At 39.1% G+C, this 72,089-nt stretch overlaps 2 protein-coding genes across 3 annotated transcripts in view; both read right to left on the bottom strand.

The window, feature by feature from the left end:
* Window positions 1-33,165: 33,165 nt before the first annotated feature.
* On the bottom strand, window positions 33,166-58,076 carry GIPC2 (GIPC PDZ domain containing family member 2). Its single transcript, XM_030953372.1, has 6 exons — window positions 57,755-58,076; window positions 50,020-50,205; window positions 46,414-46,594; window positions 43,048-43,157; window positions 42,232-42,313; window positions 33,166-34,631 (listed from the first exon to the last, which is right to left on the bottom strand). The coding sequence occupies exons 1-6, from the start codon at window positions 57,992-57,994 to the stop codon at window positions 34,477-34,479; spliced, it is 954 nt and encodes a 317-aa protein (XP_030809232.1). The 5' UTR covers window positions 57,995-58,076; the 3' UTR covers window positions 33,166-34,476.
* Window positions 58,077-62,013: 3,937 nt separating this feature from the next.
* Window positions 62,014-72,089, bottom strand: part of DNAJB4 (DnaJ heat shock protein family (Hsp40) member B4) — a 21,053-nt gene continuing 10,977 nt past the window's right edge. The window contains exons 1-4 of one of the 2 annotated variants that reach the window (XM_030953364.1): window positions 70,045-70,230; window positions 69,681-69,966; window positions 66,738-67,312; window positions 62,014-65,758 (exon numbers count right to left, since the gene is read on the bottom strand). In XM_030953364.1, the coding sequence (XP_030809224.1) occupies window positions 65,525-65,758; window positions 66,738-67,312; window positions 69,681-69,891 (1,020 nt within the window). In that variant the 5' untranslated portion in view covers window positions 69,892-69,966; window positions 70,045-70,230 and the 3' untranslated portion in view covers window positions 62,014-65,524. Of the gene's footprint in view, window positions 65,759-66,737; window positions 67,313-69,680; window positions 69,967-70,044; window positions 70,231-72,089 lie in introns of those variants that run through there. The other variant, XM_030953363.1, reaches the window with a different exon arrangement.

The following is a 72,089-nucleotide window of genomic DNA, read 5'->3' as shown; positions in this document are numbered from 1 at the left end:
GACATGGGAAGTAGAGGATTCTCAGGAACACAGTTAGGTTATAAAGTCTCTTCCATCCTTTATCAATGTGCCTCACATGAAGGTAAAACAATACAAAGGGAGCACATCAAGCACCCACGACTCCACAAGAACCTTCTGACTTACAACCACTCACACTGTGACTTCTCTCTTCATTTCAGGCACCAGAGCAAGGGATCCCACTGGGACCCTAATGCCAGAATTTATAGAGCCAATTTCTTTGCAGCCTTTTAGCTGTCTCAATATTCACTGAGATATATCCCCAATACCTGCCTGATATTTTGGAACAAACAAAAACTGACCAGGAAGTTTTCTGACCACAGTTCACAGTCACAATACAATTAAAAGGTAATCTTGCAATAAAAGTTTAACCTATTCCTTTCCAGCAGAAGGAAGACTCTGTTCTCTCCCATTCAAGCCACTGGCAAAATTCAGAATTCAGAAAATTACGTATTATTTACAATTTTATTTTTTTTTACTATTTTTACTATCATATTTTGGCAATAAGAACACCACAGTGCACAGAAAAAAAAAAGTACAGCTATAGCAATTTCAATTTGCCTATTGAGTTACTATAGGTTCAGAGCTATATCATATGGTATTATAGACACAGTGGCAAAAATTTAACCCAGTAATCCTGTGCAGTCTTCAGACACTGAAAAAGGTTATAGATCTCTTGAATCAACAGTTCAAAATCTAGTTTTCATTCCGTTTCAAGTTCAGGTTACTGAAACCTCCTATTTGGGACATCAAAAGCAAATTTCTTCATGAGTAAAGAACTTCCTGTACATATTAAAATATGCCAAAACTCCAGTAACTCATATATCCTATTCCTGAAGTTTGGGGAATTTTTTTCTTACTGTCATTTAGGAATGTGTTTTCTTTCAATTGTTTAATTACAACCAGAGGAACCACATCTTGGCCGTTTTAATTCGCTGGTTTCTGCAGTCATTTCTTACGTGACATACCAGTGGAGAGGAAAAAATTTTTTTTTAAAAAGTTAACATACTTTTATCTGACAGAAGTTAATGCAGAGTAAAGGGACAGAACTCCTGTGTGTCTAAGTGAACTCAAAGGCACAGACAGTGAAATTCATGCAATGAGACATTATTAAAAAATACAGATGGTCCTCAAGAGCTTAAAGACAGTTGACAGCTCTTACAATCTGAGGTGAAGCTTCAAACGAAGCTTTATTGAGCAGTTTCTTGGTGAAAAAATTCCAAGAGCCAGAGAAGGCAAATATTTATGCCAATTTGTGAAGATAAACCAATGATTTGCTTATTGGCCAAAAAGTAATTTCCCATCACATGAATCATGCTGAAGTATTCGAATAGAGACAGAGAGGTAAAACAATTGTATTATTTTGCAGAATAAAATTTTAATGTTTGAGGTTGATCTAAAATTTTCAGTTTCACTTTCATCCATTTTTACTCGGTAATAAATATATTCCTATTAGCTGACAAAAACAAATTTAGAATGTCCCCTTTTGTAAGTGTTAAAAAGGTGACAGGCTACATTTCAAGCTGTGAGTTTCTGGGACTGTGCGTGTGCAGGAATGCTCAGAGCTCAGCAGCTCCAGGGTAAGGTGCTCATTCACTCACTGAAAAGGGCTGATGTAAATTGGGCTGCACGAGCCGCGTGTTCCAAGAGCTTGGCTCAAAGCACTCCTGCCCAGGACTGTTTGTACTGGCACATAATTAGTTTGTTATATTGCTCCTCATCCAAACACTGTGTCTGCTGCAGAGTTATGCCCTCCACACTCAGGGTTTTCTTATCTGCTGTGCTCTTGTTCCTTATTACGGAGCCCTGAGCGCTCTATTCCATCTGCCAGCACTAAATATTATTTGTGTTATGTAGACCATAAAAGCAGGTTCAGTCCCTTCTGCACTCACTGCTGATCTATGGTTCCACTCAGAAGAGAATTGCTACTGAAGAGGTTCCTGGCTTGTGCTATAGCACCTATAAATATATATCTAGCTTTTTACATGCACTAAGTATCTATACATACATATATCATGCATCTTTCAAGGTAACTGGGTGGATATTTCAGTACATAATTTGCAAATATTCATTATGATAAATTATGTAAGATAAATACTTCTTTTAAAGAGGAATTTAAAGGAAGAGTATTCAAATGCAAAAAATATAAACTATTTATATTTTAGCCATTAGCAGACAAAAAAAATTTAAGCATAAGGTGCTGGAAGTGTTTTATCCATAGAATTTTCGCATTTTATGTAAAAGATCATCATTACAGGATGTTACTTTAATTGTTTAGAAAAATTAATTTTGTATTTTTTAAATCACTGAGTATTTTCAAAATTATTATTTTTTGCTTTTTTTTCTATAAAAAGGGCAACTTTGACATAGTAACACATTAAAAACTTGATTAATAGCTTAGTAATGTAAAGGAAAGCATGCTCAGGATTTTTTACTTCTTTATATTTGGCACTGTGGATTTGAAATTGCCAAATAGACTAAAAAACCGCTTCAGCAAACAACACAGAGTTATGTGTATAGAAAAAAAAACTAACACAAGGTCACATTTCCACTTGATTTATTCAGACCATCTTTAAAAGTCACTTGACTTTCAGTTAACAAGTGTAGGCAGTGTATGGTCACTTAATTGCACAGGAACTGAGCAGATTAGCATTGGCAGTACTTGATTATGAAACCAAGTCATGAAATATCATTAACCCTTATTAAGAGCTCTTAAAGAAGAAGAGTGGAAAAATAGGTAGTTTAGCAACAAGGCAAATGCTGCCAGAGAGAACATAGACAAATATCCCAGCAGTCCATCATCAGCCTTTGCATTACCAGGGCTGTGCAATCTAGGAAGAGGAGCCAGTACTGAAAAGAAGCAATAAGTAAAGGTTTATACACCTATATAAAACTGTTCTGCAGCATCTCTTTAGACATCTGCAAATAAAAGCCAAATAGTCATGAAAAGTTGCCACAAGGATATTTTTGAAATTTGCCTGGAACCAACTTCTTAGTAATTGAGGTAAGTAAGAAAGCAATAAAAAAGGCAATGAATTCATTTAGAAAGTGTATCAAAATTTAAATGATTAATTAAAAAACTGATGTTTCTCTGTAGGTTTCCTAATTTAGTCAGAAGAATTTATAATAAAAGGAAACTTGCATTTTGAAGAAGTCCCTGGCAGTTAGAGGTTGCAAGGAGCACTGTGATACGGTTGCCCATCCTGTGCTTCATTTTGCATTATTTCAGTTTAAACACTCATTACTAATGTACTAATAATGAAAAGATGCCTCTAAATTGTAATATGCTTCCCTCTAACAGAGAAATTCCATCCTCAACTCTAGTAAACCACACTATGAAGGCCAGCTGCCCTGCAGCACCCTCCCCAGCCAGTCAGCACATCTGGCTCTTACTCATACTCAGTAGTTATTGGGGTTTTTTTCACTCTGATGAAAAAAGTGCTTCAGCACTCAGCAGCCATCCCCCCAGACAGAATTCTGTTAGAAGAAAGGGACCAAGCTTTGCTTTTTGTGCTAATCCTCTTCCACAGCTGTGTCCCAGTGTCCAGGCTGGGATCAGTGTGCCCCCACCCATGGGGTCTGCTATGCTGCCCCACCCAGCCCTTCCTCAGGGCTGGTTTCCCCAATTCTGCAGCTCCCTTGTCACAGGTGAGTACAGCAAACCAGTGCTGACTGCTGCAGTGGCCAGAGAATCAGACAGAGCCAAGCTGGATATCCCTGAGACAGCTGCGGAGATCTGTGTGAGGAAAAAGTAATTCTGCAGCTGAGGAGCCAGAGGAGGAGCTGTGGCAGCACCATTCTGCACCTCCCAGCAGCTCCCAGTACTCTCAGAACCCGGATGGTTCATCTGACAGGATGGCTACAGCGTTACACCGCACTGCTGGCCACTGAAAATCCACAAACTCCCTCAAATCCACAAACGTATCAACTTACAGCCAAACATTTTAATTTGGGCAGACCTTAGGAAGGAATTGCATCCAAAGACTATGCAGGATGAACAATTACAGATTTCTTGGCTATTCACACTATTCTGCATTCAGGAATTCTCTGCAGGAATAGACAATTTAAACCAGTGTTTCATTAATAAAATTGAACACAAAGAAAAGCAAAACCACAAGAAGGATAGAAATACTTTGCTAGCCTAAAAATGCATGTATCCCAGACTGACTGGTTAAAGCTTCTTTTTCTTAGCTTCTGGTGTATCATTAAATAAAAAAGCATCGGTCTTTTTGTGTTAAAAGGAGGATTGTCATCAGGAGAAGCCACCTTGGATGCAGCTATCACATCCTTGAAGATGTAGCCATAGACATCAGTGTGTGCTGGCAATTCTTAGATGATATAAGCTCTGTAACAATAATGAATACATAACCTTGGTACTGGACATGTCAAAACCTGGGTTTTGCTCTTATTTTGTAAACTGGGCTAATTAGATGAAACTACTCTGTGTACACAAAACCTTTTTACCTCACCTCACATCATTGTTTTACGGGGTAGACAGTTCAGATTATCTGTGTTTATACTGCCTGAAACAAGAACATTACCTGATATTCCTTCCCTTTTGCCTGTAACAGATCTCAAGTATCCTCCTGGTACTATTAACATTGCCTCTGCTAACAACCACAAAGAGGACAGTGGAAAATAACCAAGTAGTTTACTGTCGTAAACTGAACAAGAGCTTGTTGGCTCTGTTTCGCTTGTAAAAAAAGAGAATTGCCTGATCCAGACATGGCTCATCATTATTTTATTTTACACACAAGCTGTGTATGTCAGAAAATCAAAGAGGCTTGAAAACCCCAACCAGAGCTCCCATCCAATCAGGGCAGCTTAGTTGTCCTTCTGGACAGCTTCCTTCACAGCACTCGGTGTGAAGAGCACAAAGGAAAAGGGTTTTACTTGCTACATTTTGGTTATATTAAGCCCTTTAAGTAGCAGACTTAGCTTCCACCTACAAATGGTAGTCTGGAAATGGAACAGGTGTAGTTTTACCACTTTATAATGTCTCTGGGAGAAGGATGATAGCAGAGACATTTGCTCTGCACAGATGCCACCTCCCGTAACAGAAGGACAATGATGGGATGGGAACCTCTATGCTGACACATGTCCCATGAAGTCCATTAGCAGCTACCCAGCCTCTTCAGGAGGTGTTGCTCTGTTTTCTGGAGCAGGCCCCAACATCCCCACGTAGTTCATAACAAATGGAGCTACATAAAAACTGTGGAGTAAATTCAACCCCTGAAATCACTGTCCTCAGAGTAACATGAAGTATTATGCACTTCAGCTTTCCAGCAATATCATTCAGCATTTCTCATTCTGAGTGATAAGGTTTAGTGGTTTAGGGGTTGCAGTGATAGTGCTGGGTTGTTGGCTGGACTTTATCTTAAAGGTCTCTTCCAACCTGATAATTGTATAATATTATTGTTCTTGCCTTTATGTTTTATTCTTTTAATTTCTGGACAATTTTCCTGTCTAGGTACAGATCAGATTACATCTCACTATCACAGCAGTTTCCCATTCCCTATCTGAAGCACAAATATTTCTTTTAGCCTTTAAAATTTTAGAGAAACCTCTTCCTTTGATGCCTGAAAATTCTGTAAATTCACCTTTCCCAAAAAGAGATGAAGTTTCACTGAAAAGACACCCTACAAAACTGCAATTTTCAATACAGTTGGGGATCTGAAATAACAAGATGAATACACCAGATTAGACTACAAGTTACTATCAGCAATCTGCACAGTTTAGATCTCTACACAGCAAACCGAATGTTCAGCAGCAGCAGGATGCACTGTGCAGACTCAGAGTCAGTTACTCCAACAGCCCTTGGGTGCTGCTCCTGAGAAGCTGGCATCACACAGCAGCACTTTGTCACAACCCTGCACAAACTTTACACACAGGATATTTTCCAACAAAGACTTATTAAGAAAACCTCAAAAATTATGCTAGCTTTCATCAATTGAGAACTTCATTTATGTAGCTAGTTTATCTTGCCTGATGTAATAATAATGGCCGTAAATTAAGTCAGAAGCATGTTAAAGATAGAAATATCAGACTGCATATGAAATATTGATATAATATATTTATTACCACAGACTGGAAGTCTAGACAGCAGTAAAGATAGATTCAAATAGTACATCTCTCAAAGAAAAACAATGTGCTCATAAAACCTGTGCAACCAAGGAAGAAGGGCCTTTGAATGAGTTACAGAATGTAGCTACCAATAAATTTCACAGGAACAACAAAAAAAGAACTAGATTTAAAATCACTATAACCACTAAAAGTAACAAATAAAGAAAAAAAATAAAGAATTGCAACTATATTTTCAAGCAAAATTGCCACTTAAATCAGTGGAAAGTTTGTCTAGGGAAAAATTTGAAGCACTAGAACAAATTTAGTGGTTTTTTTGAAAAGCTCATTGAGAAAGCAGGAAGAAATTAGTTGGCATTTTCAAGGTACTAACAAAATCTTTACACAAAATTGTTTTAAAACTTCAAATTATGGGTTTTTTCCCTCATTGCAGAGTTTGCATGAGGACTTAGGGAAATGAAGGGCATAATGACTCATTAAGGGAAGATGGAAGAATAAAAACAGGCTGCAAAAATCTTTTATTCCCAGTCTAAGTAATATTTTAAAACAAGGACTTACAACTGAATTAGAATGTTATTAAGGTAAAGGGCATTCCTGTGAGGCAGATGGTTATAATAAATTTGGCCCTGAAAAAGGGTTGTCAAGTAAATTGAGTATTTCTCTGAAGACCAAAAGAGTTATTAACATTGCTTTTGAACCACTCACTCCAACTACAGCTGTGGTAGAATTCCCACTTTAATACAGACAATTGCCCTGCACTTTCTTCTTTATGGCTTGACCTTCCAGAAAATCACTGGGGTCTGCAGTGTAGGGAATTGCTGCTACTCCTAGCCTAGCCCAAACAAGAGCTTCAACTTTGATCTTACACATGCCACAATTATTTTGGTAATTAACCTCTGGATGGTATCATAAATAGGAGATAGAGATAGAGAGAGCCCCACCAGTACATTAATAAGGTACAGGAAGTGAAAGTTTCAAGAACAGACACTGCCAAAGAGAATATAAAGATTTCCAAGTCATCCCTGAGTCTTCAATATATAGTTGACTTAAATGTCTGATGTGCAGCCCTTGACTCTTGTGATGAAGCCATGATTCCTCATCTTCTTCAGAAGGTAATTTTTTGAGTCTTTCCTACTTTTCCATTTAAAAACCCAAGGGAAAAAAAAAGCTGTAAAAGTGTTTACAAACTGGCCTATCTTCAAGCTACTAAAAGTTGTCCCTTATATGCCTGAGGTTAAATATGTACTAAATATCTGTGGGATTAGGGATTCAGGGAACTGCTGAATAGCTATAAAATTGTTTTAGAACTTAGTGAAAAATGAGCTTTAACAACAAGGTGGAAAAGAACATTCTAGATCATGGCTTGCATTTTTGAAATAAGAGAAGATATTTCCCATTTGGATGTTATGATGCAATTATCTGATTTTTGAGCAAGGGTTTGACATTCTAAATCTGCATCATAAAGTCTCACTGTTACGGCTGAGAATTTGTTTTCATTTCTTTTCCATTCACATGTTTTTTAAGAAGGATTCTTACTTTAGCAAAAGGACTGCAGTATAAAATTTTAAATGTTCAGCTATTAGACTGTTTTGACAGCAAGTCACCTTTTATCTTTTATTTTTTCCATGGAGCTGCAGTTTGATGGCTGCAGAATTTTTCTCGGGACATCTCAGAAGTACCAGTGGAAAGAATTACTGGATTCTTCAAGGGCTTAATAAATAACTTGTGAATTCAGTTTTTAAATGGTGATCTATCTAAACCAAGTGCTCCAGCTGAGACAAATTACATCTTCTTAGCCTAGTGGTGAACATTCAAGATTAAATTTGAACTCCATTATAATTATCCAATATTTTAATCTGTAAAATTCATGCTCTATTAAACAGAGCCATTTTAATAATGAATAGTTGCAAAACAATATACAGAGTACCTAATGCCATAAGTTAATGAAAGGTATTTTTACCAATATAAAAAATTAAACGTCTGATAGATTTGTGTAGATACATCCATTACACAAGTTTAGATGCAATTGAAATGTATTTCTGTAGTCAATTATTAACAAAAAGAAAACTAACAAACAAGAACATCAAATAAACAAACAAAAACAAACACCACAACAAAAAAAAACAGTGATTTGTCTGTCTAGGGAGCTGGTTAAGACAGTTGAGGATATTGCTCCAAGCTAGTCTCCATTCCAGCACATCCTGATCTGCCATAGCAGGGTGGGTGAGCATTTCTTACCTACTTCACTGGAAAGACACCTTACTGCTTAAACAACCTGAAGATGATCTTAAAGGCTGTGGAAGCAAATTTAAGCAAAGCCAACTAAATTTGCACAGTACCAGATAAGAAGCTTTCACACAATCCCCTTGCCAAGATCCAGTTAATAAGTGCAGTGATCTCCATCTGGCCATGTTATACCATGGCAGATGCTTCTAAGCAATTGCTTTTTGTAGCTCCTTTACAAACTTACACCAAAATACTGTAACTACAGCAGCTATAATTTATACATTCTATTTTCCCAGTGCAAATCTGCAGATAAACATTTAATTCAGATTAACTTTTTCCAGTTCTTGTCCAGTTTAGTTTAGTGCATTCAAAAACTACATTATTATAGAATCAAACTGTATACACAAACTTAGCCCAAAATAAGAAAAAGAATTAATAATAATTAAATACATTAATAAAAGTTTTTTAAAGGACAATTACAAGCTTTTCAGACAGTGATGATCTTGAGAATAGCAAAACCAGACACTGTTTGAAAATATCAACCTATCAATTCTTCCTCAGAACTGAAAATTATAATTACACTTGTAGGAAACAGAACTGTTTGAGCATCATCCTCCTTCTCCTATCAGCTTACAATACCAGATACAGATTTACTGCAGATGAAGGGATAGGAAGAGTAAAGGCCAAACTAAGGAGAAAATAGTGAAATTCAGTATATTTTTAATAACATAGCTGCAGGCTGAACAGCTCATAGTAGACAACAAGCAGTGAACATGTAAGAAATAATTATCGCAGCAAAAGTAGAATGCAGTATAAAAATAGGCAACATGTGGTTCTCCACATAATAGTGTTGTTGTTGAAAAGAAAAATGCTTCAGAAGAGCATTTCCCCTCAATGGAGTTGAATTCAAACTTTCAGAATACACAGATCACAGCTGCAGACCTGATCCAGCCAGAAAAATGAAATTAATTATTGCAGTAATAACTACTATAATCTCCTTTACGGAGTTCATGAAGTTCCAAAAACTGGGGTCTGATAATATTTTAAATAATGCTATTTTTAAAACTTCTGCTTCACTTGTATTAACCAGTGGCTTGCTTTTTCCTTACTCAACCATGTAGCTGAGATTGTTTCCAGTCTCTCAATTATCTCATAAACAAAACGCAATTATTTATACTCTCATTAGGAGTTGTACCTCTGACATCCTGCTGTGAGGCTCCCAGCATTTCACACCCAGACCTGTGACACCCAGGCTGTGTTCCTGTGGCTACAGAGGTGTAGGAAGGCAGAGGGTGGATGGCTCTCTGTGCACAGAGAATGTTCCCCAACACAGGGGCAGAGGCAACAAAACCGCACACACAAACCCAGGAAACAGAGGAAAGGACCAAGCCAGGCCTAACCATGTGTGCTTCCATGGACTTTTCTGAGCCTGTGGAGCCTTCTGAGCTTCAAGAAGCATTTGGACAGTGCTCTCAGGGTCATGGTGTAATTCCTGGGGTGTCCTGTGTAGGGCCAGGAGATGGACTTCGTGATCCTCATGCGTCCATTCCAATTTAGCATGTTCTGTGATTCTATGACTTCTTAATCAAAGCATCAAGTATATTTTAATTTTAAAACACAGTCAAAAAAAAGGCTCTACTTCAGTGAATTAAGTTTGTAGTACATAAAACGAGGTTTTGCTACACTGTTCCCCAAGTTTTCTGTCAAAAGTCCTTCCACAATCACGGAAAGAATGAGACCCATCAGAAGGGATCCAAACTAACCAGCGAACGATGAGACTGGCTTCTTGTGGAGCCAGGATGAGTTATGGGAAAGAAAACCTCCCCACACATGGGTTGCATAATAAAATCCATTCAAAGGAAAGGAATTCCTAGCAACGGATGGTATTAAGATTCAGACATTTGGAAAAGAGTATGAGGAGATGCAAATGGATCCATCTCCTTTTAGAGCACCCCTATCTCTCTTCCAACACTTGCTGAGGACAAGGCACAACCAGGAGAGTTGTGTCAGGGCCCTGTGCAGGCTGTGACCATGAAAGAACAAGTCGTGTTGAGGAAGTAGAGACCTTCACACATTGAGGAGCAGGAGGTGCAGCAGGTGAAGGCAGAGGTGACTGCTGGTCAGAGGAGAACAGCACATGAGGTGCACACTCTTTTACACAGGCTCAGTTTTCTGTCAGACACCAGCTTTAGTAAATTCTCCCAGAAGCTGCCCCAGCTCAAATTCCAGGACACATCAGTAATGTCCTGCCTTTGATGCAGCCAAGGTCCCTTGGAGCCCTGCCCTGAAGTTACTCCACATGTTATCTATCTAGTTTCGTAACCTGGAGGAGAAACAGCACTACTTTATCCTTGGCTAATCAAACAAACTAGTTCCAGAAGTGGTGGTCACCAGAAACAGACCTAGTGAGGAACAGCCAATGGTTCCTGTCTGATCAACAAACCTGTGAAAGGAGGAAATAAAAAGATGTAGGTATAACCACCTGCAGGGTTCTGAAGAAGGCACTTCTATTCCACCTCAGTCACATTTTAGGAAGACAAGCCTCTGTGGAGACTCAGCTGTACTCCCTAAAAATCATCAGATGTACATGATATTCCCAAAAAAGCTTAGCAGCAGTGTTCAGTCAGGCTTCTCCCAGACCAAAGCCAGCCATCCTCCTTTGGCAGGCTGAAAATGCTGAACACATTCATGGAAATTCTTCCCTTCAAGTCAGCACACTGCAGCCCCAGATAGTGAGCCTTGTCCAGATGTGTGAAAATATGAAGTATTTGCTACAACAACATCATCCTTCTGCATCCTCAACAGTGCTTTATAAAAACTCTAGTTTTATACATGTTTTTTCAGCAGAGCTTAGGTATGAATTGTACTACACCAGGACAATATGCACACTGATTTGGGACTGGTTTCCAACAGGCCATGAAATTACCAGAAGTACTATAATTCATCTCAAAGAAGGTGAAATCTCGATCACAAACATTACTTTAAACTGAAAGTCTCTAGGCAGAAATTTTACTGAACCTTGAAGCTTTCATGGGCAAACCTGCACAGTCTTTGTGATCCAGGTCAGTTACAGGTATTTAAAGCTGAACCCAGGCTCTCTCAGCCCCACAGCAGCACTCTGCCTCTCCCAGTAGCTCTTGGACTAGATCAGGTTCCAGCAGCTCTGAGCTTTTCAGATTGCAACATGGTGGCTGAGAAAATGCCAAAAATCTCCCTTACGCCCTTGGCTGGAGTGAAATCATGTCATAAATATGAAGGTCTAGCTGATGTGCTACCCACTCAAAATGGCAAGAACAACAGTACATTTTTTAACTAGATTCCAATTAATTTCTCTAATTGGAGGAGAGATGGGCTCTCTGAAAGGAGAGGATCCATCTGAATCTCCTTATCCTGTTTTCTAGAAGTTGGGGTTTGCCCCATATATTTAATTAACATTTTGCCTAGGCTGCTCTTCCCCAGACAAGTTTAATCTTTTCCTACCACTCAGATGCATTTATCACCTAAGATAGCATCTGAGTTTTACAGCAGAATGTTGCAACATCACTGAGGTCACAGCTGATGGAAACCCCTGCTTGATCATTGAAGGTCTCTGTGTTGGCCTCAGAGTATAAGTCCAGAAATGTATTTTAATTCTAAGTTTAAAGAATTTTAAAAATGCAGAGGTTATTCTGATAAAGCTGCCTCTCAAGAATAACTTGTTTACTTTCTTCAGCAATCTATTTTCTTCTCAAAGCAAACCTCAAGATTAAAGGAAGAGTAAAGTAAAATACAGTTTGGAATGAGTAGGTTTTACTAGGCTTTTTTCCTAAGATCTAAGGAAAAATTAGGAAAAAAATCTCAACACAGCAAGTTTAGTAATTTACCTTGCTCAGGATACTGACAGAGACCAGCCACCTCTGCTGTAACTTCTATATTATGTGAAGCCCAAAGTGCCATGACAATGGAATTTAACAACTGTTATGGTAGTGCAGTGACAGAAAGCCACTGCAAATATTCTTTAATTATTCTGATTTTTAAACTTTGAATTTTACAGTGTTATCTACTTGCTGCTGTCATTATTAGCCCATCTGAACAGCTTTTATACACCTTTGTTAGAAATTTATTACAACTCATCCATCTGTCATTGCAATGGTCCCTGTGCTTTTTGAGAATTCTGCAGCATGGCCATTCTATAATTTTCAATACACAGTTACATTTTGGTCTGAGCATTTTAACATGAACTTGCTTTTCATATTTTATTGGGACTCGCAAAGCTTTTATCAGACTCATCTGAACGCAGTTTGAGGTCTAAAAAATGGATCAATCCTTGGGCTAGCACATCTTTTAGCTGTACACAGTAGGAGTGATTTGGAAGAAAGGGACAAACTTCCTTAGAGAAGCATGGTATAATCAGCCATAAGATAGTATTAAGCTATCATCATAACAAATAAACCAAGTTTTTTCTCCCTTTGAGATAGTCCAACAAGGACTGCAGTAGCCAAGGCTCAGAGCAGCCCACACTGGACTGCAGAGCACTGTCACTCTCTATGGGTTAAACAAGGCTGGAAATTCACTTAGTTCCTTGTACAGTGCCAGTCGTGGCTCCAAAGGCAAAGGGATGAGGAAGACTAGAAAGTCTGCTGACTACAGAGGTAGTGGACAAGAAAAGGAATAGTCCAGCCATGAATCTGGAGCACTGACTTTACCACAGCCCCAAGTTCTGATCCTTCCTGCAGTTCCTCCTCTGCTGGGTAACCCACAGCCCCAGGCAGGGCTCTTCCTCAGTACTGGGCTCTGACCATGAACACCAGCACAGCTTTAAATCTCCACTCTCCTGCCCATCTCTGTCCTACAAGGAGCTCATTTCCCACAACACAGACTATGTCCCCAGAGGGAAGGAGGAAAGATTTTCCCTTGTGAATAGACTCCCTACAAGTTATCCTCTTGCTGAAAATATGTCCCTTTCTTCATTCCCAGACACCCCACATATGCAATTCAATTGGAAAAAAAAAAAAAAGGCAACAACCTACTACATTTCACATTTCTGACCTGTTTTTTTCTTTAAAAAAAATTAAAAAGCACATACTGCAGCTTTCAGGATTGGAGGATACTGTCAGTGTGACTGTCAGACACATGCACAGTTTTATATCCAAGTATTAGCCTATTTGAGGCTTTATCAGGAAACTACATGATAATTAATTGGCCACAATGTGGAGCTTTGAAACATGGGTTGGGCCATGTTACAAGAAGGAAAGCTGAGTTAGTTACTACTCCAGAGAGCTCTTAAGTCAGTAGGAGACTTTAGATCCTTATCCCTATAACATAAAATTGATTTCCCAGAAGTTGTACATGAAGACTGCTCTGTGAAATTGGCAGACAGTATTTATGTGCTGCACTAATATTTTCCAGATGTAGATTTTGATATTTCAAAGTAAAAAAACCCAAAACCGAGCTAGTTTAGGGGATCCTCAAAGTAAACCTCAGTGCTGTTTATTTTCTCTCATCATTTTCCTTTTGGCAATGCTGACTTGAGCTCATAAACAACAGGGCTGTAACCCAAAGAATGCAGCAGGCCCTCAACCACAACCGAAAGCAAGAGGAGTGGAGCCCACTGAGCACCTGGCAAGGAAGTCCTTCATTAGCACCACTTGGAAAGTCTTACATGAGATCACTCACTCCTGGCCCTTAACAAAGAACATGAGGTGGTCCAGAGCAGAAAATGCACCGAAATCAAACACATGTGTTGGCACATACATTTACCCTCTGGTTTTAATAAAAAGGCAAAGAATTCATGTTGCGGTTGAGACAGGCACAATATACAGAGTCACACCACTTCAGAAGGCTGCAAACCTCTGCCCTCCTTGTTTTTTAACCCAACTTTTTATGTTCTTCATCTTACATGCTTTACCCCTGGGTGCCCTCTGTTCCCTTTGGTGGACCTGGGCACTCCATGGCTCATTGCTGTCAATGCTGCTCACCTGCTTCTCAAGCTGTACCCACTGGGGATGAGGCTCGGCCTCAGCCACACTCCCAGTCACCACACACTGTGCCCACAAATTTGGTCTTAAAACCATTCTAGAATTGCCCTGTATTTTGGGTATAGCTGACCACTTGTGTTTGGTCGAATGGATTAGAACCGTGATAAAAACCTCTACCTCGGTCTTGTCCTAAAAAACCCACAGTTGGTTTGGCATGACTGCCCTTTTAAAGTTAATGGCACTGCTTATGCTCCTATGCAAATAAAAGCAAGAAATAAATAATCATTTGCAGAGTCACTCTTTGCATAAATTAAACTACCCTTTCTTTTTTTAAAAAAGACAAGGATAATTTGAAGGAAGAAGCAGTTTGAAGTAAACCATAAACAGACAATGTCTAGAATTTCTTCCTCATAATCAGTTTGTAATTGAAAGCTTTACAAACAGGACAGGCTGCCTTTATTTTGAAGAAAATGCCAACTTCTCTTTAGTGCACGGCATATAATTCAGTGAAAGAAGATACCTTTGACAGTCTCAGATGCTTTCTTCTATCACTTCATCTTTGGTTGCGTTTTATTTGCGTTGAGTAACCACTTTCCATGCATTTGCTGAGGCCTTTTATTTCTCCTTTTACTCAGAGCTCAAATTCCCTGCCAGGAATGCAGCACACCACTCAGAAGTTATGCACCACTTTAAGTGTCCAGTGTTCAGTTCTAGCTGGGAAATTCCCACCATTCATTGAACTTATTAGTGCACATATGTTGTATAAAAAAAAAGTTACCATTTCTTCCAGGCTAACAAAACTTACATGATTCTAAGACCCTGGAATAGAAAGAAGGAATGCTGTAATTGCTTACAGCTTTTAAAAACAGCTCATCTGAAGTATTTGTAATTAATAACACCTCTCACTGGCCAGGGTTTTTTAAGAAAAAAAAGGTAATTTTTTCAATTACATTTTCTTAGAGGATATAGAGGACAAAACACAGTCACTCTAGTTGCAATTTTGTCTCCCTCAAACCTCCAATACAACCATTCTTCTGTGCCATGTTTCCGTTTTCTACTGTAACCACTATTATCACATGGATAATAAAACAATATTACTTGAAGTAATGGGGTAATTTTTTCAAGATGCTGCTTATTTGGACCAACAGACTGCAGTAAGGCCAGTTCCTCTATATGGTATGTGATGACTAGTTCTGTGCAATAATGAAATGGTTCACTGTGACTCTCTTCCTGAAGCAGTTAAATAAATTAAAAAATAGAAAATAAATTTAAAACCCCGCTCATTTTCATGCATGTTTGTTTGCCAAAATAAACCTTTCTATGCCATAAATTATATTTTGCATTATCATATAATTTAAGACTATAAATCTGGCAAAGGGCATTGGCCATTTTTTGTAAATCCAGCCAAATCCTCCTGCTGAGAAATATTCTCTTACACCATCACACTCTGCAGCAGCATCAGCAGATCCAACCTCACACCTAAGCTCTTATCAGCTCTTTGCATTACAGCTGACGAGTGTCCATTTTGTTGGTAATACTATGAAAAAGCAGTAGAAATGCATACAGGGCCATTTAAAAAAAAAAAAAAAGACAAAAAACAAACAAACAAAAAAAACCTGTATGTAAGTCAGTTCAGCAAACAATAATTTCAAAATATAAAATGTAGCAATCTTAATAAGCAGCCCACTCCTGTAAAACTTGTGGTCTGTTAAAGCTTCAGGACATCACTAAAATTGCCACCCTAAAGATCCCAGCAGAGGCTCCACACTCCCAGTCGAAAGGGGTTTTTTGGTTTGTTTTAGTTTATGTTTGGTTTGGGGTTTTTTTGAAAGAAAATTGCCAATAATGGTACATTTTTATAATTACCAATTACCAAAATGTAGCATATTCCAGCTCCAATTAGGAATACTGTTGGCACAGTATTGTTGAATCCAGTCTGGGAAGTTATTTTTCATAAAAATACTTGAAAATTTATTTACCACTGCCTTACGCACTCAGTTGGCATCTATCGCATCAACTGCTGCAAAAGCAAGAGTAAAGCAGGACTCTCATCATCATCATCATCATCTTGGAAATTTCTGTACTGCTTCATCAATTTACTGTGAACAGCTAGTCACAAACCTACCTAAGAGTCAGATAAATACTGAACATCCCAGAAACAGCTGAGAGAACAGATTTAATTCTGAAGACTTTGTAAGGATGATAAAAAAAAGAGAACAGTACATATCAAATCTTATATCATGAAAGAAAAGAGTTACCAGATCCACAAACTGATGTTACTGTAGGAGCAAGGACACCCTGTATTCACTTGGTCTCTTCCACACAAAGAGTACACAGGAAACAGAGTAAATAACTGGTTTATAAGAATTTCTCACATTACACTGAAGTTAAAAAAAAAGTGAAAGAGATGAGAACAGTAGAGCAGTTTTGTGTGTCAGTTGTGCTGCTGGACAGCCGTGACTCACCCAGGACCCTCCAGGCTATTTACTGAGCAATCCATTGACCGCTGCTGATTTTCTTCTTGAGAGTCACTTATTTTCCTGTATGAAACAGGGAGGCAATTGTTCTTTTCACTGGCCAGTCTAACACACACACACACACACACACACACACTGGGCTCTGCTGGTGTTTTGCTTACGTGGCCCCCACGCCCTGGCACTGCTGTCCCAGCAGGGCTCTGCCAGCCCCCCACCAGGAGCTCCCCGGGCTGTTCCCACCCCTGCCCGGCAGCTTTTCCCTCTCAGTTCCCCTCTCAGGCACCACAGAGGGGAATTACTGCAAAATTACTGCAGATGAGACCACAGAGCACAGCCACAGAGCCCTGCCAGCACTCCTGTGCTGCTGAGACAGCTCGGGCCAGGCTGGATGCTTCACATTTCAGTGTGAGTGCCCACAGCTCAGCTGGCCAGATGTTTCATGATTGCTTCTGGATAAGCTCCCCAGTCAAACCTAAATAGCCAAAAAGAAGAAACCTTTTCTTTCCCTTATTCTTCCTTTTTTATTCTTTAATAAGTAAAATGTCCTTTAACTGTGCATCCCTTTTCCTAACTGGCTTTCTAATTATGAAGGTAGCTGATTGTAGTGCATATTAACTGTGGGTGAAAGTATCCCATCTATTTTAACCAACTTGCTCCTCATATTCCTGCTCTGGAAATCTTAGTCAATCCTAGTCTTGTTGTTGATTATCAAATCATCTGATTTCCACCATTCCTGTGCCCAGAAAGAGGTTTCAGCCATTTCATCCTGCATGCTTTTCTTTTATTTATTTTGACTCAGCTGCTCTCCCACCTGCAATAACCTGTTCTGAAGCACTGGTGGCCCAGGTGTGAGGTGTGGAGAGAGCAGTGTTATTGCAGGGCAGTGCTCACCTTTGCAGCCCCAGTGGTCCTGCAGCTGCAGGTTTTGTGCCTCCCTGAGCCCTGACCCTCTGAGCCAGCTGCTCACCCATCACAGGATGTGTTTATCCAGCTGTGTGCTGGACATTTCATCCACAAGGATGCTGGGAGAGACAGTATTGAAAGCTTTACTTAAAAATGGACACATGGCAATTTATCCAGCTGAGAATTCACACTGTTAGTTTGTTACTTTGCATTCAATGTTCAGGACATGTGTTTTTAACACCAGTAGCAGAAATTAGCTGAGAGCATTGGAAGGAAGTCAGCAGGGTAGATAAGAAAGAGGACAACACAGACACAAGCATTTTATGCTGGATATTACTGTAATTAACTTTTCTTTACTTCAGTTAGCCTTACTGGAAGGAACCCTGGACTTCATTCTGGTTAAACATCTGTTGTATCATAATTCTCTCCTTGTTAGGTGACAACAGGAGGTGACCTACACACAGAGGTTGCAAACTCTCAAAAGTTAAGAAATGCCAGATTCAAGGTTGCCTAATACAGCTTCTGTATTGTGATACATGCTGTAACTATGCAACCGCATTTTTTTTTCCCCAGGCCCCATGCACATCACAGCACAGATAGTTCTTCTGTCAGAATTTCTTCAATAACATTTTTATACATATTTTTTCCAATATCTGACCTCGTGACTCCAAATATTTCATGAAATAACCTTTACTGGACTCTAAAAAGAAATGTCATTTTACAAAGACAGACACATTAAGAAAGAGGAAATATTAAACAAGAGACAGACCTGCAAAGCAATTTCACACATTTAAAGAAATAGGAATTTAAGCAAGTAAAGTAGGCAACTCAGAATTATAAAAAGAAAATATTTATTAAAGAACAGCAATGAAAACTTGAGTATTTGGGGACTTAAAAAATTAAAGTTAAAAACTATGCTGTTACTTAAGGTGTTTTATTCCAGCACATTTCTGGAAAATAAACCATGTTATCTTGTCTTTAAAAGAGATATATGAGAGCTGCTTTCCCAGTGCAATTCAGAGCTCAGAAGCAACATCAATAATTCTGTCTCTGGCCTGCTCTGAGCTCTGCTTCCTCTGCATTTTGTGAGATAAGAGACAAGTCTGAAGCATCAGGCAGGTTTCCCAAATGGCCCTGTGATAGAATAGAAACCATGCTGCCTTTGAGTTGGACTGGATTGTGAATTGGATTTTGAATTGTCTTTCTTTTTACCAGTGCTCAATGTAGCCATATCTTGAACAATGTTTTGTACCTTCAACATGTAAATCACAGCAGCCTTTCAAGAGACAGCCCAATTAAGCAGGAAGAGAGTCAATATCAGCATTTGTTGATCCAATGCTTCCAGCTGAGAGCAGCCCAGCTGGTCAAACACCGTAGGAAGTTGAGCCAGAGTGAGTGGGGATAAAGCAGCAAAGCATTTGTCTCCTGAAAATGCACATTAGATCCTGTCTCCACCCATCATTTTGAGATCCATCTTGCCCTTCCACTTAAAAAAAGCTTAGCAGAAGCAATTAAATACTATTATATTGAGCATTTATGGCCAAAAAATAACCCTTCAGAAAGTTATGCCACCTGCTGAGCTCTGATCTTTTTACTGGTCATGGAGGGTGAAGCAACAAAAGAAGTTTGTCTTCTCTGGAAGGTAAACAAATCATTTGCCTTACACAGCAGATGCTCCAAGGTAAATATATCTGCAGTTTTGCTTTCAGTTCTAAAACCTTTATATCTTATCAATAAATCAATGGAAATGAACAAAGCAAGAAAATGTAAGCTGGGAAATAACTTGGATGCATAGAATACAGCAATTTGTGGATATACTCTTCTTTAAAATAAATCAGAGGTAGTTTTGCCATTGCAGTACTGAATGCACAGGAAAAAATGAGAAGAAATCTTCTTGTAGTGAGTCAGCTCATCCACCATGTCCCTTTCTTTGCTCTTCAGGTAAGTAAAGTATATTTGCACACCTGACTAAATAGGAAGGTCTGATTTATTGACTTCATTGCTATCTGAATATATAGCACCATTAGAGGAGGAACTGAAGACAGTTATTAAAAGAAGAGCTATGATAAGACCAAGGAAGTTTCAGTGGTATAAACAGAGCCATTTTCTTTAGACTAGCAATTTTTTGTGCTGTATTTAAAGGATGTGACACTATGGTTCAGTATCATTGCCAAATTGGAATGATTATGCCTGTGAATCACCCATTTCAAAACATAATTCTTACTTACCTTGAAATGGAAAGAATGGAAAATCTAAACAAATAAAGGCATGTGGTTTCCTGGTGTTTGCTCCATAACGTGTAGTGCTTTGGTAATTAAAGGCATGGCAAATCACAGGAACACAGAATTTAACCCTGAGTCAAGTTTCAAATAGGCGTGTAGGGTGCAGTCTGCCAGCTGTAACCACTTAGGAGAGCAAAGATTCCTAACAGAATGCTTCCAAAATCACAACCTGATGCACTATTAATAATTCTACCAATTTGTTTTGCATGTTGTGGAGTTCTGCATGGATTTCAAGCACATAGGCAGAAGATGAGATACTCACTGTGAGCAGATCAGAGTATCTGCTCCCCTTGTACCAGGTATAGAAGGAAAAAACCCCAAAAAAACTACAATAACAAAAACAGTAGGGCTCATAAGAAATGGGATAGCAAGAAAGAAATAGCTTTATTGGAGGAGAAATAAAGAGAACTCCCTCTAGGTGTGAAATGCCTGGCAGCAATGCCTCCTGCATGCTGACACATGTCTAGTTCAGAAAGTTCAGGATAATGCAAATGAGTGAGAATCATTAGTATTAAATATTAGTTCCTAAAGCAACATGGAATAATGCTGATCTTTCAGAGTTGCATTCAACTGTGCTTAGAGTATCAAATCAAATGTATTTCAAGTATTTATATATATTTTAGACATTAATTAGCCCATTCTAAATAAATTGCTCCAATTAAACGGTCCTTGACATTTATTTAGCATAACCATCTCTCTTCCAAATTTGCCACAGTGTCCTCTGTTTTGAGCAAGTTTCTCTAGTATCACTTCCATTTGAGCTCTGCAACAGCACAGCTTTATTTTAGTATCCACCTATTCTCTATATTCCAATAGAGAAACCAAGCAGAGAGGAGCACCAATGCATTAAGGAAGGGTGAAATACTCTGTACATCTGCATTCTGCCAGATAACCCACAGCAGCAGCAGCCTGTTCTTTCTCTATGACTTTGCAGTCAGGAAGAGCTCACAGACCAGCAATTAACTTTATTCACAAATCAGCTGTATGAAGCCTCATTTATATTGCCTCAAATCAAAAGCACAACAGTCCCACTGCTGTAGGTTTTTAAAATTTGAAAATAAAACTAGTAATTGCCTTTTTCATTATTCCCTCATGCTGGCTCAAGATACATGAGCAACATTAAACACATTAGCAGCTCTTGGTCTGATTAACTAACTCAAGGCAACAGAACCAAAGGAGTTATGGCCACCATCCCTTCTAGGACAAAAGCTAGAGTCCCAAAAGTGGACTTGAGAGCTCTCTGTTAAATTGATATAGTTTGGGTCTGCTAGAGAATTAATCCTTCATACAATGTTAGTGCACAGACCAACCACTGAACAATTTCTTTGCACAATAGAAGGATAAGACTGGATCATTACAATCCTCCAGTGTGATCCCTGGAATAAATTGTGCTATAAGACTTATGTATTCATCTTGTTTGAATTGGAGCATTTCCTTCCAAAAAGCATCCAGTACAGATTTTAGAATGTCCAATAAGGGGAAATTTATTACAATCTTTATTAAATCATTCCACTGGCAAATCACTCACACTGTTTAAGATGTGCCTGCTTGGAATCTAAACTGCCTAGTCTTAAATTTAATTGCATGGCTCCCATTTTACCTCTTTCAGCCAGACAGGAGAGCTGCTGTTATCAAATCTATGCTGCACATAAGGGCAAACTGCTCCTTTTTATCTTCTCTTTAATAAACTTTGCTGAATCCTGCTGCAGAGAAAGGTTTCCAAATCTCAGAGTTCCTCTCTTACACCTCCCTGACTAAAAAACTTCCAGATCTGAATGTGGTATTCTGGTAACCTTTGTACCGTGGGTAATTACAGTTTGAACAATATTTCCTGCTCCTTTGTTCAGACAGGGAAGGAATCACCTTCATAACATTGCACTGGGAGCTCCCTCACCCCCAGAGCCCTTTTCTGAGTCATTGCTTCTCAAAACAGCTTTCCCTCACAGAAAATACATTCCCTGTTCAGTCCCCAGCAGCATGGGTTCAGCTCCAGCCATATCAAATAATGCCTGCCACGGGTTTATACACAAAGTCACAACGGGATGGGACTGCTGGGAAACAGGTCCTGAGCTGTTTATTTTCCAGCATCAGTCTCATTACATGGTTATGACAATGGGAAGATGCCAGCAGCAGCTGAAGAACTCAATGTTACAACTCACTTTGAAAGGTTTTTGACCAATCACACAAGGCAAAAGCACGTTGACAGTAGCTCTATCCAACCACTATAAGCACAGGTACCTTTGGTTAAAACAATGCTTGCTTATTTTGAATACAATACCTGCTTGTAAGCCTGAAGATACAATGCACAGAGCTCCATTATTAAGCTTAGACCTCCCTAATATCTTGCTACTTATACTTTTCTGTAGCTTAGGGAGTTGTTCTAGCCAAGCATTAATACACAGACCATTGTTCTATTTGTCCTTACTTTTTACATCTCACAGAACATTTCTGCTGACCAATCTATGGCTACTGCTTAGCTCTAATCACAGTTTTTTCTGAGGCCTGCCTTCTGCAGCTTTCCCAAAACCCTCTGATTTTAAGGATTCCCACACCAAACACCAATTGTTTGGTGCCACACAGGGGCAAAACACAAGAATTTGGTGCCTGTGAAGGAGCAGCCCCATGCACATCAGCCCGGGCTGGGGGCACAGCTCACACTGGGCTGGGCAGGAGCTGCTCAGGGACACAGCCATGCCACCAGATACTCACATGGCTGCAGGAAACACAATTCCCAGTCCTTCTCTCACTCTTTGGTGGAGCCCCAGCAGAAGGGAAAGTTCAGAGGGCTCTCATGAGCACACAAGTGTAATTCAAACAGCATTTAGGACCATTGTTTTTCTGATACAAGATGATTTGGAATCTGCTGCAAAGTGTTTACTGAAGCTGATAGAAATAGGTAACTCAAGCTCAGCAATCTTTTTTCTCAATTACAATCTTAAAAATCTACTAGTTAATAAAAATGCATTTCTGCAAGAATGGGAAAAATTATGGGAGTGAGAAAAAGAATTTGGAAAGAAAATGCAGCATCTGCAGTAGAGACTCATTGGCATTTTTGTTAATTACTTACTAAATCTCAATTTATTTCAGTTTCAAATGTATTCTGATTATTGAATCAGCACATAGTCCTGATATATTTATGAAATAGCCAAATACCTAGCCCTTCCATTCAATTAACGGCCAGTATATTTGTCATTATAGATAAAGCTGCACAGCATGTTAATGTATTTATATGCTGTTTGGTGTATTAACGTTTCTTAAAAAAAAGAAGAGAAGAAAGAATTGAAAATAATAAAACAAGATTTATTGTCTTTAAACATTTAGGAAAGAGATATAAATGGGCTTAAGAAGTAATTGGAAATTCTACAGGATAAAAATGTCTGGAACATGAAGAGACTCTCAGTCTCCACTACCATTTAAATTAGCTTTTATATATTCATTGTTTTGTAGATATCCACAACATGATTTTAAGACCCGACAAACAAAGCCACTCTTCATGACTAATGGAAATCATTCTGTGGAAGACAAATACTCCTCCAATAATCATTTTAATGGTCTTTAAATTCTCTAAGTATTGCTCCTGAGAGAAAATATTTAAAATATTTTTAAATATTTTAAATCCTTCGTCTTTCAAATAATGTCCAGCTTTTACATATATAGTCTTGGGCTAAAAAATACCAGGGCTATACATATCTGTGACTACTCCCTCCGAGGACAGAGGGTGATATCTATAGGAAACAGAACAGCTTGGCCTGGAAATGGTCACATCAAAATGAACAGCAGGACATTCATCCTCCCACAACAGAGCTTCCAGCGTGCCAGGAGCTGAGCAGCTGCTGAGCACCCTGCACCAGCATGCTGCTCACACTCAGGCACAGCCGGGCACACTCAGGCACACTTGCGCACACCCATGCACACCCGCTCACACCCATGCACACTCACACTCATTATCATTTCAGACAGGGTTCACTCCACACCTTAAGCCTGTTTCAGATATCTTTCCAAATAGCCGTTGCCTGTTAAGAATACAGGGAATTTCACTGGCGGTACACAGTAGTTACATGCATGCATTTTAAACGTTCTGCTGCCTTAACATTTATAATCCATTTATAACCTATTTTGCATTCGTATTTCTAGAAATATGTTAATAATTTGGGAGTAAAAATTCATGTTTTATCTGTGTTTAGTAAAAGTTGCTTTGCCTCCGCTTCCTCCTGCTTGCCTCTGTGAGATTGTTAATAGACTATTCACTCCCTCACTGCCTGTTGCAGAATAATGAGTGTATAACAAGATTTCCTATAGAACAAGACCTTATAATGTAACCTCATGCTTTCAGGCTCACAACAGCCAAAACCACATTGTTTGGAACTCTCATTATGAATAAAAATGAAAAAAGTACTCAAAAGATCTGTGCAGATTGTGCAGATTAACCAAGCAGAGAAGACTTGAGACTTTTATTTTCTTCAGAAAAACAGATGTCATTGGCTTCTCAGTTTCATGAGCCATGCTGAAAACAGATTCAGGCAAAGAGGTAAAAAATTGTATTCTTGTGAGGATGAACTCCCAAAGAGTAAGTAAATGCACAGAGAAACTACAAGCAGGACTGATCTCAAGGAAAAGCAAGAAAGTGCAAATGAGGACACTGTGGAAAACACTGATGCTTCTTGCACTGAGCCTAGAGCTCAGGGGAAACATTCACACAGGGACATACCTTATTTTAGCCATTTTTGTACTTTTTCACACACACTTGTTGAAGAAAGAAGAAAGGCTTTTTTAAAAAAAAATTTATTTCCTTTTAATAATACTTTTTTATTCCTTTGCTCTGCCTGGTAGACAGACATTCCACTGCAAATAAAAGGACATAAAAAATAAAAAAAAAAGAGAGGTGAGATCTCAGATCAAGGTTAAAATAAATGAGGAGAGTGGAGTCAGTGGAGAGACCAGCCAAGTGATAACTACAGATCAGTTCTAATGAGCTGAGATTTTTCCTGCAGGGTATGAGTTACTCTGTGAGTCAAAGGAATATTTTTAAGTGACAAATAAAATGCCACAGAGGAATTAATTTTGCATTGTTAACTACTGATTAGTCATACATATCACAATATGTGTCTGAGTGATGTCATCTTTTAAACTCCTATCCCACATGAACATAATTGGGAGATAATTGCAAGAAGCTGGTTGGAATTAATCCAAGGGAAGAAGCAGGAAGCAGAAACTGCTGAAAATCTTGTTTTAATCTTAAAAAGAGAAGTGTCATTCCACATTTTCCAGGACAAATCCTTCCCTGCCTCTCCACAGTCTCTGACAAAGCAGAGCTCATGTCTTTGTCCCCACATGCTTGTAGGCAAATACAAAACCTTTTTTCTTGTAAATCCTACCAAGAGTTGATCATACACATGACTTTGCCTATACTTAGCTAGTCCTTGCCTAGGTAAGATGCTTTTCAGGACAGATGCTTGAGCGTAGATTTAGATACTTCCTCAGACAGTGAAAACCTGCAATGAAAATCCAGGTTTATTAACTGCAGTCAATAAAGAATCCTTTTTCCAGACAAAGGAAATACATTCCTGTTCATAAATTGAAGTGTGTATAGAATTTTTTTTTTCTCCTTACTTAACCCTCTCAGCAGTCATAACCCCCTTCATTCACAGTGATGGGCTGGAGAAAATAAACTTATTAAATTCATGAAATCTCCACTCTCTGTCCACTTAAATGTATCACAGGACTTGTTTTCTATCTACCACAGTGACGGTATCAGGTAGAAATAATTCCAGTTTGTTTTTTAAGGCTTTTGAGCCAGTTGCCCTGGATTCTAAAGAACTTTCTGTGATGATTTTGAGGGTAATGTTTTGACAACTGTTTATGATGGATGAGGGTCCCTTGCAACAATTCTACACAAGTATTTCTCTTACCTGCCTGTTTGTTTGTGTTACCTGCTTCTGTTCCTGTGTAAATTAGCAAAGACCAATTTGGTAAAGCGGAAAGCCCAGGAGTCTTGGGTACGAGATCATGGGAGATAGAGCAGCATTGGGAAGAAAGATGGCAATCCTGCAAGGTTCACAATCCAACTGGTTCAAGGTTATTTATGATTTTATTCAGGTGTTCTTACTAATAGAAGATTAAAATCCTTCTGCAGTGAAACAATTCAATAAAAGGGGTTTAGTGCTATGAGTAAAACGACTGAATTATGCACATAACACTACTTGTCTCATACTAATCCTGGTGAGCTTATTATCTGTTAGGCTTTATTACTGGCTCTGGATAAGGGAATGAAGATATAGAGAACTTCTTAAACTCTTCTAAACTTGCTCTAGAAATGAAGTAAATAATATAGCAAGATGGTAATTCTGGTGGGTTTTTTTAATCAGTCAACTTCTATGCTACAAAGTCAAGGTGACTTTTGCCATTGCATTTGTTATGGTGGAAGTATTAACAGACACCAGGCAGTCTATTACTCCCACATAAGGAACAACATCTGTAAAAAGAGTATGATAAGACCATTCTTTCAGACTCATAGGCAGGAAGATGAGGCCCCAGATACAAGATACAGCTGGAAAGAATGGAAGAATGAGCTGGAGTGCAAAGTCTGACAAAAGCTGAGCTGGCTGGAAAAGTGACTCCCTTATTGTTCAGTGTTGTTTGGCAAAGCTAACAGGCACAGAGAAGAATGTAAGCTGTAAGCAAACGAAACTGTCAAAGGCATCATTCTGACTTGGAGCAAAGTTGAAGAAAATAAAGCAGTTTGGAAACAATGAGGGAAGCAAATGCCCCCAACCCTCAAACCATCGGAATAAACCACGATTTTACACACTTCACTCATGCCATCAAAATTTCTTTTACAAATAACTCTGCAAAACTGTAAATATGCATTTAGGACCTTTTGCAAGCATTAACCATGTTCTTACTAAACCAGGCACTGACTCCAGACTTGTTCATCAAGTTATAAAGCTGGTATTTATGCGTTGAAAATTGTCGTCATTAAGAAGTGTTGCAAAGGGCTGATTATCACACATTCCACTTGCAAGCAATAAAGCAGCATGCTGGCAATTCCACTCTCATATTTCCAAATGCCATATTAAAAAAAGGCATAATAATGATTTGCTACAAATCTTGAAAAATATTCTTTTCCCTATAAATACTACTGAGACAGGCTATTTTCTTGCATATGTATTAATGCATTTAATTGAAAACCCAAGGCAGCTGTTACACTGCTATTCATTTTATTATAATCATAAAAATAATGGATGTTCAACACAGAGCTGAATACAGATTAATGCCAAAGCTATTTACTAATCCCTTTTCCCCTGATCATTCTAGAGACTAACCACAAATTTGAAAGGCCAGAAATACAGGAGAGCATTTTGTAGCAAGTTTAGCAGGGTACAAATCACAGGCATTTTTTAATTTACTAGGGACTAGAAATCTAGACAATGGAGAAAATAGTGTCCCAAGCAGCAAGCAACAGTCTGCAGGATAACCCACAGACACCATTTTGTCTGCACCCTTTCTTCAGTCAAGCACAGCTAGCAGACGAACAGAGCTTACCTCTGCCCCCTCCTATGTCCTGGGCAACTCAGTGCCTACACCTAATTCTAGATGAAGACTACAACTTCTCTCACCTGTTCCTGGGGATAGGATGAAACCTTAGCAGCCTCCTTCCCCACATTCAAAAGTTGTGGTGATGGCTTTAAACACAGTTCAAAGATAGAAAAATTAGTGTAGCACACCAAATCCACACAAAAACCAACATCCATCTTTTAACACCAAAGGAAATGTCCAATAGCTGTGGATGGAATTACTCTTCTTGACTTCCAGCAGCAGTACAAGCTCAGCATTCCAGAGACATCTCCTCCCCTGACACAGCTTCCATACATTTAGCACACAGAAGAAAAGCAAGAAAAGCCAACATTCAAAACCACCTACTCTGAAGAGAGACCTCGGGAAGGCTTTGGCATTGCATTTCAGTCAAAAAGGCAAGTTCCTGCATTCCAGTTTTAAAAAATTCTCTACCATCCTACCTGCCTTTTCCAAATCTGTCCACATTTAAATTCAAACTATGAGAGTTCAAAACACCTGGCAATTAAATACAGATAAAACAATTCTTGGGACCAAAAGGAACCTACTGGGGGATCACACCTTGCTGGTGCTCCAGCAACCCCTTCATACAGCCTCTCTTCATAAGTTCTGCCCTAAAACCAGCCTGGTTTTTGTCCCCATACTCTTCCCTTGTACCGTTCCATTTGTGTCAGAAATCTTCCTTAGTGTTTCCAGACTGAAGGCAGCTTGTGGCCACACTCGTATTCTTGGCAGTGCAGTTGGCTGGCTTGAAAAACTCCTCTCTCCAAGATTCTTGCCATCCTAACTTTTTTTAGCTGTACTAAAGAACACAGGATCTTCAATCTGATGTTTAAAGATTCTCATAATAATTTATTAGGCCTTTTTACCAAATCTGTCAAATGTTTAAACAACAGGGGAAGCCTGCACTGAGAACAGGGTTGAAAATAAAAATGTTGCTCCATTGCTCTGGGTTGCAACATTACCTTCCAGTTTCTCCTGGTCTTCCTTCCTGTGATGCACATCAGTCACTTTTTCCCAGATGCAGCCCTCAGGTGGGTTAGTCATTCGATGAATGACTAGTGCATCAAGGTATTTTCCATGTAGCATCTCCAATTAAGAACTCCCCTCAGTCCTTAAAATTTGAAGTTATGACCTTTCATTTTAAAATATTGAACTATTAAAATACTATTGGTCAAGTTTTAAAGACAATCTTGTTGGACAATATTCCACTATTCTTTTTTGTCATGTCATCTTTCCCAGTTTGTGTCTTCAACAATTTTGTTAACATAAGCCTATTTTTTTGTGCCATGGTCTTTTTTTTTTGCCTCTTTAAAAAAGAAATCATCCCCCAGGTCAATTCTTGAGAAAGTCTTCTGGTAAATTCACTAGCTGAATAGTGTGACAATTAGCACAGCTCAAGAAAAGAGCTGGTTCCCTCACAGGCGATGTATTATCTGTCTTGCACTTTATGAGCCAAACCACCAATCTGAGCTGAGTTTCATGAACCTTTCCCTCGCAGCAATTCATTCCAACCAAGAACCCTGCCAAGAAAATTGCACATTCAGTTGGTACCACGGAATTCTAAAAGACAAATATTGTCATAGCTATATTCACTTATCCTTGACATTGAAGGGAATTAGCTTGTTCTTTACCAAAGGAGAAAGTAGTTATAGCATATTTATCTAGAGCTTCACCTCAATTCACAATGCTCCTATTCCTGGAAAGAGGTCATACTCGTAACTCACTTTCTTTTCTGGTTTGCTTTATAGATAATGAAAACATATCAACTGTGAAACAACATGCACTTTTAGTTTGTTGACATAGAAAGGACAAGGTTAACCTCCACTTTTGTAGTCCTGCAATTAGGATTTTGTCACTATCAAATTTGTACATGCTAATGGCAAACATCCATTGGGCATTTCAGGTATTGTTACCAACAGAGCTGAGATTTGTCATTCTGTTGATTGGTTTCTGTATCTGATCACTAAAAATTAAGCTTACTTAGTTAGAGATGCTTCCAAAAAAGGCTTACTGGTTTCAAAACTCAAGCTCAGCAAGTAAAATTATCTCTTAAAACACTCATTGGAAACAAAATCCACTTTATAAAAATGAGAATGTTTGGAAAGTATGTGTGAAGGGTTTTAAAAGAGATTTCAATACTATGATATGAATGCCTGGAGACTGTGACTTGCAATGGATTTACCATGCTTGCTTTGCCATTTCAAGCCAGAGAGGGTTTAGATATATAAAGTACAACTTTGTGCCTTTACTGGAAGAGCTGTCAAGTGAAAGGATTACACAAATCGTTGTCAGGTCAGCTGTGTTACAAGCACAACTTGTAACGCTAAGTCTGTCATTAAAAGCTTTTTCCACTAAACTAAGAGGTCTCCTCCCTCACTGTTCACCATTATTTCCTTGTTAAAAGCACAAAGTAAAGATTTAGGAAAACTTAAAAACCCAATCATTTCCGTAAGCAGAAACTTGCATTATTAGATATTGTGGTGCAATGTTTCTTCAGCTAGAACTCATCTAAAATTCAAATACCTTATTTCCTTCTTATAGTTAATTAATGCAGTTCATGCTAAAAAAAATTACAATAAAATATTTTATTATTAATCCCAAAAGAAGGCAATAATTTCTATACTACATTCATGAGCCCACATTCCTATCAAACATTAGCAGGGCAAGAGAGCTCCTTGGCAAACATGCCAAGAACCATAGCAGCAGTTCTGCTGACCAGAACCACTGGGACCATGTACCCAACCTCCACACTGATCCTGTCAGGGATTTACATTGAACTGCCTCTAGTCTGACCTGCAGACTTCATTCAAAGAAAAGTAGACATTTATTTCTCCCTGATTTTGCCTCTCCTTCAAATACTCTAGTAAAATCAGTTTACAATAACTTGAAAATCTGCATTAGTTCTCAGGGGACTGGGAGAACCCCCCAAAATAATGATTCAGGTACAAAACCAACAGCTACATTTCTCTGAAAGAGCCCAAATATCACAATAGAGATTTAGGTAAGGAGTGCCATTAAAGAAAACTGAAAAAGCTGTTCCCAACCTCCTGTTTACAAACAGCAGGAGAGATAAAGACAATATCAATATATCAGGAGATTGCTGCTGTTCAATCTACTGAAACTCTGTTGTTGTATTTAGACATTGTGTTCTATTTAATGACAATGCATGTTGCAATAGGTGGAAAAAAGATATTTTCTGTGCATTTATGCACTCTCAATCTATTTTAGTTGTCAGTGCCTGAATCTCACACATTAAACACACCTTTTCTGAGGACAAAGTCTGTACTGCAGGCTGCATACTTTTCATTCAAAGTGGTTACTATGTACAAGTATCATCGTGAAACATTGAGGATTTTCTCTTTGACTTCCAAGTCTGTAAATTTGTTCATATTTTCATAAACCAAACCAGAGATCTTTTAATGCATAACAACATCTAAATGCAAAATGCCTTACAAACATATTGAGTCAGAGAATTGGACAGGAAAACAATACTGAATATAAATTTCAGATGAAGCTCTTATTGCTAGAGTTGAGTTCTGAAATTCATGGCAAAGATGCCTTTCTTTCAAAAGGGGAAAGAGTCAAGGCTCTGATGTCTAATTGTTCTGAAATATCTTCTGGCAAAAAAAAATAGGAAAAATAAAAGCATAATATATCATCTTACTACAATACTCAGACTTTGGAAGAGACATTCTCAGAACTCTTTGTCAAAAACAATATTTAATTTGAAAAGTAGGATAAGTTCTCATTTAAAAGCAGGAAGAAAAAATCTAAAAAAATATTACAAATTAGCTTAAATTTAACATTAATATTGCACTTTCAAACTGTCAAAAACCAAGGTTTTCAAAGCTTTATATTACATTTATCTCAAAAAAAAGAGAAATTAGACAAATTGTGATGAAAATTATATAAAGAAATAAGAGTATATGCATTATTCAAATCTGACTAGCAGACATGATTTTCCTAAATAGACTGATTATATTAATAGCTCTTTGAATAATAGCTGTATGAATAGGGTTGCATAAAATCAGGTTTAACTGAAGCATAATTTGGCATATTAAAGGTGTCACAAAAGATGTATCTGTAATTTGCAAAATTCGTTCCTTTAAAAGTGTAAAATATTCATCGCTCATCATATTTTTTAAATTATGAGCTCAGAACTTTATGAACACCAGCTTTCATTAAATCCCCTTGTTGCATCTAAAGACTACCTAATGACTCTGCAAAAATAGAAAAAAATAGAGCTGTGTATTCCATTGTCTTGAACATAACAGTAAGTCTGGAAGCAAAGGCACAAATTGCATCTGTCTGCCAGCTCTCTGCTGGCTCTGCACCAAATTATAAAAGTAAGGAATCAGTCACTTTTAGAACAGCTGAGTTTGGGCTGAGTTACTGTTCTGGGCCATTCCACCTCAGATTTTGAGTGGATTATTCACCAGCATTTACCTCCATGTGCAGCACACACTAACAAGATGTTTATAGTCCCACTCTGATCAGCACTTAAATAGAATTAGAATTAGTTTGTCTAACTAACCTGGGAGACTTTTGTAGTGACATTTAATGACATTTTCACTGTGCAAAGCATTAGTGTCATTATTGGTTAGGTTTTATAAGCTGTATTTTATTAGTAAAAAAACATTAATTTGCTACACAAATCACTACAAAGAGAGAGAAGTATTTATCATGCTTTATAAGGCAGTGTGATTATCATTTGACAATTTATTCATGTATGGCTGGAAAATGTAAATAATCTACCAAATTAGGTAGTGGTACCTGTCTTATGTGCTAAAATAGTGAGTGCTTTGAGAATACTGAAAAAGGAAGATATATTGACATGCTTTATTGCAGTAAATGCTAGTAAAATTGCAATCTCTATTTAAATCTTAGGCCTGAAATAAATTCCACAAAAATAGGCCACTGTGACAAGAGGCAGCTCTCAGTAGAATGAGAGCTTCAGAGATTATATTTATCTTACTATTTTATCAGTGTAATGAGACAAATTATTCCCCGAGTATAAATTGATTGAACAACATTAATTTCTCAAAATAAAATGAATGGCCAAAACACAAGGGGTTATCTACTACAGGCAACATTTTGTGCATTATCCATAGTACTTTTTCTCTTTTTAAAAAGGAATTCTTCATTTTAATACATTTTATAACCAGTGCCATGCTGGTAACTAACAGTAGTGTACATAACCACTTCCAGAAAATCTGACATTTGAGTTTTTCGTTTTGAAACCAACAAGGAATTCTTGGCATTTCCTTTTTGCTTTTCACCTAGAAGTTTAAAGAACAAATTATATGGCCCACAACACTTTAACCCCTCATTACCATGAGTAAATCAGCTAAAGTAACCCTGTGCAAGGCAGAGTGTGCTCAACTGCAACAGAAGATTGTGGGCTCAGACTTGCAATTATTGAAAAAGAAGAAATGCTCAAATTCCTTTTGCAAAGTAATACATCCTTGAGGGCCCAAATGAGCAATGGGATGTACAAAATTTTACCATCTCCTTAGAGTTTCTTCAATTTTATTTTCAAGTTTTACAGAAATTTGTTGAAGTGGAGTTTAGAATCCTTCCTCAAGAGCCTAGTAATGAGAACAAGAACCTGTTCTCTAACGGTACTTCAAAGTGTCATGGGTTTAGACAAAAAAAAAAAACCACTGACATAGAACATGTAAATTTATTGGCATAATCTTTATTTTAAAGAAATGTCTGCAATTCAGTGAAAGACATTTTCTTCAGGTAGTGATTTAGAAAAAAACTTTGTAGTAATTATTACTTTATATTCTTATGCAAATATAAAAATACTAAAAAGATATGACACCTTCCCAGGTCAGAACCCACATTCTCATTCAATTTCATTTGCAATAATCTCAGATTTATAAGTAAAAAATTAGTAGTCAAAATTAACATTTATGTACAATATAATTGGAAAACCTACCATCTAAGATTAGTTTGACATATTTTTCAGGGTCTAGGCATGCACTGTCATCCAAACTAAAATTCTTTGTGACTTTACAATAATATCTTTTGGGTTTGAACACCTTCAATATCTCTCTTGTGTTGTCATATTGAAAAAACACACAGACAAGAGGGGAACTCCATGGGATCTCAAGAAATCATTTAGCATATGCAAAGATCAATTAAGCACTTAGCAATACACTGTAGTCTCCAGTGCAGTCTCCAGATATTATTCAAATGCATTAATATTAATCAAAATTAACATTTATTTCTTTCTATGCAGCTCCTATTGCAATATTATGGCATCTGAATAAAGCAGCAGCTTCCTGGTTTAAGCATTTCTACTCTACTTATCTCAGTAATAACCCAGACAGACCATATTATGACTCAATTGCAAGCAAGCCTTTCTCGTCCAAAGATCCTAGTTTTCATGTTTCAGAGGAAATTTTTCCCTGAATTTGGGTTCTAAAGAAACAGGGTAGCTTCTTCCCAGCTTTGCCTACAGTAAAAACAATGTCCAGGCCAAACTGTAAGAAAACATAAGGCTTTAGGTTAATACATAGGAACAGCAGAAAACCAGGGAACTGCAGCATGAAGCTAAGTAGTTTCTCGACAGCTTTATAAACCTCTCTAAAGAGATAAAATAATCCAAACTCCTAGTTCCATATGTCTAACACTTTTCAGAACATTGGTATCAAAGTGTATGTACAATAAAAATTACCTAATTTTCATAGAATTTCTGTATAAATATATCACCTTGACACTCTCCTCACAGTGACTTCTATATGTAAATTAAATGTTTTTAATTGCAGTTGTCAGAAGTTTGGGTTTACCTTCATTTCTATTAGAAACCTTCCTTTGCAAAGGAAAATCTCAGGTCAGAATACTCTTGTGCAGAGCACTCTGAATTCACATCAATAAAATTATTAACATTCTGATGTATTTGCAAATCATTTTGTATTTCCAAACAGGGGTTGATAAACTGCACAGTTCTCATTCCAGTCGTCCTTGCTTAGCATCACCTATTGCTCCCCATACATCAAATACAAACTCATCTGGAAATGCAAAGTCTCCAAGAGTTTCATCCAAGGCCACTGCAAATTCATCTGGGTTTTTCTTGTCTCTTCCAGCTTCCACAATTGTTGCAGCTAAAAAGCAACAAAACAAAAGAATGTAAATATCACGAAAGTGACAGCTAACACATAGAGCCAAGATAGGGATGGATTGGATTTGGGATGTCTATTTTCAACAGCTGGTGAGGTCAGCTTAGGGAGATGCAAATTCTACCAGCTGAATTTAGGATTCAACGGGAAATTATGCACTTAAAGTTCATGCTTATGCCTCTAGAAAGTGAAAAAGTTATTTCTGAAAATCTCAGCCAGGTGGGTCAAATTGTGCCGAAGGAAGAGAAAGGCTTTGCTGCTGTGCACAATAAACTGGAGCCACCAAACACCAGGAAGATTTTGGTATCCAGGAGAATGAAAGCAAAGGAGTGATACAATGGAGTTAAACTGTGATACCTTGTATACCAGTATTGTCTAGCATTTTCTCTTATTTACCACAAAAGTATCAGAATTTATCAAGCGTCAGAGCACACTTTTGAAATGGCTACACTGGGGCTGCTGCTTAGGATTGACTCCTTAGTTGCTGTGCTCATCTCTCAGCTTTTGCCACTGCAGTTTCTCAGACTCTAGGAGAACACAGAAGTCTATCCCAAACATTGGATGCTGACAACCCATGGATATTAGAGTGAATGAAAACCTCTCTTGATCATGACACCTGCACCTCCATAAAGGGTGAAAAGAGCCAGCACAGAAATTTCTCCTGGTTAAGCTGGGCCCAGAGAACCACAGGCAGCAAGCTACCATGGTTTGAGGGCAGAATGCTCTGTAAGACACATTCAGCACAAACAGCACTGCTGAATACAGTTTATTTTCTGAGCTGTATCTCTGCTGCACAGGCTCTCTTCACAGGAAAATGATGGTATAGCACAATAGATGAAACATGAAAGTCTGCTTCATTTTGTGATTACTTTACACCCCTGCCTTAACCTGCTAGGCGTCCTCCATCTTTTGTTAAACATCAAATACCTGCCACTTTCTTCACAAGCATATCAAATTCAAGTGTCAAAGTGAAGGATTTGATAGCTTCTAGCCTTTTCTTAGAGAAATGTCCAAATGTAAAAGACATAATATAGTGCCTGAGAAAGGGAAGGAAGCTTTGAAGCCACAGAAAACACCTTTACTGGGACAGTCTGCCATCTACCACCTGCATTGTATTGAATCAACACGGCAAAATCTCTCTGAGAAAAATTAAAATAAACATTCCCTGCTCTGAAGTTTTACTAAATTTAATTAATTTTATTTTGTTGACCTAAAACTCAGCTCAACTTTATTGACAGTTATTTCTGGCAAACAGCACTTGCTGTTGTGCAAACATGTAACAAGCTGTAAGCAAGCGTGAGCCATATTCCACACATTGTAAACGTCAACAACAGTAACTCTGAGGAAACTTGATGTTTTGGTTTTAACTGTGTTCAGCTGTGAGCTCCAAACACAATTACAGTGTGTCCAACTACACAAAGCTGTCCAAGGAAAATGCATGTAAATCTTGACAAACAAACTGCTGTGATGGAGACAGTTCCAGTATCCCCAGCTTCCCAGGCACCACTAGTGGTTCTCAAGGACCCTCAAGACCCTACCAGAGGAAACCCTATCCCTGTTGCACTGATTCTCTCTGTGTCCCCTGTGACGCTCCTCAGACTCTGAGTCAGTCAAGTCTGGATGGGAAATGGGCATTAAAGAGGGGACTCTTGTTCCTGGTAAGTGGAACACAAGGATTTGTTCTACAGCACCACCCTGTATTCCCTGACAATGGGGCACAAGAAGGCACTTACAGGGAAGCAAGCCTGGAGACAACGAGGTGAAGGGTATAACTGAAACTTCAGATTTCTGGATATGAAGCAGGATGTGAACTTACTTTTTATAGACACTGGGAGAAGGGTGGAGAGAAAAGAGCTGTGCAAGGTGGAGTAAGAACAAACACGTCAAGAGACTGTTACGTCAGATATTTAGAAATCAAAAGAGTAAGGATCTAGACAAGTGCTCAAGCAGGGTGGGAGCAGGAATGCAGCCATTTTTAAGATAAATTGGCCAAGAGTTATGGAAGAACCATATGACACAGACAGCAGTAATAAAACAAGACAACAAGGCATTATATCACAGCCCAGCTGCCCTGGCTGGAGCTTCAGAATTGCACATAACAAACTGTCATTAACAGAAAGTGTAACTTCAAACACAACTTTCTTTAAAGATTGGCATTCCCAAATAACTAAATAGAATCTAAAAAACTGATTTATTATAGATTTACGAAACTTGAAAACAAAATCCACTAAAAACTTAGTAGATCAGCTTTCAACCCAATCAAGCAAGAATCAGATCATTGCCGTGCTAAAGCAGCCTCAAAAAACCCCGATTTTCATCTGTACTGAGTAAGCGTGACCAGCGCTGCAGGGCACATTTAATGCAGTATATTTACTGAAGCACACGGGCATCCCCAGATCCGCCGGGGCGCTTCGGCAGCGCGGTGCTGACCTCCAGCGCCGCCCGCCCGCACTGCCGGAGCATCCCCGAGCACAGCGGCTCCGCCACAGCGCCGAGCCCCCTGCACTGCCTTCCCGCGGGCCAGCTGCCCTGCCAGCCCCGGAGCTCAGCCCCCATTCCCTGCCTGATTCCCCAGGCAGCTGCCACAGCCGCGGGACGGCGCTCCCAGGGCGGAAGAATGCACGGTGACATGGGCGGAATTGATGCGGAATTCCCAGGGCAAATCAAAGCTCGCTGACTGCCAAGGCCGTTCAGCAGATACTTGCCAACTTGAAGAAAACTTTGCTCGTTCTCAGAAGGTGACAGCTTCGTGCCAAATTGTCTCCCCTCCCTCTTCCCCACTGTAATCACTTATAATCACTTATTGTGCAGCTCTTACAGGAATTTTGTTCCAATAGAATATTTTTCCACAGTCAAAAGACCCTCAATTGTTCTCAGATTTTCCTTTTTTCAGTTCACTTCAGGCAATGTTAATGTCTGATTGATTTTTACATAAAATGTGAAAAGTTCACCAATCTTAAAAGTGGTGAAAGGAATTAGAAGTCTCATCAACTTTAACTGAGAAGTTAATGTCAAGCTTCCCAGAATAAGAACAAAGTAATATGTTGGCTTTTCAAATACAGTTCCTTTAAAATAACCTCAATGATCTTTCACAAAATCCTTATTTTCATTTTTAATGGACACATGGAGCACAAGCCATGGAAGCTACCTTCTGCCTGCCATTGTTATTATCTACCTTACATAGTGGTTTTGCTACCTATATCCTATACTGTTAACTTCTGAAAAAGCTTTTTTCAGAAGTCCTGACAGGAGCCTCAATATTTATTTAGCTGTAATGCCATTAGAAGTTTTGCCTTCACAAAAAGGTAATAAATATTATTGTTCTGTCCTGTCACTCTAAAGCAGAAAATAAAGCATGTTATTGCAGTTTCCAGTATTTAATATTATTTGGTTTAAGTTTCATGTTGAACATTGTCAGATCTGGTACTCAATAACTATTAGAAATATTTCTGCTTGTTCCTTTTTCTTAAGTACTAATTCTTCTTGAAGTTTATTTTGTTTAACTGGACTTGCTGCCCTTCCTTTTATCAAAAAACTCCCATTATTCTTTCAGAGTAAATGAACAGTTGTAAACAATATACCCCTGGATGTATGCAATAAAATCCTTTGGGAAAGGAAGTCTGGTGACAGAAGAAGAAAACAACAGATTCAGGGAGAATATCACTTCAGTTAAAGCATTTAGAGATAAAAACATCTATTGAATATTGATGGGTTGGATTTGCGAGCCAAGAGAAAAAGCTTGGGTAACAAAAAAGGTTTAAACCTATTAAGATATTTTGACTAGATGGTAAGTTTGAAAAATGAAGTCAAAAATGGAGAAGTAGAGTCCATTTTTTTTAAACAGAAAAGACAGAATATGCAAGGACATTTCAGCCTGATCTCAGTGATGGAAGGTTATGAAACAGCCTATCTTGTGTATGATCACACTGCATGGACAGGACAAACAGGGGGTCAGGCCCATCCAGCACGGGCTTAGGAAAGGCAGGTTCTGCCTGACCAACCTGATCTCCTTTTATGACCAGGTGAGCCACCCACAGGATGAGGGAAAGGCTGTGGATGTGCCCACCTGGAATTCAGCAAAGCCTTGGATACTGCTCCCCACACCTTTCTCCCAGAGAAGCTGGCAGCCCATGACTGCACCAGGGGATGTCCAGGTTGGACATTTCTTCACTGAAAGGGTGGTTAAGCATTGAATGGGCTGCACAGGGAAGTGGTGGAGTCACCACAGCTGGAAGTACCCAAGAAATGACTGGGTGTGATACTTAACCCATGTTTAGTTGGCATGGTGGTGTTTGGTCTCGGTGATATTGGAGCTCTTTTCCAACCCTAATGACACTGTGATACATCACGTCTGATAATGTTATAGAGAGCAACAGAATGGAAATAAACATCCAAAAGCAAAAAAAAAAACAGAACAAAGGCAACAAAATATTGATGGATGAAGCCAAAATGTGCTAAAAAAAATGTGGACAGGAAGCCCTTTTGCCATCATTTACCATCAGTAGCATTCTGGGATTAGATCCAGGCTTCCTCCCACCCAGAATTTTTGGGATTAAATACAGTGCATAACAATTCAAGTATTACTGATTAAAAAAAAAAAGCGCCAATACTTTAAACTAGCACTGTTTAGCACTATTTAGCACTGAGTAGCTCCTATTAATCAACTACTCAAATTCCTTTACCAGAAAGCACTCATAGAATTTAAAATAATCTGAATTATCTCTCAGCTGTGTATTTATGTTTTAAAGAATGCTGAAGTCAAGCCTTGGCCCAACTTCTAATATGCCCATAAAACGACTGAAGAATACATTTCCAGAGCCAACTGCCCCTTCTCTGGATTACATACAGTTTTCAGTACAAAGGGGTAAGGAAGTAAAAAGGTAAAAATACTTCCAAAAGCAGGTATGTAAATCTCAATAGCATTTAGATCTCTGAAAATAAAAATGAAAAACTGCCAGAAAAAAAGTGCATGCATTTTCTTTAACAATTTCCAAGTATTTTGGTCCAGCCCAGGGATTTGTGTGTAGATTTAGTCAGCCATTCTCGAAACTGTCAAGATACTTAACAAAGCAAAAATTAAGGGCTTTATCTCACCTTTAATTCTGTCTGTAATTTAACATTAGTTTTTCTTTCCTTTCTTTCTAACTTATGTCTTAAAACTGGGGCACTGTTTCAGAATTCAATCACACCATGGAAGTGTCATTTTAATGGAGATGAAAGAGTAACATTAACTGACATCCAAAGATTCTGACAAACAGAAGTGCACGGAAGTGAGCAATGATTGAGATCTTAATCACTTGTCAGCTGCACATTGTGATGACTTGCATTTTCAACTAATCTGGCTTGAGTAATGAGAGAAATTTTGAGCTAAGTGGTGATTGGCATTCTCTGAATGAATCTTTTCCTCATTTTTCATTTTCATGGGTGACTGATCACATCCAGTATGTGAAAAACTGACATGTGTTAATTGAACAGATTTGTGACAGGTGATTAGCTCTCCTTTCCTAAAGAATCCTAGAGCTGTTTAATTGTTTTAAAATTGTAAAGTTGGGGGATTTGAGTCATCAACACTGGTTGTTGACTCTTAGATTTGAACTTCAGGAAATGGCTTCAAAGGTGCAAACTAAAGCTACATGAACTCTACAGTCTTTGATTTCTGACAGCCTCTCTTGGTTTCACTACCTTCTGGGGAGGAAAAGAAGAGGTGAGGGACAAAACAACCACCCAGCTGGGAAGAAAAGAGCCTCTCTATGAACAAAGACCTCTTCCTTCTTTGAGTATTCTTTTAAGGCTTTTTTTTCAAGTTTCCAAACTACATAGTGAAAGATGAAGGGCATTAGATCTTTTGAGGGGAAAAAACATTCAAGGAATTCATGGGAAAACTCTACCAGGTGCTTGGCTATTAACTCAACCATATGTGTTGAAAGCTGAACTTCTCAGTCTAGTGTGCAAGAGCCATCCTGTTTACAGTACTGAGAGCCAAAAATACAGGGAACACCAGTTCCCACAGGGCTGCTCCCATGGACACCAGAAGCAGAGCACCCACAGCTGCTTATTCCTGTAGAGCAAGGAGCCTGAGGACCTTGGAAGTAACCTGCAAGGACAGGAGCTTCCAGAAGCCCAGGCTGAGCCAGGACTGCAACAGCTGCAGGACAAAAACAGCTCCCAGAGGGACAGCTGGCAGGGCACTCGAGCTTTGAAGCCTGAGCCAGACTGAGGCACAGAGGTTGCAGGAATGAGATGGGACATGGAATCCTCCCTAACCTAAACATGGCTCAGCAGCACACAGGCCTCCCAGGAGTGCACTGCATGGCAGCAGCATCACATATTGGAGTGGCTGGGAACAGAAATGTTGAGAACTTCTCGATTCCCGGGAATTGGAAAGTTTAGATAGAACCTACAAAAGAGAACTTGAGTTTTGGGCAGCTCTGCCCTCTCTTCTATGCCAGGAAGCCCACTTCTGCCTTAGACTGAAGAACAAACACTGTTTAACCTACATTTTTTCCTGTGAGAAAACTAGTGAATCTGCCAAACAGATGCTTGCTGGTAGGAGCACCCAACAAAGGCCTTTTTGCTATTGAGATAACCACCTTTTGTTCTCATTCCTCTGTGCTAACTGCTGCCCCTCCCACCCTGATGCTTCCCCCCTAGAGCTTCATGCCAGACCTATTTTCCCTTCTGCTTCGCCTTTTCCACTTTCTCTCATGAAAGGTTGCTTTTCAAGATCACTTTCCATTTAGCCAATTCTTTCCTTTTTCTTGGCTGGTTCTTTTAAGATATTACCATAATAATAAATACCTTCCTCTTTGTCTCAGTACCAGCAGCTCCACAAGATCCTAGGAGGATTACAGCAGCAACAGCAGGCTACAACAGCTAGACTGAAGCTTCTTCCCACACAAATAGAAATTCCTATTTAGTTGTTGTCAGAATAACAAAGAAAAGCAACAGCTGCAAGGACAAGTTTGGTGCATCTTTAACGAACTTATGACACTGGGGTTACAGAGTTTCTTTCATTACAAATCAATGATTCTTACAACTAGTAAATATTCTGTAAGTTTTCTCATCTTCATCAGAACACAGGTTTTGGAGATTTTGATAAATTTGTGTAATTATTCTGTCAGTTGCCTTGCTAAATAGTTGCTTGTTCACTGATGAAGATCTCAGATTCAAACCTTAGCAATCAACTTTGATGGGTCTATGCCAAGGGGTTAAAAAGCAAATAAACATACATATCCTTAACAATTCTTAACCACGGCCCACACAAGAACCACTAGAAAATATATGCCAGAAAGAATACACTGGTGACAGTTATAGCAAACAACTAAAAAATTCATGCAACAGTGTATAGCTAATGTGCAGAAAGAATAGAGGATTTATTGAGTAATTACATCATAAGGATTAAAGTAGGAGGGTGATTCTTTTCTCAGAAAAACACATTTGTAGAAATACAGGCAAGTTTTTGAGACTGCAAGCTGGACAAATTTTGCTTCACTTACATCCAGAGACTAAAGTACTCAATAAATGTTAGACTACAGAAAATGAGAAATTATTTACTCTTGTAGTAATGTATCTGCTAAAAACTCACCTAATTCAATATCTCTTATGCCCATGTATGTTTCAAGAAGCTCATCCACTTTTTTAATTGCTTTTTCTTCAACTTCCGTTGGCTTTGTTGGAATAAAGGGAGAGAAGAGCAAAAGCATGACTATATCCATGCAGATTTCAAAATAACCAGCAATGTGCCAGTGATTACCCTTACTCCCATCTTGGCAACCTAGACTTACAAAATCTACAGATAAAACAAACTATTCCACTCTCTTTCCCTCTTCTCACAAATATGAGCTTTCCTCCTAATATCAAGCCACACAGCTCATGCATTCAAACTGAACAGGGGCCTTGTATCTCCTGACAACACGGATCTCCACCAAATCCAAATCAGCTTTAGAAGAGCCCAGAATTAATAATATTTATTCACCAAACACTAATCCTGGTTTTGCACAAATTCATGCCATTGTATCTAATTAGCTTCTCCTAACAACAGCCCTTACACCAACCCTGTACACTCCAGTGTCAGAAATGGAACAAATTCTTCACAACCATCCCACCTCTTCCCCCGCCCCGATGCCTTCCCTCTTTTAAGCCCCCCTTGGGGGGCTTAGATTAGACCCCTTGGTCTAATCTAAATTCATCCATGTAGTCCATGACATGTAAATCACATGTAAATCTAGGTTCTGTGCTTCCAGGTTCTTCAGCCCCATCCTATCCCTGCTAGCATCAACTTTAGTTGCTCTCTTTAGTCTCACAAGCTTTGTAACATCCCATTTTTCCTTCCTACTTATCAGCCTTGGGGAAGAATAAATCAGAAGCTGGTTAAACTACTGAGGGGCATTCCCGACCATACCATTTCCTCCACAGTAGCAGGGCCTTTGGCTCTCAGGCGAAGTGTTTCTCTCCCTTTGGAGATTTTAGCCTCTGACAGAGTTCTGCCTTTGGACCTTGGCTCCAGCTTTTCTAAAGACAAAACAAATCCAACAAAAATAAAATACAACCAAAACTACATATACAGTACAACAGAATATGAGGTATCTATTTTGGTTATTACAGTATCTTCACATTAGCCTAATTGACATCCAAAGTATGTAAAAATCTAATTATAAATTAACTATTCTAAGTATAGTTTTGCTGACAATTTCTTGTCTTCAAATTGTAGTATCTGCTCAACTGCACTGAGGCTAGAACAATTGACCAATATATCTAAGCAGGCCTATGGCATTCATTTTATATATGTACCTTGTGTAATTTTATTTCCCTATTCTACAGAGAAGCATTTATACCTTTAAATTAGATAGCAGCTGAAGTCACCGGCCAACTGCTGATTTATTCGGGTCTTTACAGACAGAACACATAGCAGGTTCAGCATTGCAACATTTCTATCTTTCACTGATGCAATGGTGCAAACACTGCTGCTAAGCAGGTGATGATGAGCCACACTGAGCTGGGTTAACAATCTGCTTATCAGCACTCACAGAGCTGGAGTGGCCAGAAGCAGATCTGCAGGTTTTCCACTGGTTTCACCAAAATTATTTCACAGCTGATAAATCTCTAAAAAAAGTATCTGGTTTACACGAAGTTTCCTTTACCTGATTTCAGCCTTTCTTGTTTCATCCTGGGTAAGGGCACCCCAGTTAGTAGATGGAGCACAGAATCATTTAAGATTTGGGTTTCTTGTTCCAGGATGCAATTTTACATTCAAGAGTGGCAAGGATTTAATTTACTTACTGACATGGGAATTACATAGTGAATCTGGAAAGTGCTAGAAGAGAGGAGACAATTCTGCAGAACTGCTTTCATTTGTCCTGTTTTCTCTAACAGATTATTCCTCTTAATAGCAAGCCTTTCTAATAAACTCTTCTTGAAGGTAATACTTTAACATACTATATTAATTTTGCTCAGATAGATTTCAGCTCATCATTCTTGCTTAAGTGGTCACAAATCTAGATTATTATGCTGAACAGTATGCTTGAAAAGTAAATTTTATTAGTTTTCATGATACAAATAGGTATGTCAAAGTCTCATATATATCCTTAGGATCAACACTTTTTCTTTATCCTTTTATTGCTTCAAGGACAGTTTAAAACACCCTTAAGATTGACATCATTTCTGCTGAACTTGTTTCAAAAAGTCATTCTTGATAAAAAAATCCCATATTTTTCAAATTCTGTCACCATTATCATCTTAGAACTCATGATTTGAGATAACCTTCATTTGCAGTACTTTAGACCAAAACACTCTGGCTATCACAGAAACTATTTTTCATGTTCACATAATTAAAATGCAGAGTTTGTGTTATGCTGCCTTTACTTTGTTTCTATTCATTTTTCACAAGTCACAGACACTTGTGACTGGTACAAATCTTTAGTTCTGTGCTACAAGCCTTGCCTAGGGGAGCTGAGACAGCCTGTGTGTACATGGTAGAAGGATGTCCAACCAGTAAATTATGCTTATTTCACATTTCACTGAGAGGAAGAAAAATAAAACTAATTTCACACAGAGGTTTGTCTCTTTATTTCTGTACCCTCACCAAATTCTGTCGAAATTAACAGGAATTCAGCACCTATTTGTCAAGCAGGATCTGGATCTTGTCTGTCATCTCCTCTGGGGCTATTCTTAGTGCTTAAGCTGCAGCTTAAGCATTATCTTTGTGCCTGAAGCCTAACTGTACCTAAGGCTAAAGGCAGGACACTTTAACTTACTGAACACTGCAACTTGCAAGTTAATTTCTGTAAGGTAAAAAAATAAGGTGCATCTTCCAAAAATCTGTCCACAAAGCTCTGGTTGCCGCTTAAATCAATGACAGAAAAAAGGTATTGCCATGAAATTAGTGCATTTTCTCTTCTACGTCACAGGCAGACTAAAAGGTATCTTAGTCACCTGACTAAAGTAAAAACCACTAAATTATGGCTGAAGTAATCAATCAAATGCTGATTTACCCTACTCTTTACAAACAGACCATGTAACACTTCTAGCATTCTAACAAATTATAGGCCCATATTAAAAAGTGGCATTGCTCCATTACTAATTGTGATGGACAACATATGCAATTCTTTAGCATAATGTACAACATACACATTTACTTAACAGCAGCACCAGCTTACATACAAACACATTAGAGATCAACTCATAACTCCCATTCTTCACAGAAGCACCAAAAGCAAAAAAAAAAAAAATCTCTGCATTTCTCTCATTTTCAATTTCTGCTACTATTCTGACACCAAGTGTCAAGACTGGTGTATGACAGTAGCTGTAAACTACTAACACATTAAAAAATTTGAAAAACAAACATTTAAAATTTTTGCTGCTGTAGTGAAGACAGTGATATTGAATTGACTGTCACTGCAGGTGTGCAGAAGGCCTCACACAAATTTATGATTTAGCATTATTTAAAAGTTTTTATTACAGGAAAATGCTACATGGTTTGGGGAGAGGATCCAAATAAATGAGATAATAAAAATTGTAACTCAGTCTCTGTTTTGACTGCCTGAGCAAAACTTCCCTTTTTTGTTTGTTTGTTTTATACATTGATAGAGTTAATATATACAAGAATTAGCAGTAGGTGCGCATTCCTCCTATTTGAGCAGCACTTCTCATAGCATGCACGTGGCAAGCAAAGACAGAGCTTTGCAATTCTGCTTTCTTCCAATTCTGAGTATACCTGCTGCATGGCTGGAGATCCAGAAAAAGGCTGGGGAGAGGGAGAGGGAGAACAAGCAGGCAGCAAAGGAGGTGCTCGGGGGAATCCCAGACAGTGCTTGCTGCAGACTCCTTCTGCATCAGAGAGCACAGACCCCAGTAAAGGGTACAGAAATAGAAAAGTCTGACACACAGAACAGGGATTATGTATCAATAGAGGAAAAAAGGAGTTTTGAGGATCAGGACATTAGTGACGTGATCCATGCTTTAAAACTGTACCTATGAAACAATTCCTGTTCTAATTTTGCAACATCATGTAGTGGCAAAAGAGACTGACTAAGGCTCAAGTGAGGTAACCCACACCAGCATGACTGCTGGAGAAAGCAAGATGGAAGAAAATCCATTCATAAATCTTCCACTTCAAAGAAAAAAACTAAGTATCCTTTCTTGTAGTAGTTATGTTACCACAGGTGGACATCTGGCTGCATTCTGAAAAACAAACCCACAATGCAATGCAGTGATGGGATTTTACTATCAAGGTGTTCTACTGAACAAGGTGGACAGTCAGGTCACTCACCAAATGCTTTCAAAGGCTCTACCAACTCCAGCTTAAGCTTCTGACCTTTCTCCAGATCTTTTAGCATTTTGGCAACTTCATAATGCCGACACTCTGATACATTTTTCCCATTTATGGTCTCTATGTGATCACCCACGCAGACAGTTTTGGTTTGGTCCATAATGCTGCCTTCTTTGATTCGCTATTTTGAAAAAAAAAAAACATCACCAGAATTAGAAACATTTCTTTAAAGGTGATTGTTTTTAAGAGGTGACACCACCAAGTTTCAAGAATGTCAGATAACAATATCAATATTACTGAGATTATTATTCCAGCAGTGTGTTTTGTCTATAAGATTATCATAAAACATATTTTAAAAACGCATTATTTTTCAAAGAAAGTATTTTAATAAGCATTGAATATACAATCAGACAGGGAAAAAAAGAATGTAACCACACTTTAGAAATAAAGAATTCTGAATAACCTACTATTTTTGTGCTTTAAAACTGATTACAGACATCTCAGTACTGTGAATGGTTATTCAAGTTTTGGGGGTTTTTCTATTTAATAGCTTGACAAGCATAGGAATGGAATTTTTCTCTTCTCAAGTTTAGTCCAGGGACTCAGTAAAAAATTACATACTGTAAAGGGCCGATCTTAATAAGACCCATCCTGAGTGCTGAAACTAATGCTCTCCTCATTAAGCTATACAGCTGTATATCAAAGGATATCTTCTGAAATAATAAAGAATAAGAAAATCTTTTAACTGCCATCTCATGGAAAACACAAATAGCCTAAAGGTCATAACAGAAGTTACAGTTGTTATGAAGTGTAATTTAAAAAGTATGGGGAAAAACCTTTAAAATATCTCTATGATTTAACACACTTTAAATTTCAGTGATTCTGTTTATTGTTACATACTGCCATATTGGTTCATACATCACTTAAGCCATTATTATATGGCTATTGAATAGACAAGCCATGACATAGTAAAATACCTTTTATTTTGCAGATACAAATTTCATTCTAACATGTTCCTGAAGAACGATCTTTTCAACAAAGACTGACGTGGTTCAGCTCAGTGTGTGTGAGATAACAGTGAGACAAGGCAGATAAACACCTACCACCTCCCACTGTAGCAGCCAGCCTGGCTGTGCAATCCTCCAGGAGCCGCTCCTGTCCCCGCGCAGGGCTGAGCCCACACATGAGCCTCCATCTGAGAGTCAGTGGGAAGTGTGAGAGTGCTCACCGCCATACACTGCACTGCCATCATTTGAAGCTTCAGGCTGAGTTTATTAACTCTTTCTAGCCCTAAACAGAAGCCTCGTGGTGAATGCAGATGTGGGTATTGTACACACCAAAAACCAAATGTGCCAAATGCGTTCCTGTTACCAGGACTCAAAACCTGTCCCACCCAGCTTCAATCAATTTTTAGTCTACATGTTGAATATTAATTTAGCTTTTCTTCTTAGCACTTGGATCCCAACACTAAAACTGTTTAAATAATATTCACTGGCTGTTATTTGTGTCACTTTTTATCATCACTCCAAGTTAATTGACTGAGACAGTTGAGCTACACTGTTACAGTAATTAAGATGCAATTGTCTGTATTGCAAGTGCTCTACAGTCCATTGAGAAGCTATGAGGATCTATATTTCCTATGCAATGCCTACTCATTTGATAATGTCTCCTTGTACACCACTCAGTCATACTTCTACTGCTGTTCTTTGAATGCTAATTTGACTCCATAATACTTTTTCCCACCTGCCTCTGTACCCTAAAAGCAAATTTGTGAAAGCAGAACGAACCAGGTTTTGTTCTTAGTAAGGCAAAACGAGATTAAATTTCATAGGAAAAAGCCCTGCAGTTCAGCGTCAGGTTTAAAATTAATTGGGTTACCACATCAAACCTAGAAACTTCTGTGTTATTCAAAATGCAGTAAAATAACTACAAACCCATAGCAACCTTCAACCAATCAGTAAATTTAGTATTAATTTTTAATTAAGAATGGGACATAGTTACACATTTTTTATTAAAATATATGTATATAAACAAAAGAATTCTATATAACTTTAGAGACAGTCTCTGCTTAGTCATTTACCTAGACAATTAAGAAAAAAAAAAGATGCAGCTTTTACTTTTGTGTATATATATATATACGTGTTTTCTATGCTGATTTAAAAGATCCACTAGCTAAATCTACAACAACAACAAAGTATGCTCCTAGAAACTCCTTAAAACTAATGCATTCTCATGAAGACCACATCATTCTCATTACATGCTTAATATTAGACCAGTACAAGGAAAAACAATATATATTTGCTCAGATGACTTTTACACAATTTACTGGAAGTTACAGCTCGTCTGGCTAATGTTGTGAGGGTTTTCCAGTGTGCTCCAATTGTGCAGTAGTCTGTGTGAGGGCTGTTCTCTCTGCCTGTTACCAAGCAAGCACAAAGGGAGTGTCACTGCACAGGGCTGCACTCGTGAACGCTGCTCACTGAAGCATTGCTTCAATGCCTTCCTTTAAAATGCCACATAAGCAGCAGCATGACTCAATGTTATGGGCCTATAGATGCCACCACTAGAAATTCACAGTTCTTTATGTCTAGAAACATAAAAGTTATGCTATCATTTTGCCAAAATGCTTAGTGAAACCTTCACTGCATCTTGACTTTCACAAACATGACCTCAGTCACATTTTTCCACAACAAAGACAAGCAAACTGATTTCTAAACCATGTCTTGTTTTATAGCCACGGTAGCTAAGGAATTAACAGAAAATACAACCTCTCCATACAAAAGCTCTGTTTACAGTGAGAACAACGATTGGGGCAGCAGTAATCAAAAATAATTGCTAATGCCTCACTAATAATGGGTAACTGGAGTATATTAGAGCAAAGAATCTCAAAAAGGCAGAAAATGTGATTAAGGTTCCTAATACCTAGCCTAGCAAGAAGGGCAGCATCATTTCATAAGCCTCTACTTGTCTCAAAACATACTGCCTCTAGGTCATATAGAAGAGGAGAAGGAAAGCAATGATGATTAATATACTGAGTATGCTACTGCCCATACTTGCTACTCAAGCTCATTGTGGTAAATTGTGTTAATCCACATCCTTGAAATTCACCCTATCTAAGGCAACAATACTGGAAAGCTGAAAAACCACTGTACTTGCCCCTACTCTTGTACAGCACAAAGGCTTCTGCCCTGGGAACAGCCAAAGACTGAAAGAACATGATCTCATTATCACATGAGCGACAGAAGTTCTATAAGCATCTAATAAATGACATCAGAAAATCAGTTTAAAACAGGAGGGGGCAGATGCAAGCAGTATGTAACACCTACCATCTCAGGGTAGCTCAGGAGATACAATGGTCTCATTGTAAAGCTGATACACGTTACAGAAGCAATGAATAAATGAACTGATTTTGAATGACATGCAGTACAGATTAGCTGAACTAATTTTGAATTATGTACCTAAAGAAAAGCAACTTTATTCTTCACTTACCATATATATGATAATAAAAGATTTTATAGTTCTAAAGGATCATGAAACCAATAATTAACCAATTATAGTAACAGGAGCTTCTATAGAACAAAGTATTTCACTGGTAATTAAGTTTACCTTTATAAAGGCACAGCCAGTTCCATTGTCTGTAATGGTAAGTCCCAGCATATCATCAGTTTTAAGAATTTCCACTTCTTTTCGCTGTCCTTTCACATGGGCAAATATGAAATCTTCAAGGCCAATTTGTGCACCTAAGAGCTTGTCCATATCAACTTTATGAGTGTTCAAAGTGCAAAACATGATCTGTGCAGAGGGAAAGCAAACACATTAACAGTGCATTAGGCTTGGTGAGCTTGATAGGAAGCCAAAATGAGAGCACAGTTCAGGCCCCTGTGACAGGTCCATAGCTTAAGTGATCCCCCTTCTTCTCCAGCTATACCAGGAGAAGGAATAGTCTCCATCCACACACAACAGAAAGCATCAGTAGCTCAAAGTGCAGGTGAGAGCTGGCAGGGAACATAGCAAAGAGACCTCCCCGTGTGAGCAGCCTCTCAAGGCACACCAGCCCTGAGAGAGGCATCTTGACCTGCTACAGCTTGTACCAGAGGTCAGAGTAAGCAAACTGAAGAGCCTTTTGCCTCATCACTCACCCACCTCAAATTCCACCTGATCAAAGATCACTAGGGACTACTTTAGAACTTGATTAGATGAAAGCAGTTTAATGGAAAGAAAAAAAAAACAAAAAGAGAGCTTATCAAAACAAAAGTCATGAGAGAGCATGAAATGGTTTGTATTGCCCCAAGTGTTCCCTCATTAGCTCAGAGCACATTGTCTCCAGTGGGCTTGCTTAGTTCCTACTCTTCCCCAGCACGAGCTGGGGTCATCCCTATTCAGTAAAAGCAAGGCTTAATAAAAAGGTCAAATTGCTTCTTTATAAATCAGCTTTTCTGAGGGACTTCCCTTCAGCCCTGGATATCAGGCAGTCCTTTTTCTCCCTACACTTATGCCAGCTCTTCAGCAGGGACGTTTCTCGTCCTGGGCATAGGCAGAGTGAGAGCAATCCATCTGTACTGCCTGGGAACAGAGATGCTTCTGCCCACCACGGAGCTGCATGAAGGAATCTGGCCAAGCCCAGCACACCCATCCCAGCTGCAGTAATGACAGCTGCCCAAGCCTTTCCAAGCTGCAGCAGGAGAGGAGTGAGGGCCAAGGGAAGCCCAGCTCCTCCTGGGCAGCACGGAGAGCACAGAGCAGCAGCCAAACCAGAGACACTCTGTGCTCCAAGAGAAACTTGGGGAATCCCTAAAATCTACTTCAGTGAGGCAAAGACATGGGGTTTCCACACCAGAACACTACACATGCCCCCTTTTCTTTCCTTCTGACATCACTGGATGAAAGCAGAAAAATTGAAATGAAAGTCACCAACCTTTTTACATTGATTCCAGGTCAAATGAAGAGTGGATACTTTTACTAATTTATTTCACAGAGAGCATTCAAGTTTCTGGAGCATTCTAGGATTTAGATTCTGTAACTATGGGGGTTTTAATCTTACAAGACTGAAAGTTAATAGAGAGATTGTGTTTCTTGATAGAGGTCTTGTTTAGTTGCTGTTTTTAAAAACAAAACAAACAAAAACCCCCCAGCAAACAGCCTTACTTCAATGGCTACTTGCTTATCTCATCTAATCCATCAAACATCCACTGCAATCTAACACCTTATTTAACAATGAAAGTCGTAACAGCACACCCTTAACAGACATTAGTTTTATTTGCTCCGGTTTTCAGTTAAACAATACTCTAGATATAACAACACCTAGAGAAATTAATCTGGTTTTAAGTGGAAAATTGAATATTATAATAATAATGATAATGATAATAATAATCTCTAATGACAAGCTATTTTTTAAACCAAAATATTAAAACAGACAATATCAAGTTCACATACACATTTTCAGCTCTCTCAAGCTACATAACTTTGCCAGTTTAAAATGGTAACTGAGTTCTCTGTTCATTGTTCCTGTGATGAATAACAAGCACTGTCTTTACATTTTAGACATTAGCATCCTTCATCTGACCTTGTCCAACAGACAATCTAGCAAACACTGTCACACCTTTGAATAGATAAAATTGGCAACAGAGCAGAAATGTGATATTTAGAAACTTGATCCAGAGTTTCTCTTTATAGATCTTCATCTGGATGGCATTCCTACTACAGCCTATAAGTCTGCAGAATTTTTTGTGAGTCAGTTCTGTGTTAGCCACAAGGCTGAGAGAGCATCAGCTAGTCAAAAATAAAACTTAAATCATTCTTCATCCTCTTTAGTGAACAACTGCTTTTTCTCAGAAGAGATATATGCAAAGAGTAATGTACTAAAGATGTATCTACCCAGAAAGATATACCACTACACCATCTACCAGTTAGAGCATAGCTTTATTTGTACACAACTGAGACCTATTGATTCAAGAAATGGTATTTTTCATAGATTTTATATAAGTTTATTATTGGTACCTAAGGCCAGATTATATACTTGAATACTTAAACAACAGGTTTCCACTCACTCAAACTTTTGCAAATTTTAATAGTAATTTTCTTATTCAAAAATGAAACAAGAAAAAAATTCAATGTACAATTCTCATGGTTAAGTCTTTTCTGTCCTTACCCTAAACCTTTATAGACATTTCGTCTCTAACTCAGTATACCAGTGCTGTGAATATTTCATGCCAACTTTAGCAAGATATTATAAATCAGAACTGTTACATCAGTCACAAGGTATCTAGGATACCTCCTTCACCAAGAGTTATCTTCTGCAGCACTCAGAAGAAGGAAATTCCACGTCGCTGGACACTAGGGACTTATGCACAACTTTATAAAATAGATTTGTCCAATAAGATTACTAACAGATTATTCCCTGCACCCATATTTTCAATTGGAAGAGACCACATTAGCCAACAAAACCAGGGCTATATAAAGAAATATAAATATGTGTTATATAAGGAAATGGTATTAGCTAAGAAAAAGAGGGTTACATGGTGTGTTATATAAACTATATATGCAGTACCATATTGCATGTTCTGTACATTAATTGTACTCTCATCTTCCATATTGAGCTGACACCTTGAGAACTCAAAAAGGAGTTTGTTGATAGATTACATACTCAGAAGCTATTGAAAATGTATTAAAAATCTCAGATAACTTTACAGAGACCATAATCACTTTCTGTTTAAGGGGTAGGGAACTGGGAATTTTAATTCTGAGCAAGATGTAACACCCACTGACATATTTCCCTATATATGTAGATGTCACCATATAATGAAATCACCAGTGCATTTTCTAGGTATTACTCACCTTATCTTCCCCAAGGAAAATTGGGAGCCTTGACCAGCTTCAGCAACAGGAAGAGAGTAACCAAGCTCCTCCAAGTTCTAGTGAGCTTTTGGTACTGTCAGGTATTCAGCCTGGTCAATATATTCAAAGGCTTATAAAATAAGCATTCAGTGTTTTGCTGTTTGTTTTGGGATTTGGTTGGGTTTTTTTTCTTTCGGTTTTTGGTCCTTTTATACACAAGCATTACAGTGTAATACAGCGTACACAAGTAATTACAGCGTAAATTTTTCCATCCAATTATTTCCATACTAAAATTTCAAATACGTTCAATGAAAGTATTGGAAAAGACACAGCAAGCATCACATGCAATATGGGTGTGACATTTAAGCACTGCTTAAGAAAACAGCAAGCAAACAATTCTTGCCATAGGGTTGGGAGGAGGTGTTTTGTAGGGAGTGTTAAGTTTGCTCATTTAAAGTATTCAATCTGTAGGCGTGATTGTGAGCAATTTCTTTCAACAGATAAGCTTAACAATAAAACTTTCAACATTTTGGTGATGAGGATTTCACAAGCTAACCCTTTTCTCTAAAACACACTTCAGATTTTTTATTATTAAAAGGGCAGTTTTGTTCAGAAAGACAAGTTTCAGCAGTCTTTCATAAAAGTTTAAACTGAACAGGTTTAAATCAAATACTTCTATGAAAGTTTAATGTGGCACAGCCTCACCATATACTTGACTGTTTAGCATGAGGAGGCAAGGCCTGCGCAACTACAGCCCACACAAAGCTCAGCAGCTGAACTCCTGCTACTGGAAGAGAAAAAGGGAGCTGCAATTCTGCCCTTCCTGCTGCCAGAAAGGTCTGAATTACTCTTGTGATACAAAATTCCTTCCACTGTGAAAGAAACCCCAACCTCCAAGGGCTCTGGACAGGCACAGCCATCCATCATTAAGTTTAGTTCACCAGCCCCACCACATTTCACCTTTCAAAGCAAACAAAATAATCAAAAGGCAAATTGCAAGTAGGCAAACCAGAAGTCCTCACGCAGTTTCTATGGGTTACCATTCCCTTCTCGTCTGATCAAGAAATAGCCCTGCTACAGCTGGACTTTAATATCCACGTTCTCAGTGCCTGATTAGCTACTCTGAATACTTTAAAGCCCTACCATGTGCTCTCACAGGAGCACACCACCACCAAATGCCTTAACAGACCCACATTGTCCTTCAGTCAGTGCTCATTTACTTATCATACAGGCTGCACTCAGCACTTCCACCCTCGTGGGAAACATTCCCTGCTACATTCCCAATAGTCAGAGTGGAGTAGTAATCTTAAAAGGCCAAAGCTACACATAAATACTTTTTCCAACTATTTTTCCTACTTCAACCTCCATAGAAAAAATAAGGGAAGATATTTCTATTATTTATGCAAACAGAAACATACACGTAACTGTGCGTGGGTTGTGTTGTTAGTTAAGAGCTGCATCTATCTTTTTTAGCTCTGTGCTTTCTTGTTGAAAGCTTGTTGAAGTAATCAAGTTAAATGTGATGTACCTCAAACAACACTCATAATAATGACGCTGGAAATTACAAAACTTACTTTTTTTAATGTAAGTTTTGTAATGTAATGTTTAGTCAGGGGTTTGCTCTCCTTTGCCCAGGGGGGTGGGAATTGAAGCTTCTCTTTACAAGACTCTTCACCAGTATTTAAAATTTGAAACTTCAACATTCACGGACTGGGAGTAGCCAAAGGTACACAGGAGATAAAACAACATTATCGACCATTAGCCCCCAACATCACCCCTGGCAAGGCCTGAGATACCTGGTCTTGGAAAAGACTGATAAGAGAACTGAAGAATGAGGACAAATTAGCATCGAAGGCAAAGGGATCAATCGAATCAATCGAAGGAAATAGGAGATCGAATACTAAGCATCGCCTAATTTAAGACCAGTGAACAAGAATTTCTTTGGGTTTGTCTGGTTTTTTTATTTTTTTCTTGGGGTTTTGGTGTCAATGACACAAGCAATGTATTGCTAGAAACCACATTCACTCCTCCTCCCCGGGGAAAGAACAGTCACCTTGGACAGAGAAAAGCAGAAATGCTGGATGTGGTAAAAGTCAGAGAGGTAGGCAGAAAGTGAGGCTTCTGCCCACCCCTCAGCTCAAAAGGGGTAAAAAATACACTAAAATACCTACAGGAAGGGAGTACAGGAAAAGACTCAGAAAGTGGCTGTTACGTCTCACTCCTTCATAGACACCCAGCAAACATACATCCCCTTTGAAGCTACACCCATCCTGTCCCCATCCTCCCCTACTCATGATCCAGGTCTGCACAGAAGTTTCTGTCAGTGTCTGTCCAACAAATACTGTGTTTTATATAAACTTGTGTCACTGTTGGCAGTCAATCACAGAACCTGGAATGGATTCTCCAGCAGAAACTGAACTCAGCTGGTCCCGGGAGGTGTGATCCAAAGAGGAAAAGAAGTGCTGTAAGCATGTGGAGTCAAGAGAAGTGACAGATTACAAGTACAGCTCATTCAGAATCGTATTAAAACACTTAGGCGGGAATTTATCCAAGAATCCATACTGCTGCCTGCCCTGCGGTAACCTCACATACCATATTAAATGTATTCACTTCTGCAAAAGGCATCTGAATGCTGTCTGCACAGAGCTGAGCTCTTCCCCTCCACTCCCCCCCAGTATTTTCCAGCCCGGCCACTGCAGGGTGGAGATCCCTGCGATAGGACCTGTTTCCAAAGGCTGTCACGTGTGGGTATCACGCTGCCTGCAGGCTTCAGCAGAGCTGGGTCACTGAAACTTTCCTAGACAGGTAACACCTACAAACGGCATTTGACTACCTGAGCATACCGTTCGCTGAGATGGAGCTTCTGGCATTATTCTTTACACCAGACTATCCGTTCAAAAGCAGTTTTAATGAATAAATACTACAATTTAAAATAGATTCTAATAAATTACCATTTCTTGGCTGTTCACTGATCTATCCTGTCTCTATGCAAAAATCTGTTGCATGACTCTCTGGTCTGAATTCTTTACTCTGTTATGCCACCTTTACACCAGGAAATATTTTTGTTCACTATTTTCACATCATACAACTTTCTTAAAGCCAACTGAATTTCTGGAGTAGAAGATTTTAAGTTCAGTGCCTCCAGCAATAATTCTCCATCCATTTTTAGCAATAAGCCGCATTAAAAAAAGTAAAGGAATGGAACACTAGGGAGTGAAAGAGAATAAGAAAATTCTCCAGTCTGGCACATGGCTGGCAATATATGCCCATGATATGTGGTGCTTCCTCTAAAACCTCTCAGGGTGTCAGATTATACATCTAGCAGGAGAAACAGGAGCACACCATTCATACAAAATTAAATTTCTCTGTGAAAGCTGTTCTTTCTCAAGTCAGTGGAGCCAAAAGTTCAACAGTGAAAGGAAGAAAACTAAAATAGAAGACAATCTGGTGATTATGAGAACTTGAGAATACAAGGTATAACTGAGATGGAACAGAACAAAGGGGAAACAGCAGCTCAGGATGAAAAGAAAACAAAGGAGCAGAAGGTCAGAAAGCAGCTGAGAAGGTCTGGGACACTGATGAATTGCCTCTTAATTACTTAATGCAACAGTGACTGATTAAACTGTATTCACTGCTACTGGCACTTTCCCTTTACAATTTACTATTTGAAATGCTATGTCAGGCCACACCAAACTCAGAACAAAGCCTGTAGTAGTAGTAGTCCTTACAACTTTTTCAAAAGTCATCTACAAAGAAGAAAACAAGTAAAGCTGTACAGCCACACGTAGGCATAATGAAATGTTAGCCCTCTGTTTCAACTTGCCACTCGGAGGTTAAGGTTCAAAGAACCACATAGGAAGAACTTGATATGGCCACTACCTTTTAACTAAGAGAAAACAATGCATTTACAAACACAAATGAATCATTATCCAAACAAATGTTTAGAACATGGCTCAGAAAAAAAAAAGATCAAAAAGGCAGCAGAGCTTAAAAAGGAATCATGTTACAGACTTGAATTTAACTCCATTTGAACAGTGAACACTTTAAAAATAATTACCTGATAAAGCAGAAAACTTTCCAAACATCACTTTCGGCCGAAATTTTAAAATGCAGTATGATTCAGGGCATTTTTACCACATGCCCTCCCCATTCATTCTGGGTATTTAGCCTCATAAATCTGTTGTCCCTTTTTTAACTAGAATGAAGCAGTGCCTAAAAGCTGTCTCAAACAGCAGCTGGCAACAGGTTAACCGAGACGCTGGAGTTTTGGTCAAGAGGATCATTGCTTTTACCATGGAAGAGTTAAATGCAGCCACACTTACACCTTTACCCGCACGGTAACGCTCATTTGGTGCAGCCAAGGGAGGTTTTTCCCCCCAAGCAGTGCAAAGCAGGCACGTCCACACGAGCCCGTGCAGAGCACGGGGCAGGGCGGTGGAACAGCCCCGGCGCCCGCTGGCGCCCCCGGAGGCCCGGCGGGTCCCGGCCGCGGCGGCGCCGGCCCTACCTGGGCGGGGTGGATGCCGAAGGCCGCTCCGATGCGGGCGTACAGCTCGCGGGCGCTGCCGAAGCCCTCCACGCGGCCCGTGGGGCTGCCGTGCGCCAGCTGCGTGTGGAACTGCAGCCGCGCCGCGCTGGCCGACGGCGCCGGGGCCGCCGCGGGGGCCGGGGCCGCCGCCTCGCTCTCCACCAGCTTGAAGGTCTCCTTGGACTTGTCCTTCTTCTTGTGTCTCAGCCCCAGCGGCATCTTCCGCGCCGGCCCCGGGCTCCTGCGGCCGCCGCCCGCGCTGGACTCTGCCCCCGGCGCGGCGCCGCCCCGGCCCCGCGGCCATCGCGGCCGCCAGGTGCGGCCCGGCCCCGCCCCGGCCCCGCCCCGGCCCGGCCAGCCCCGGCCGCCCAGGCACGGAGCGCTGCGGAACGGGAGAGCCCGAGCCGCCCCTGCACCCTCCGGCCAGCTCGGGGCCAGCGGCGCTGCCCTCAGACCGCTCCTGCCGCCGCCACAGAGGAGTCCTTTACCCACCTTCCACTCACTCGGTCAGGAATTTCTGCTAAGAGTGAAGTACTGAATACCGACTAGTATAGATTTATACCCAGCACATAAAAGAAAACCTGAAGTATACAAGGACTTCAGGTTACTCTTTCTCATTTATCATAGACTATAAGTCTCTAAGGGTTCATAAAGCAACAGTAACATAACTTAAGAGACTTCCTATTGTACTGGGCAACAGCTCTGAAATACTGAGATTTAACACAGAAAATACACTTTTCAAGTATTCGTAACATTTAACAAATTCAAAATGTTTCCTCTACTGTGAAATAGAGCTACAAACTGTAGTCAGAAGTTCACATTACAGGAGATATCTGTGCTCCAAAGTAACCACGCTCACCTCAGTGGAACTACTCCATTTTCAGTAGTGCACTGAAAACACCCAAGATGTGATGAGTGCAAAATTCATGAGCAACATTCAGCACTTCTATAGGAAACTGCTTGAAAGGCACAGGGCGAAGCAGCAGTGCCTTGCCACATCTTCTGACTTGCACAATAAAAAAGACAAACAGGATTCTGACATATGGAGTCAGACCAGGCAGGCAGAGACAATGAATTACTGTGAGGCAGCCCTGAGTCAAAAGTTCTTAGCAGATCTAATCAGAGCACCTCTGATTACATGAAATTACATACAGATTTTAAACTGCTTATGCTGTGAGGTAAAAAAAGGTTTGAAGCCAATTTGACTTCAGCTTTTCCAAGATAGCATGTAGCAGATTTAAATGGGTACTCAAGAATGGCTTTTATCCAGTTCTAGTTGGAGACAATTGGATTCAATACTGTTACTAATTTTGTAGGAATTTCCACCAATAAAAAAATCTAACAAAACTGCACAATAAACTTGCCCCCACACTTTAATAGTTGATTGTCCAGTTCAGTTTGAAACCACAGAACTTAAACTGAAGGTTTCTCTGAAGTTGCAGAACTGTGTGTACTTTTTCCCCATCACTGGAATGAAATTCAGACAGCATGTTGGATCACACTGCAGTGAGACAAAATGAGATATTAACTAACAGTAGCAAACTATTCATGTTCATCTTGATATTCAGGGGGTTTTGCTGGTTCTCAATTTTAAATAAGCAACTTCTTTTAAAATAAGAAGCCTTTTCCCATTTACTAAAATGTACTATAAAGGAATTGGTGACAAGTATTTATGTCTTGTCTCAACTCATTCCTTTTCTTGTGAAAAGATAATTGAATCTTACAACCCAGTAAATACTGTTTATTAATAATTTTGTTAATGAGATTTACTAAATGAACACTGTCAAGTTTTCATATATACAGAGGTTGTGCAGATTTATTTAAAAAATAATTCATGGACATTACCAGTCCTAATTTAGGTATCTGTTGCAAAATTTTCCTCAGTGGAAGTGTATTTCCGTGCTTCATGTGGAGGTGGATAGAGAAAAACAGCTGAAGTTGGTGCAAAAACTATGCTGATCCTACCTGCAGCTTGGAGCAATGGCATCAGCTTTTAAATATGGAAAGAAAAGATGAGGCCAATGGAGCTAATCAAATAAAAGACACAAACAGTGGGGAGCATGTGTATGCCATCATTTGTTACATGATGTAACAAGTGAAATGAAACCTTTTTTGTGACATTTAAATCTGAGGAAGATGACACTGCACACATTTCACATTTTCAAAACCCAAACCCAGAAAAGCATATACATGAAATTGCCATAGCAGTCCCCTGCTTTGGAAGGAAGGGTAAAGAAGTGTTCAACACTCAGTTTCATCTCTGTTACTGAAAAGGTTCATTACCATGGACTTCTTTTTCCCTATACACAAGTACTATTTATTAATATTGTGCAGATCATGGATTGGCAGTTTCAATGATTTACATTTGATCACCATAACACAATGCTGACTGAGTGGATTGTACACCTGTAAATTAGTCTGCTGAGAGAGAACCTCAATGAAAAGAAGGCTGTAATGGACAGAAGACACTTTCTCCAAATACAACGAATCCTATTTTCAGACTCCCTTGAATGTGCACCTTCTAAGGAAGCATCTGCCAACACTAATTAATACACACTACATCAACCAATCCAAATAAGCCTCCGGCAACTTAGGATACTAAGGACCCAAAAATTACTTCAAATTAACTTATTGAAGAGAGTTAACAACTGAAATAAAATTGCTATTAGCCTTGGTTTTAGAAAGAAAAATAAACAGTGTACTTGAAAAAAAAAATTATTTAATCCTTTCATCCCAAGTATATTGCACACTACAGGCTACCCCATTCTTCAGTTTCTCACACATTATACTTGGGATGCAAGAATCGTGGCATGCAACAACCATAAAGTTTGTGGAGAATGTATGTGGAACAAAGTCACCTCGCTGGCTATGAAATGCCACTATCAGTGAGTGTTTCACTACACATGGGGTATCTACGGAAATACTATATGGTATTTCAGGTGCTGGTTGGGTGATGTTAGGGGTTTTTGAATGCAGGGCAGCAGGGTGTGAACATGGCAGTTTGTCCTGATAAAGCAATCAGGCATGACTAACAAGATTGTTGTTTGTACAGCTCCTCCCTTGGGTAAGCCAGAATTTCCAGGGCAACAAGCACAAGGCATTTCCCCTTCCACACCCAAGGGGATCAACAACAGATCTCTATTTTCACTGTCCAAATAATAGAGCAATTAACTGGAGAAGCCTGAAGGAAACAAATCATGCCATCCAAGAGTCAATTGCTGAGCAATCTGACAAATGAAGAGTTGAGATTCTGCACTTCATGAGGAGATTAGTGCTGCTATTCGCCCAGTTTGGGGGCTGAACAGTAAGTGGCTGTACAACAACTCCCAGGTTCTAAAGGATGTGTTCAATAAGAAATACAGTAAGAACTATTCATGTCAGCTGCAAAAGAAGACTAGCACTTACTGACTGGAAAAGTAAAACTGTCTCTTAATTATATTTACAGTATCATGCTCATGGCCCATATTTTTCAGGTCTAGCATATTAATTCAAGTGCACAGAATTTCACCCTAAGTTATAGCAAATTTCACTGTTTAAGGAAAATCTATTTGATCCCAAAAAAGTCTGCTTCTGGTGAGTCAGACTAGCATAGAGGATGCACATACTAGAAAAGAACAGAGTGCATTTCTTCAACACACCACAAATGGGCTTCAGAAGCTTTCAGCACAGCTACTACAAAAATGGCTGAGTGAAAGAATGGAATGCTAACCCCCTCAGGACAGCAGAAAGCTGCGCAGCAAGCAGAGTACCACTGCATGGCAGGAAGGAGAAAGGGCTGTAATGTAGCTTGACCTACTCTTCCAATAGCTTGAGGTTATCCTAAGGTTTGGTGTTGGTGAGATTAAAAAAGGATCTTAAGAAGCAGAGGTTTTCAGACATGCTGGATGAATTCCAAAGCAAGTAATGACTTCTACTTTCTGTGGCACCTAAGCACCTTCAAGAGATCAAAAACCCATCCCAGTTTCATGAATGACCATTTTATTTTCATGTATTTCAGTAGTTACAAATATAGTAGTTGACTGAGTATTTGCTTCCTCCTCCCAAGTAGCTTTATTAAATAATCAAGTGGGTTTTAAAACATAGCTTTTAAGCACATTTTTGATTAGAAAAATATTTTTGTGAATCCTGGATCAGACAGATATTAATGCTTCCTCTCATACTTTGAAGTAATTTTACATGCTGGTTTCTGAAACATATACTTTTTTATCTCTCCATAAGAAAAGAAATACAAGCATTTATTTCATACCAGTTCTATAAGTTTTGTATTTTCAGCTTGAAAACAGTTGGAAAAGTTTAGTTTGCTATACACATATATATATATATATACACCTCTAAATACACAAGATACTGCAATTCCTCAATTTAACACTACTCCTCTTACCTGAAGATGGTTACAAAAAAATAGTCTTAGTTGCTGTAACTTTTTTTACAAGTTGGATATGGTTACAAGATCCTGGATTACAAAATGCTTGATTCCATTAACTTTTAAACTGACAAATAGGTATTTTAGGTTGATATGCTTTAAAGTCATGTAGCTTGTAGCATTTGCCATCATAACAAAATATAAGAGAAAGTTAAAAACCAACTTTACACTTTTTACTTAAAAACCACATAAGAAATGCAATACGGAACATACTGAAATGGAAAATTTTCAACAAACAATATATAGTATTAACAATATGCAGAAGCACTAAGCAGCAATTTTTTTTCTTTGTAATACTGCTCCAGCAATTGTTTACTTCCTGTAGATTTAGGACTACAACTAACTGGTACTGCATGAAGAGATCTGCAGTTGAAATATTGACTTGAACAATAACCCACAGAAATTCTACTCCTTTAAGTAAAAGAAATGGGATTATTCTTACACTCATGTAAAAATTACTGTAAATTAAATCCCAACTTCCATATGATTTACCTTTATGAAGTCACATATACAACACTGCTATTTCTTAGGCTACCTAACAGAGCAAGTAGCCTCTAGATTTCCACAGGCAAAAGGCTGACAGTAAATCTTGAAATACTTTCTTATGAAAAACAACAAAAAAAATCCCAAACCCCAAACCCTTTGAAAGTGTTGTTAAAGCACTGTATTATGGTTTTAAACTCAAGTAATAAAGCATGCCCACAAGGCATTTCTTCCACCAATCCATGCTGCAACCAAGGGAACCAGCCCTATTACTGTATTATAAAACTAGACTATTACAGAGGGCTCTCCATCTCTCTATGCACCTTTGAACTCTAAAGACAACTGATTCATATTTGAATTTTAAAAAAGTAAAACTCAATTCAAGCATAGAAAGTTTCTGGGCAACCCCTATCTCACACTGACTCTTAAACAAACTTTGCTTTAGATACGACCTAGCTCTTTTATTTCGTCATGGGAGTAAAGTTTGGCCTTTGAAAATAATGAATACTTGAGATTAGCATGATCTTTAAATATCTGCCCTAGCCAAATGCTTTTACAGGGTTCTTTGTGCATCTTTCCAATCTGGCACAGACCTGCTCCCTAGGGAATTGTCACACGACCACCATCTTTGGGCTAAGCCTCATTTACAGAACACGGCCCATAGCAAAAAATGCCAAGCCCAAGTTTGAAGAATGATTTTGCTTACAAGAAACCTCCTGGCCTCATGTAGTCCAATACCCCTGCTCACACATGGTCAGCTGGAGCAGGCTGCCCTGCACAATGTCCAGTCAGGCTATGAGTATCCAGGGATAGCAACTCCTCAAACTCTTTAGGAAACCTGTTCCAGTGTTTGATCATCCTCTCAGTAAAAATCTGCTTCCTTGTGTTCAGATGGAACCCCTAGCTAACTTGTGTCCATTTAGTCCTGTCACTGAAAGCTACTGAGAAGAGCCTGGCTCCTCCATCTTCATTCGCTCCTGCCAGATGCCAAGATCTCCCCCAACTCTTTTCTTCCCCACGCCTGCAAGTTCCAGCTCTCTCAGCCTCTCATACATGATCCTGTGCTACAGCTGCTCCACTAAGTTTATATCCTTTAAGTGCCAGGGAGTCCAGCACTCTAGATGGATGCTCATCAGTGCTGAGTAACAAGGAAGGATCATCTCCCCTCACCTGCTAGCAAAGCTTTGGCCTCTGTTGCCACAAGACTTCATTGCCAGCTCACATTCAGTTTACTGGTCAGTTACTCCCCAGCGGAGCATTCCCCCTTATAGAACTCTGTGAGATTCCTGTGTCCAGTTCTTCAGCCTGTCAGGGCCCCTCAGAAAGGCAGTACCATCAGCTGGTTGCACTGCTACTCCTCCCAGTTTATGTGGTTTGTAAACTCCATCCCGTAATTCAGGTCATTAATGATGATGACTAGTATTGGCCCCAGCACTCAGCCAGAGGGTACACCACTACTGAGTTGTCTCCAACTGGGCTTTGCGCCACTGATTAAACCCCCTGTGCCCCCTCATTCAGCCAGCTTTTAATCCATCTCCCTTCCCACTTATCTAACCTGTACTTCACCAGTCTGCCTACTGATGTAGAAGGTAAACAACACATACTGTTCTCCCAAATCCCCAAAGCTCATTGTAGATGGCAGGAAGACTGGTCAAGCAAGATTTCCCTGATGTACAACTATGCTGACTACCCCGACCACCTTTTAGAAATGCTCTCCAGGAGGATTCTTCTCCATCATATTATCAAGGGCTTAGGCGAAGCTGATTAGCCTGTAGATTCCCAAATCTTCCTTCTTGGTTTTCTTGAAGAGTGGTATTTTCTCTTTTCTAGTCTACTGAAACATCTCTTAATCTCCCTGGCCATTCAAAGATAAGCAAGAGTGGCCCTGCAATGGCATTAGCCAGCTCCCTCAACACTTTGGGTGCAATCTGTCAGGCTCACAGAATTCCAGGTAAAGTGCACCCTAACCCAATCCTCCACCACCAAGGTTCCAGATTTCCCCACTAGTCTCAGGGTCCTGGAATTCCTGCATGGCTGTTTTACCGGTAGTGACTGATGCAAAGGCAGCACAGAGTACCTCAGCCTTCTCCATGTCATCGGTCACCAGGTTCCCTGCCCCATTTGACAGCAGGCTCACATCTTTGCTGTTCTTGTCCTTGAAGAACCCTTCTTGCTATTCTGCCTGAAGGCTGAGGAACTATCCCACAGCAAATGGCTACTCTGGCTCCTCAGGCCATGTGTCCTTTGCCACATCCACAATGCAGTCCTGACACTTCTGGAGGCAATAAAGAGAAGGCTTTCATTGCATAGCGGGGCTGGTCAGGAGTCCAAGCTAATTTTTCTGGCCTATGCTTTGTGCAGTGGAAGGCAACATACTGAAATGATCTCTCTCATGTGCTCTTTAAAATATTTATACCTTTGTGTATCTCTACTATGATCTGAAATTTCTGTATAAATGTGTAATATTATAGACGTGGTGAGGATATAAGAAATAACGTACTTGGAGGCTCAAGTACTGTATCAGAAATATGCACTGACTTTTGTAAAAAAATTACTGTAATTATATTAAGCAAAATAATGACTAAACATTGCTGATTAGGAAGATGTAAAACAAAATGAGTGGTTTTCCCTGTAATTTTTACTGCAGAATTCATCTGTATAACTTCTACTTAAACCCTTTTCTTCTCATGCAGCATTACAGTATTTTCCCCCCACCCATCCCACAAAACAAAAAAAACAAAGATTCCACTAGGTGTTACAGATTGCACTTTTAAAGCAGACTCGCCAGTCTTCTGCATTTCCAGTGTCCTATTTTAATCTGTTGACATACACAGTCTTCCATTTTATGAAACTGGAAGATTTCGCCTAAGTACTTCTTTTGATGCTGGAGAAATGTTATCTGGGAAAATTACTTCAAACTCTATAATTAAGTCTCCCCGTTGGTCAGGATTTTTGGGAAATGGCAAACCATATCCTATAATTCTTCTTCTCATCCCAGGCTTTACCACTTCATTGACTGTCATGGGTATGGTTCTTCCTTCTATCGTTGGCACATTGAAAGAGCTGCCACACAAAGCCTAAAAAAAGATTGCAATATGAGAAAAAGAAATTGGTCAGAACTTTTTTATACCTATAAATGAATTTGGATTATTTAAAAGTGACTAGAATTCTAAATAGCATTTTTCCTATGCACTTCTCAGATGTCAGAATTTTAATACACTGTCCCTCTCTTAAAAAGAGAAAACTTTAATTTGTCACTGAATATCACTGAATTTATGAATGTTACACAGTGGCTACTGGAAGGTAATGGGGCTCATATGTCCTTCAAAGACTTTATCAAATAATAAGAGCTAAGCAGAATGAACTCCTCACTCATACTTCTCTACAGATGCCAGTCTTCTAAATTTCCACTGGAAATTTGGAATCCCATTTCACTTTTTGTTTGTTTACACTGCACAGGACTTTTTTCCTAATACATTATCAACCTCTATTATATCAAATTTCAGAACACTTAAGTGCCTATAAGCAGAGGCATATAAAATTTCACAGTTGTCTTATGTGAGTATTTGTGGTGCCTAAAGAAATTCAAACAACAATATTGTTGCACCAAAATTAGAATGTTACAGACCTTCTGCTTTATCCAACAGTTTCTTTTCATTACTAGGATGTCTGAGAATAAGATTTTGATTCCTGCAACTTCACCTGATTCAGCACACTTAGTATACACTGACAATGTCCAATTTACATAACAATGCAATGAGTCTAAATAGGCTTTTATCTGTGAAGGAACTGTATTACCCACATTAACATTAAATATTGTCTTTTCTCTCTCCCTCACTACTTTAAGTGCTTCACCTCACTTCACACTTATTGTAGAATCCCTTAAGGTAGCTTAATTCACACAAAGTTCATAATGAAATCAAGAGTTTATTTCTCCGCCTGATACTAATTAAGAAGAAAAAATACATTACACACACAGCTACCACACAGCTTTAACCATTGTATCATATTGTAATAACATCAAACGCTTGGAGTTCTACCACAAGAGAAACTTACCTCCCTTAAGCTGATCTTAACAGGATAGACAATATTTGATCCATCTCTCTTGAAATGAGAGTGAGGTTTATCTTTAATGATAAAAACAATGTCAGCTGGAATCGTGTTGGGTGTTTCATCGCCTTCTTTTGGAAAAGTGATCTTGGTGCCTTCTTTCCATCCTCTTTTGATCTCAATAGTAAGGATTTTGTCCTCTGTTCGGACGCTTCTGCCATCTGGGTTAAGCCTTTTACGTGAAATCCTCATTCTTTTTGTGCAGCCATGATAGATCTCTTCCAGTGACACTTTAAGTTCATGGATTACAGGGGGATCTTGTTTACGACGTAACTGGTTGCCAACTGTATTCCTTTCCCTTGGAAAACCATTCATACTAAAACTAGTGAAGGATCCAAATGGGTCACCATCCACCTCCATGTCTTCAGTGTCTCTGCCACCAGGCATCCTCCTCCCAAAGAAGATCTCAAAAGGATTTGTGCCACCAAAGAAAGCTGCAAATGTAGCATGTGGGTCTCCATGGAAGGAGTACCGGAAGGTACCACCCTGGCCATCAGATCCTCCAGCTCCTCCTTTAAGACCTAAATAGGAGAAATAAGGCAAGTTAAAAACAAATTGGGTATTAGTATAAGCTTTTCTGCTATACAGTGTAATGATATCCGGACTGATGAGTCAGAAAGATATTTGCAGTAGAGAGAAAGGTCTGCTTTTCAGGGAGGATTCACCATGAGAATGTGAGGTACTAACTAGCAATTCAATAGCTTGAACAGCAACAAGGTTTCTGAAGCTCTAGAATGACTTACTTCAGAAGAACAGGTATTCTGACACTGCCAATTTTATTTCACATGATTGAAAGCAGTTATTTTAATCAATTAGCATTTTAAGAGCAGAAGACAGGTTTGCTTGATTTGAACTCCTCTTGCTCTGCAAAGTGTTTTGGGAATTGCATCCTTCTACAAGGTCACTTCTGGGGAAAATTACTCACTATCATATGTGACATATTCCATAGCATCTATAGCTCAGCTGTAACTCAGTGTTAATTAGTTTTACCCATTTTCCTGCAATTTGTCCTGAGTAAAAGGTAACATGCCAACAGTCAAGCGCATATACTCTTTCTTAATATTTAATTTAGAATTCCAAAATTATCACAGCTTGTCTTCCTATGGTACAAAGCAAGCACAAATGCTGGGAACTCTCTTCAATGCAGCCACAAATAAAAGCATCATGGAACTTACTAAGATCCGTTTGGGTACAAAACCCCTTGTATACACTATCACTGTCTCTATGCAAAAAATCAGGAGGCTCTCAATAGTTTTGTTCCGTCTTTCACATGGAGAGATCTAAATCTCATTTCTTCATGCCAAGAACTCTCCCTGAAAATTCTCTTGTACTTTCTGTGCTCCCATTTCAAATCAAACTAAAATCAATTTTTTTCAATGCCTCTTTCCCAATAAGTGATCAATTACTTCCTTGTAACAGTGCTCTTCTGCACTAACCATTTCAGGGTGCTTTCTCAGACTATTAGAAGGCTGAAAGTCTTCTTAAGATACTTTTGTCTTAAAGTAAACAGCCTTAAAGTCTTAAAGTTAAAATGCTTGTTTTTTAAACTTTTTTTTTTCAGTCTTAGACCAACTCAAAACTACAGCTGCTATCATACTTCTATAACCATAGAAAAGAGAAGGCTTACATTATGAGGGAGGCATTCTATAAATTTGAAAGAGGGGTTTGTAGGGGTTTTTTTTAGCTCAGTGTTCTCATACATAACCTTAATGTTGGGTATCGACACTAATCAACTAAGACATTAGACATTTCAATACCAGAGCAAAAGTACTTAACAAACTACAGTTTGTTGGATGTCAAACACCCTTCTGACACACTACTGTTAATGCCAAATATGCAGATCAGGGGATTCAATCTGTGATAGCAGGAGGACACCTCCTGGAATAGCTGGCCAGAAGTTACTGAAGGTACATCCAAGTTCCTGGCTGCAAAAACACTGAAGATTCCTCCTTCTTACAAACCCCAACCCTTTGCATTTCCATTAAAACCCTCTTAGAAGAGTTTAGAGAGTAACTGAGGCATCAGGAGGTATTCCCACATTCAACATTTTAAAAGATCATACTTTATATCTTTGCCCAAAATACTAAATAGTGCTATTTAAGTGTCCTTCTTTATAGTTGTAAAAAACAAGGCCCCAGGCAAATAGCAATGGGCAGGCCTACTTGTCACAACGGAAGTAGTTATTTTAAAAGGAATTCCTGATACCATACACATTTATGGTATGAAGGGATGTTAATGACTTCCTCTGTTGCTCAATCATAAGACTGAAAGTCATGTCGGTCAAAAATTTAAAAAAATAAAAAAAGTCGTCCTCTCCAGATAACCATTTTAGGATAAACGTGACATTTCTGAGGCCTCATTCTCTTGGCATGTTATCACTGTTTACAATTAAAGCTAAAAAATTGTTCTGGTATTTCATGACATCAGCCAAATTCTTTCCTCTCTAGGCACAAAGCCAAGGACAACTACAGGCTGGACACCTGGGCTTTTGCTCAGAAGGACTGCTTTGCCTAGATCAAGCAGACTGGCCTTAAGCAAAAATTGAAAAAAAGAATACATGCCTTTTGAACTGCATCTCAAAAACTGCTCTGGCAAATGAAGGCAGCAGTAAGAGATCACAGAAAGCTATTCATGGGTGATAGAAACTTTTTCTGTTCAGTAACTGTCAGGTATTTGGGGTTTGTACAAAACCCTATAAAATTAAGAAATTAAAACATTACCAGCATTAAAGCCCAGCAATGTATTTGATACTTAAAATCTCATGAGCAGAACAAATACATTGTAAATACGCTGTCTAAAGAGGAACACATACTATGTCTTCGCATGTTTACTTTGCTTCATTCAACATGATGAAAGTGACCAATCAAAGTATAACAGAGACATACATACCTTCTTCCCCAAACTGATCATAAATATCTCTCTTTTTGGGATCACTCAGCACTTCGTAGGCTTCTGCAACCTCTTTGAATTTTTCTTCTGCATGGGGGGATTTGTTCTTATCTGGATGCCATTTCAGTGCTTGTTTTCTGTAAGCCTTTTTGATATCCTCGTCAGAAGCCCCCTTTTCAATTCCCAGGATAGAATAGTAATCTTTCCCCATCCTGAGTGCTGGAGAAATTCAGATTTTCTTTGCTGTAAAGCAAGCAGCGTCCAGTGTCTTAGCAAGGTGGAGATGCTAGAGAAGGAAAAATAAAAAATTAAACTTTGAATCGAAACAAACAGAGCTGCTACAAAACAACAAACTCTACGCTACATTCAAGAAAGCCCAGAGAGCCCGTCCGTGTTTCATTCCCTGCCGCTTGGCTCATTTATAAAGGATTAGAGAGCGGGCACACAGATCCCTCCCCCGCAGGCCGTGTCTGCGCTCTTTCTAGAACGCCAAACCCCGCACGTCACTTCCCCGCCGCCCGGCCCGCGGCTCTCGCTGTCCCGCGCCTGCGCAGCAGCGCTCAGCGCCAGCCCGGCCCCGGCAGCGCCCGTGCGGAGCTAAAGGGGAAAGCGGAGCGGGAACAGCGCCGTGCACCGCCCAGCCCGGCACAATCCAGCCGCTCCCAGGGCTCCTCTGCCCCGAGCGACATGCTGAAGCCTACCTAGAGTAATTATAGCATTTTACTTCACTGTTTCTATAGAGACAGCTGTACATAACTCTTTTCCAAATATATCAACATGGAGCTGTACCCTTTCCAGCAAAGGCTATGAAGAATTTTACATCCATATCAACGACAAAGCTTCAGAAAACAAATTCTCCTCTCTTTAAAAACAAAATTAAGCCACCCTCAAGCACAGCTGACCATAGCCATGTACTATTAAGCAGTAAGAATGAATCTGAGAAAAAGAATACCACTTTGTTTACACCTCAAGCCACTAAACTAAAGCAGATCAAAATGTAAATCCTGTCTCAGCCTTTTCTATGGAATAGGAAATACCAAGATTATTATACAAGTATGGCAATATACTAAACAAATAGCTTTCATCTGATGAGATGCTAATAACAGAAAAATATTTGGTTCTTACATATTTTTTAAAAAATATATCAAACAAATTCTACTACTGAAGTATTTCTCATGGTCCATAGAGAAAATGCTATAAAGTTTTAGCCTGCATGATTTCTTTCGTACCTCTGTTAAGAGCTATAGGTCAAAAAAATTAGCTATGTTTATCAGTAGGGCAATGAACTACATGACAGATTAAAAAACTGAAAAATTACTCCTCCCTGGAATAAAGTTTTAGAATACAACACTTTGGGTATATCTAGACCTTCTCTGTATGAAGACAATTCTAGGATAAGTTATGAAGCAGATAATTAAGCTCTTCCGTCTAACAAGAAAACCCACTAATCCTCTGACTCAGGGAGCATTATATTTGAAGCTATTTTCTAGAACCTGCTCAAACTTGCAAGAGACTGATAAGAAGGGAGAGAAAATGCTTCCTTAACCAGAAAGTACTAGAAAAAGATGTGGGACTTTACTTTCACTTTCTTAGCTTGCGTCATCCTCCTAATCCTCATGCCATTATCTTTTCTTTCCCAATGTCAGCAATAGAATTTACTAGATTCCTTCCAGTGTTTCCACCTTGATGTCTTCCATCAGTACATCCATTTCCCAGAATCCTTGCATTTCAGAGCCTGCTGCTTTGTGTCCAAGTCCCACAGATCCGTGCAGTGTTTGTAACCATGGCCCCTGGGCTGTGAGCTCACGGCTTTGCTCCCGCAGCACTCAGAGCACAGAGCCCCAGCGATCCTACACAGCCCCAGTGCTCTCAGCCGTGACAAACCAGCAGTAGGGAGTCCTGCAAATCACTCAAGCCTTCCAGAGGCACTAAACTACACAGCTAGGAAATCAGTAAGGCCATAACCCAAGTCTTGATTTAGCATGATTCTGTAAGAAAGCTAAGGAACTTCTGAGACATACAAATCCAGTAAGATACCTGGCCAGGAAGCCACTTTAAAAACATAACAGAAAAAAACCCCTCACCATCACTTAACTTTCTTCCTCACCCTACCACATTAATTCTCCAACTGATATATCACATTATGACTCAATTAACCCTTTATATAATCAGTTCTTTGCCTATACAGTCTTCAAATACAACAGCTACATTCCACTTCAGGCATACACAGAAAAATGTTATCATCATTCCAGTATGAAGTGGTATCTCTGAAGCTCTTGGTTATAGTCAACCCTGTAAAACAATATTCCACCAAAACAGGCAGTCTCAGACGTGACTCTGCTCTGACAAGCTACTTCAGGGTAATGTCATGGTACTCCTATTCTGTACTGAGAAAGTTAAAAGCCTGTA

The sequence above is a fragment of the Camarhynchus parvulus genome, chromosome 8, assembly GCF_901933205.1.
Source record: "Camarhynchus parvulus chromosome 8, STF_HiC, whole genome shotgun sequence".
Classification (NCBI taxonomy): Eukaryota; Metazoa; Chordata; class Aves; order Passeriformes; family Thraupidae; genus Camarhynchus; species Camarhynchus parvulus.
Note: the sequence above shows the minus strand (reverse complement) of the source record. Positions and strands in the feature narration are given on the sequence as shown.

Bases quoted from the DNA above. Each gene is read 5' to 3' on its own strand.
- GIPC2 (XM_030953372.1), bottom strand. From the start codon at position 57,994: ATGCCGCTGGGGCTGAGACACAAGAAGAAGGACAAGTCCAAGGAGACC. The intron at 50,206-57,754 runs GTAGGGCCGGCG...CCCTCTGCACAG, and splicing joins TCGGCATCCACCCCGCCCAG to ATCATGTTTTGCACTTTGAA. The intron at 34,632-42,231 runs GTGAGTTTTTAG...GTTGCTTTTTAG, and splicing joins CATAAGAGATATTGAATTAG to CTGCAACAATTGTGGAAGCT.